Source organism: Diadema setosum, chromosome 16 (assembly GCF_964275005.1).
Source record: "Diadema setosum chromosome 16, eeDiaSeto1, whole genome shotgun sequence".
NCBI lineage: Eukaryota > Metazoa > Echinodermata > Echinoidea > Diadematoida > Diadematidae > Diadema > Diadema setosum.
This window is the reverse complement of record NC_092700.1, coordinates 21,977,459-22,049,547: the sequence shown is the minus strand read 5'-3', so window position 1 is coordinate 22,049,547 and position 72,089 is coordinate 21,977,459. Positions and strand designations below refer to the sequence as shown.

At 39.0% G+C, this 72,089-nt stretch overlaps 1 protein-coding gene across 1 annotated transcript; it reads right to left on the bottom strand.

The window, feature by feature from the left end:
- Nucleotides 1–21,109: 21,109 nt before the first annotated feature.
- Nucleotides 21,110–50,779, bottom strand: LOC140239915 (gamma-aminobutyric acid type B receptor subunit 1-like). The gene is made up of 16 exons (XM_072319731.1): nucleotides 50,666–50,779; nucleotides 48,841–49,011; nucleotides 44,227–44,328; nucleotides 42,355–42,469; nucleotides 40,508–40,656; nucleotides 38,633–38,783; nucleotides 36,153–36,314; nucleotides 34,495–34,587; nucleotides 30,226–30,376; nucleotides 29,261–29,393; nucleotides 28,354–28,461; nucleotides 26,816–26,935; nucleotides 26,011–26,188; nucleotides 24,262–24,410; nucleotides 23,385–23,534; nucleotides 21,110–21,768 (listed from the first exon to the last, which is right to left on the bottom strand). Exons 1-16 carry the CDS (start codon nucleotides 50,777–50,779, stop codon nucleotides 21,619–21,621), a joined length of 2,196 nt encoding a protein of 731 aa, XP_072175832.1. The 3' UTR covers nucleotides 21,110–21,618.
- Between the last annotated feature and the right edge of the window lie 21,310 nt (nucleotides 50,780–72,089).

Sequence of the window (72,089 nt, the reverse complement as noted above, 5' to 3'; positions counted from 1 at the left end):
CGCATTTAACCATTATGCCATCCTCCTGATGCTGCTGCCAGTAATTGCCAGTAGTTTTCGCCCGGTGCGCCCCCTTAATTTCCAAAGCGAAAAAATATAGCCACAAACGACAGTTTTTTAGACTGTAAAATGTCAAAATTTTCAAGCTTACTCGCTTCGCTCGCTCGCATTTAATCATTATGCCATTCACATGATGTTGCTGCCAGTAATTGCCAGCAGTTTACGCCCGGTGCGCCCCCCTTAATTTCCAAAGCAAAAAAATACAGCCACAAAGGACAGTTTTTTAGACTGTAAAATATAAAAATTTTCAAGCTCACTCGCTTCGCTCGCTCGCATTTAATCGTTATGCCATTTTCCTGATGTTGCTGCCAGTAATTGCCAGGAGTTGCGCCCGGTGTGCCCCCCCCCCTTAATTTCCAAAGCGAAAAAATACAGCCACAAACGGCAGTCTTTGGACTGTAAAATGTCAAAAATGTTCAAGCTCGCTCGCTCCGCTCGCTCGCATTTAACCTCTATGTCATTCTCCTGATGTTGCTGCCAGTGATTGACAGCAGTAGCGCCCGGTGCGGCCCCCCTTACTTTCCAAAGCGAAAAATTTAGGTCAAACGGCAGTTTTTAGACTGTAAAATGTCAAAAATTTCAAGTTCGCTCGCTCGCATTTAATTGCTATGCCATTCTCCTGATGTTGCTGCCAGTGATTGACAGCAGTTGCGCCCGGTGCGGCCCTCCTTAGTTTCCAAAGCGAAAAATATAGCTACAAACGGCAGTTTTGGGACTGTAAAATGTCAAAAATGTTCAAGCTCGCTCGCTCCGCTCGCTCGCATTTAACCACTATGTCATTCTCCTGATGTTGCTGCCAGTGATTGACAGCAGTTGCGCCCGGTGCGGCCCCCCTTACTTTCCAAAGCGAAAAATATAGCTACAAACGGCAGTTTTGGGACTGTAAAATGTCTAAATTGTTAATGCAAAAAGATTTCATCGTGGTAGGGGGAAACCTCCCTACCATACCCTCCCCCCCCCCCCTCGCTTGCTTCGCTCCCTCCGTGGCACATAACCGCTCCTCCTAAGATCAAATCCTGTCTACGCCGGTGATAGGCCCCATTATTTAGTAGGCCTTCACAGTGATGTCGCACAGGCGGAGCAAGAGCTGAAATACCACGATTTAGTCATTCAATAATATATTGTGAATATTTCATTTTCTTATCGTTTTTTAAAGAAAAGAAAACAAAATTTCACCAAAAGTGTGCACCAGATTGCTGAATTTCAGGTCTGAAAATGCAAAATCTTCCTCGTGTGGGAGAGGGATACACATCCTCCCCCCGTTCGTTCGTTCCGCTCCCTCTCACAGATATTTCAAAAACAAAAAGAAATATGTTTTCATACTTTTAAGGTCTCATTTTCCGCCGAAAGTCATCTGACAAGCAAAAAAAAAAAAGCAACAAGAACAAAACGTCTTCATATTTTTGCTGCCACATTCCTCCCACTATAACTTATTCCATGCAAAAGAGTGGGGCATCCGATCCCTGTAAAGTGTGTGTGTGTGGGGGGGGGGGGTTCACCAAGCTTCCCTCCCCCCCCCCCCCAAGGCTGCGCCGGTCCGGTTATGGGCTTGTAATCGTGGTGATGGTGACCATCCCCCCCCCCCCCCCCACTCCTCAGTACGGAATTACGCCGTTGTCACATACAGGAAAATGCTGAAGATTCCAATAGAACCAAAAGTTCACTGATCGATATCGGAAATTTGTAGCTATCGTCCTAAAACGCGAACGATGCGGAATAGTGGTTGTGCGCTAAGGGGCCCGCAACTCGTCACCCGCGCGTGCAGCTCCCATAGACAAAGCACGTAGACTAGAAGTATAGAGTCTAACCAGTTGTCGATTTCTCACAAGGTTTTATTGCGTGAGCTGTTCGAAATGTTCAAGACAGACATTTTACTGTAAAATACGAAATTTGAGCCTCATTGGCTGATTTTTTCTTTGTCATCCGCTCGGTGAGAATATGTACGGTAATTGGAATAAATTGCTATTCTGGTGCAAGGACTTGGTGCGAAAGATGTCGATTATTTCATTGCAAAAATTGTGTCCGGTAATACAATGCAATTTTGCACCGCGCAAAAAGACAACTTTTTTAGAGGGGTATGTTTGAAGCATATTTTCTAAAAACTGGAGCAAACAATTGTCATAAGTTGGCTGAATTCGTAATTTGCAGGAGACTGTGAATAAGTGATGTTATTTTTAGCCAAATTTCATCCTCTGAGTACGGAATTCAAAGCTACGAAAAAAAGCGTCCGGTAATTGGATCTACCACCCTACAACACCTATTTAGAATGTAGCTATCCGATTGGTCGATTGCCCATCACGTGACATTTAGTGAAAAGTTCCATTGCACGCTCTGGCTGTTGGCAGTGCAATATTTTGTTTGAGCAAAATGTTCCATTGCACGCGCTCTGATGTCACAATAAACAAACATGTGCCGCGCGCACTAAACAATAATAAAAAGCCCGCTTACAAGCGCGTACTTTTGTCACTCATTTTTGTAAACAACTTCGTTTCGGTTACGTACGTACACGGTGACTGCGACTGTGAGGCTACTCATTCGTCTTTCACGGAAAATGGTTGCCATTTCTGTGCTAAATTCATGAATCTGTGAGTACCAAATCTGTTGATGTTCGAGGTGTTGTATAAAACAAATAGTGTGTGGTCTTTACTCGTGTGATGCGCCTTGAACAAGGCTAACACCATTAAAGATGTCCGCAGCAAGTTATCGCTCTCAGATCAAGACATGGCTTCCCAATCGTGGTCTTTTGCAACATTGTTGTGATGGTTCGGGTGCGATCTGCCAGTAATGGAGCGGAACATTTTGATTGTCATGATGTGGTGATTGGGTTGAGTCGTGACACTCGTGCAATGGAACCAAATTTAGCACTAGGTGAAAAATGAGGCGCACTATACAACTCGGCTTCGCCTCGTTGAATAGAGCGCCTCTATCTTTCACCTCGTGCGAAATCTTGTACCATCGCACTCGTGACCATTCACTATTTGTATACTATTCAACGAGACGAAGCCGAGTTGAATAGTGCGCCTCATCTGATCACCGAGTGCGAAATCTGGTTCCATTGCACGAGTAAAGACCATACACTATTTGTTTTATACAACACCTCGAACATCAACAGATTTGGTACTCACAGATTCATGAATTTAGCACAGAAATGGCAACCATTTTCCGTGAAAGACGAATGAGTAGCCTCACAGTCGCAGTCACCGTGTATGTACATGTGTACGTACGAACGTATGCGAAACGAAGTTGTTTGCAAAAAAAAAAAAATGAGTGACAAAAGTACGCGCTTGTAATTGTTGAGTGCGCGCGGCATATGTTTGTTTATTAGGGAGCTCCCCTGCGTCGTGTTGAAAAAAAAAAAAGAAAGAGCTTTAGATTAAGCTGCGACGCAGCGTATAAAAGATAAATTCGCGCCCCTATGATCGGTGCATGAAGTAGCTCTCTACGTTGCAAACTGTGCGGACGTAAAAGTAGCCCAGTACGCGTAGTGAAAAACTCAGGCGACTCAAGCTAAAAATAGATCGACTTGACGCGCGCATCTGCGCACGCTCAGAACATGTTTTTTCCCCTCTGAAAGTCCGCGCGTCTAAAATCTAAAGCTCCCTAATATGACATCAGAACGCGTGCAATGGAACATTTTGGTCAAACAAAATTGCACTGCTGAGACAGCCAGAGTGAGCAATGGAACCTTTCACTAAATGTCACGTGATGGACAATCAACCAATCGGATAGCTACATTCTAAATAGGTGTTGTATAAAATACATTATATAACGCCTGAAGAGATCCCTGTCATTTGATTGGTTGTTTGACATTGGTCATTCGGCCCATTTCACTATGACGTCGTCACCCGTGCCATTTACCGTGCAATTTTGGATCCATACGATTTGCTCCATTGCACGCTGGCTGAAAGCCCGGCACACTACGCGTTTGCAGTGTGTGTATGCGACAGCGCGCTAAGCGCTAGGCTAAGCGTAAAGCGCTCAGTGAGCACTCTCGCGATCTCAGATTCTCTCTTGGTTCTTTATTGATAAAACATCAAATGACAATGATCTATTTTAGGCGTTATATAAAACAAATAATAAATGTTTTTCATTCGTGCTATGGACAGAATATTTCATTCGGTGAAAGATGAAATGTAGATCCATTCAACTCGGCTGCGCCTCGTTGAATGGATCATTTCATCTTTCACCTCATGAAATATTCTGTCCATTGCACTCATAAACATTCATTATTTGTATACTATTATGTATGTACGTACGTATACCTATATCACGCCTGAAGAGATCATTGTCATTTGATTGGTTGTTTGACATTGATCGTTCGGGCCATTTCACTATGACGTCATCATCCTTGCAATATGTGGCTCCATTTACCTTGCAATTTTTGATCCATAAGATTTGCTGCATTGCACGCACGCTCGCTGAGAGCCCGGCATGTGTATAACGTTTGTGTTTGCAGTGTGTGCATGCGACAGCGCGCTAGCATAAAGCGCTCAATGAGCACCTTCGCGATTTCAGATTCTCTCTTGTTTCTAAATTAAAAACACATCAAAAATGACAAGGATCTATTTTAGGTGTTATATAAAACAAATAATGTTTTTCATTCGGTGGAAGATGAAATGTTTGATCCATTCAACTCGTAGTAGCCATGATAAAAAAAATAAATAAATAATGGGCGTACGTACTCGAACAGGATTCGAACCAGTGACCTCCAGATCTCCGGACAGGCGTCATCTCCACTAGACGACCGAGCTTCTCCTTTTTTTTTTACGTCGATGTCGGGCAATATGTCAATCACTTGCGATGATAATGATGTTGATCATTTTTGATAAAAAATATTGATGTTTTGTTTGCACACCTGTACATTTCACAAAACATCCAGAGGAAATTTTCTTCATTTTCTCTCTTCCCCCACCCCACTTCTCCCCTCAAACTCTGTCTTCCTCTCTCAGACACAATTGTATGCACGGAAAACGGCACGGAATTTCCTCTGCCCAAAACGTGTAATAATGTATTTAATCAACACTCCTGTGCCGTCAGTTGGAGGACACGCCCCTGTAAGTGCGACGAAGACTGCGTCAAATACAAAGAGTGCTGCTCAGACGTAGATGAAGTCGAGGCTTTTCATGAGCAGTTATTCCCATTCCCAAACGATCCCCGCCCCGAAAGAATGGCTTGGGAAGACGAGTACATCCCGTACATGTCTTGCGTGGAACTTGTCAACATTCGGACACGCAGTGTTTTCTATCAGCTGATATCCCGTTGCCCGGACGAAGTCCCGCATGGAAGCCATCTCCGCATCAACTGCGAACATCCCACCTCCGAGGAGAAACATTTCACCACTCCCGTGACAGTGCGTAGCATCGGCCATTTTCGGAACCTGTACTGCGCCTTGTGTCACAAAAGATCCTATCTTGAAATAGAACCATGGCGTGTTGTGTGGCAGTGCAAAACATATATATTTTCAGATCAACCATCAAGCCTGGATTATGAAGTGTCCAGTGCAATGTTACAAGACATACAAGACTGCTTTGCTGTTTATCAGCCCCCTGAAAATATACCGGACAATATTCTGCCACGGCCCTGTTATATCTCAGATGTTACCATGTGTGCTCCAAGTTTCTCAACAAGTTCTAGCGTTGATATAGCATGTCCCTCCTATTTCGCACCTGTCAAAGTCATGGGACTTGTATACCAAAATATGGCGTGCGCATACTGTAATGGCCATGATGTATGTCAGAATCACGTGAAATACTGTAAAAAATTTGACCTTCAAGATGCTGTTGAAACCCCTTACGGAATAGCAACCTTTTTCCTATTCAACTCAGACGAGCTTTCTGCCTGGGCATCTTCATGTGCATCTAACGAAGCTTTTGATCCACTGACAAGCACTTGCCAAGCCGTATTCTGCTGGCCTGGGTCTACGTACGACGACATGAGAGACGGGTGCGAATTCACGGCCACGGATGAAGTTGTTCGAACTTGTTTCGGAGTGTACACGACGCACGATATTTCTCACTTCTTCAACACGTCTGTCGATTCTATCGAGGAACTCACGCCATACCTAGTCGATGTCATGAGTACCCTGTCCTTTGAATCCTATTTGGTATTTGAACCTGAGACCGCGTCGATTTCGCAGATTTCCTGCGGTCTCCATGGAGAAATTATGAGAAACGAATCTCTGGATCAGTGTCAGTCGAGTGATGAGATATTTGAATGCCAAATCTGTTATGATTACGTGTCAAATTTCACCGCCCTGACTATTTCAGAGGTTGTGGATGGACCAACAACCAAGTCAAAATTCACGGACGCACCTTGTTTCAGATCCCCGTCGTTAGGAAACATTTCAGTATACGAGTTGTCCGTAGAGGCTCCAGCAGGGTGGAACTGCTCTGACGTAGCTCCCGTGGTTCTACAGACGACAAGCACTACGGTCTTGGAGCCCTTCAGAACTAGGGCAATGTATGCTAACGGTAGTGTGGTTGTGCATCACGAAAATGGAACAACGAAATGTCCAGCTGCAGAAGCATTCCCTTGCGATAGTAACCAATTGTTCAGAGCATATGATTTTGAGATAGTCACGGCGGACAGCGGAGATCTCTCACTGCAGCTGCCTTCAGGAAGCGTGCTTGTTGCTTCCAGTGAATTCAGACTGATGGCTGACGGATCCGCGTGGTATTGCCGCCAGAAGAGTAGTGTAGCCCAGAGTGACCTGCCGGAGGGACTCGCTATAATTTCCTACGTAGGCACGTCTCTTTCAATTCTCTCCCTATTGGTTGTCATTGCGACGTACATCGTTTTTCCCAGACTGAGAAACGTGGCTGGAAAATCTATTCTCTCACTCTGTCTGTCATTGCTTGTCGTATTTCTCTGTATCTTTCTGAGTGAAATAACGAGTGAAGAGGATGCATTCTGCAAGATTCTTGCCGTCGTTTCCCACTTCCTCTGGCTCGCCATATTCTTCTGGATGAATGTCTTGGCCATAGACCTTTGTCGCACGTTTGGTTCCAGAGCTAAAATTCAGGTGGGAACTGCTAGCTCGCTGCGGCATTTCATCTGCTACTCCCTCTACGCCTGGGGCGCTCCTGCAGTCATCGTTGGCATCTTCCTCGCCTTGGACCTGTGCCGCTGCACCACATTCGAAGTTGGCTACGGGAAGGACGGCGTGTGTGCACTCCCTAGAGGCAGCGCCAGCGTGTACGGTTTTGGGGTGCCCCTGGCAAGCATCTTGTTTTGTAACGCGGTGCTCTTTACAGACGCCGTGGTTGGCATTCGACTGACCAAGAAAGCGTCGGAGAGGGCTCTCAAAGAGAGATCTAACATCGAAAAGGCGAAGGAGGAGCTGTCTCTCTACATCAAGGTTCGCAAACATTCCTATTTCCTGTCCACTTTCAATGTACATTTGTTGGTATTTATGCAAATATTGGCTGTAATATTCTACGAAATGACAAGGATACAAAACTGTAATCGAACAGTCTTTGTTAGGATCGCTTGTTTTGAATATCTCAACCATTTCAATTTCTCTTTGAATTATATGTTCTTCCATATTTCATATGCGCGTAGTCCATTTTGCGATCAAACTTTTGTGTTTTTTATTTTTATTTTTTATTTTTCTCGTGTTTGTTTCCTTTCAAAATATCATTTTGTATGCTAAACCGCCCAATTAGAACTTAAAAAAAGTCTGGTCCCCTCGCATTATCCTGTATTGCGTCATGATAATGCATCACATTGATAGATCATGCTAAGATTGTTCAAGTTTTGTGACGTTATCGGGATGAGGAATGCAACACGAATGTGGCTGAAATGAGTCGATGGTTGTAAATACATGTATTGTCACTTTCATGAACATCATCATTTTTTCGATTATCTTATCGTCAATTTTACAGCTTTCTGGAGTCATGGGGTTCACATGGGTCCTGGCATACATCTGTAATTACGCCAACATCCCAGAGCTGTGGTATGTATTTACAGTGGTCAACTCCCTTCAGGGAGTCTTTCTCCTGTTGGTGTTTGGCGTCAACAAGCGAAACATCGCCCTCTGGAGACAAAAACTGGGACTGAAGGGCGAGGAAGTGACGTCATCAGCGGCAGACACAAAATCGTCAGGAGTAAGCAGTGTGCAGACTGGTACTGGTATTTGAAGCAGCATACTTTGATATAATATCTACGCACACACATACGTGTGTGATCAGCATCACTAATCAACACACATGAATGCATTTTAACAAGTGCTCTGCAGGCTGACCTCTAACCCTGTAAAGACCAAGGGGGGGGGGGGGGCACCAGATTTTTCATTTGCCAGATTTTCACGCTTAATCTAATCTTAACTAAATTTGATGACTTTTCCTTAAATCTTGTTGCGAACATTATGATATATAATTTACGTATTCTGATAATGCTAGTTGCCATTGCAACCGTAAACTGACAACCATGTCAGTCAGATTTTGAGTATTTTTCTGTTCCAATGTCAATCAATAATATGTGACTGTGAATCACAAAACAAACAAAAAGTCGCACCCCTTGATTTTACGTGAGGACTCAAAACAGGTGAAATGGGTAAACCAAGTCAATCTTGAGTTTTTCATATTTTCTGAAAGAGCTATCTTTCTTCTACATTATTCTTTAGTTTGGGATCATAACACGAATGAGAAAGTGTGTTTTCAACAGCAGCTTTTCTACAACCCCTTTTTGGGGGAGAGTAAAATGATCAGGTTTGTATTAGAGGCCCCTTTTCATTACCTGACATTCTTTTTACACTCTTCACTTTCAAGTCTAATAACTTTAAAAAAGATAATGCTACTGCTTTCAAAATTGGCGTTAATCATGAACAGAATGTGTAAATAGAATATGCACAATTTCAGCCTAATGTGTGATAATCCCTTCATTGTTGCTCCGGTGGTTGACATCCTGTGTTTAGTCCCTTTCATCACACAGCTAACGCGGCTTGGTGAAAGATTGAGCGCTTGAATAGACCCTGTACTTCACAGCCTCTTTTCTCAGTTCAGACTTTTCCAGAGTGTGTGCTTTCTTCCCAGTACATAGGTAGGTCAGGGGGTCCATTATACATCATTTTAAAGCTTAGCGTCTGCTCTTTCTAAATCTGCCTTTACAGGTAGGGAATCCCATTTGCATGCCTTGAATGAAGAGTTGTATAAATACAGTGGTATCTTGAAGAGAGTATCATTTTAGAAACTCCCATAAAGTATTGAAAGTGGAAGGTAACATTTAGTACATTTTTATTGACCGTTAGATTTTGAATTGAATTTTTTTCGGGGCTCACCGTAAATTCCGGTACATTACTAGGCTACCTTTGCAGACCCATGCACTGCATGTGTGTCCATCATGTATATTTTGTGAAAAAAGTTCATCAAAACTTACAAACATTTCTATATACATTCTTGCCACACACTCTATATGTTATTCCATCAGCTCTTATACTTTTAGATTTGTGTTTATAGACTAAAAAAAAAATACAGAAGACTGCAACAAAAAAGGCTTAAGTGTGGGTGACACACAGAACTACTGAGTAGTTGAGTTTTGTGCATTATTCAAATTGTAGATAACTGTTGACTTCCAAATTTCTCAGCAGTGGCCTAAACAAGTCCCTTGAGGTTCATATTTAATGTTTTGCTGCATTTTGGGAGGTCTGTAAAAGGTATCCCCTACCTTTAAGTAAAAATCCATGTCTGACCATTTTTTTTTTGATTTTGTGATGCATGGTCACATATTACAGTGTATGAAATGCGCGTTTCTTGCTTGAAATTTACTGAAGTAGCAAAATGTGAAGGAATTATGCCCCTGAATGTTTTTCCTATTATTTAATTTGTTTTAATGTGAAAGAAGCATAAAACAATAGATATGATAAAGATAATTGAAAACAACAGTATTTTCCAAAGATTGCCATTCTAATTTGTGTCATTTTGATTCCTTCACCCAAGTTATGCCTGTAATACCATTTGTTTATCATATATTGTCAATCTGCAAAATTAAAATTCCAATATCATGGAAATATGAAATGTGATTTTTATGCATGTAACTGTCTCAAAGAATACATCACAGGTCTCATAAAGTCGATTATTTCTTTATGTTATAAATAGCACCCACATGCGGTGACCTTGAGAAATTTCAGCCCTAGAAAAAAATGAGATTTGACTTGCACATCATTTATGGCAAATATAAAAATAGTTGATTTATAGTAAGACATGTATACGGGGATAAAAAAAAAAAATCATACAGAAAAAATCATGTATTTGGCATATTTCCTATGCATTTCTTCATATTCTGGTAAATAACATCCTCTATGGGTGACATTTAGAAAATTCAAATAAACGGTCATGTAGAATATGCGTTGCTCTACTCATGTGCCAAATATGACGATAATGCATCAAACGAGGGGGGTAACAATGTGCCCCCCCCCCCCCCCCTTGGGCCTGGGAAGGGTAAAAATAGCTTGGGCTTTATCAGGTTAAGGAGTAGTCCAAAATTTCTGTATTCAAACATGAAAGGGGCATTCCGGACGATTTTCATAATTTCATATTATGTAGTACATTAAAATCGACAGCTCCATATAATATAGATTTGTGGATTTTATTGTGGTCCCTGAGCAGAGAAACCAATACTTTGAGAAACCTTAAACAATAAACTGAACAGTGCTGATGACAAAGGAGCCTCAAATTTTTCAGAAATGTAATAGTGTAATTTCATCACAATAGCACATGGCTTTTCAAATTCACCTGTTAGTGTGTAAAATCTATGCATACCTTTTTCTTTTGTTCTGCTTCCTTGAGCCCCAACGAATGCATTCTTATGGTGATGCTGCCATGTCATCATCCTTGTTCATTGCTATTATTATAAATGTTGAAAAACATTCTCATTCTTCATCCCAATCACTATAAATTCTGAAATTCTGTATCGGATTTAATTATCTTATAGTTGTTCAAATGTAAAAGTCTTAAAATTATGTGGAGGTCTCCTTTAATATGATAACATTATACGTACGTGTGTTTAAGTGCCACTCGACACCATTGGCAAATTCGAATAATTCAGGTTTGACGAATGTCGAAAGTAAATTTAAAAATTAACACGGGAATTTTAGAGAACTCTTATTTTCGTGCACCCTCTTGATTTCCAGTGTACACATAAGTCACGTGTTGGTTGTGCTCTAAAGATACGGTTTTCTTGGTCATTGGTAGCAGTTCCTTACATTTTGTGTTTGCTATGGATCTTTTTTTTCTTCGCACACTGAATTGTAATAATATATACCTGAAGCATGTTAAGATTTGTGTCAAAAACCATATCTTTGTGACAAGTATTGAGAAAGGAGACAAATCAACATTATTGTTGGATATCGTAAAGACAATAATCTGATGTCACTAGACTAACTTGAATGTATGTACGTCATTTTGAAGTTATAGTTTTGCTTTCTGCTTTCTGCGAAGAAGAAATGCAGAATTTAATTCATATGTGCCAAGAAATTCACATTTTTCGTCATTAGATATTTACAATCAATATTCATTGTATTGCTTTATCCTTTCCTAGAATTCATTTTGACACTCCATAAAAAAGGACTCTAGATTGTTTCTTCGAATAAATTCTAGTGCCTATTCAAATCAAATTCTTTCATTTTTTTTTTTTTTTTTTTTTTGGGGGGGGGGTGACATTTGGCGTGTTAATGAAATCACGCGATTGGAGACAAGCGCGAATTAATGGTATGATTAAAGTTCAGTGAACACTTACGTTTAATACACAAGTAAACATTACTCTTTTGAGGCCTTGTGCTTTGTCAAATTCAAATATCAGTATTTTTATGTGCATAAATACATTGGCTAATTATATATATGTATATATATACATATAGATTTACAACAGTAGTTCAATATGAAAACTCCGTGAGAGACGTAGTTTTGACGAATTTTCGCCCACAGGGCATTGTCAAATCAATGACAGATTTTATAAGTGAGGTTCACACCTACATTGTAGGTCCCTTTACCTTAAGGTTTTCTAAACCTCGAGGTTTTGTAAACTACAAGGCACTAAACAGCAAGTTAGCGTAGATGTAGACGCATGTAGTTTAGAAAACCACGACAAAACCTTAAGACGAAGACACCACGACAACACCATAAGATTTCTTAGGGTGTTGTCGTGGTTTCGTCGTGGTTTTGGGAAGGCCCCCCACAGCGCGCTTAAACTAAGACAGACAACAGTGAACGGAGTTTTGTTAACCACGACGCTCATTTTTTTCCAAAATAGCGCGCAACCCTATGTGCGAACTAGGCGCCCTTTATTTTCTATCGTAGTTAGCTTTACCTCGAGGTTTTGCTAACTGCATGTGGTGTGAACGGCATCGAAGTTTTGTCGTCAGTGGTAGCGCGTCCATAACAAAGTGCGCACATACACAAGTAGCGCACAAGGTAGGACGTCACAAAGAAAACTAGGAAGGTAAGGAAAATACTACTGTTATGAATCTATGCTTTCTTAGGAATCCGAGCAGAAACTAATTGCTGTTATATGTATATATATATATATATATATTTGTGTGTGTGTGTGTGTGTGTGTGTGTAAATGGAGGACACTTTTTCACTTTGACCTTTTTTGTGTGTGCATGATATTCATGTCTTGCATAGGTTGCGCATTGAAGATTTAGAATATAGTAGGAGTTGGCGCATCATAGATTCCATATAATGTTATCATCATCCAACCCAAATATCGAATGTATAAGACTACTCCCTCAACGACCTCTCTCGGGAAGAACTTTCACCGTTGATGGCCGTGGATGAGCAACATATTCTCTCAGTTGTCAATAACTCACCCTCAGTCATATGTCGGTGTTGGCTTCTGGGAAGCACAGCCGCGTCTAGACACCCAAAGACGAGAAGCATAATCGGCTGAAAGAAAAACCGCTAGACGACAGATTGAATTTTGGTTTCGAGTGTCTTATCTTATAAATGCATCTGGTCACATGACGGTAGGTATGGTTGGCAGTTCTTTCCCGCTCATTTCTACCATAGCTTTACCGTGTCAACAAAACATTTGTATCAGAGTAGCAGCCCGGCTATCGTCGTTTACAACAAGATGTTTTCATGGTGGCCGACGAAACAAATCCACACGTTTTGCGTTTCAAAGCACGTTTTTATGGTTCTGAGGACGAAAATCAGTTTCTTGTATCTTGTATCTTTCTTGTATCTTGACATCTTTACTGACGATACACCGAAATTTCCCATTGTTAATATTAGATTTGATTTGGATTTTATTCCATTTCTGCACTCTCACAAAGTATCAAACATTGGACAAGTTAGAATGAACATATTATACATAACCATGCATCAATATGAATTTATATATAAGACACTTCAAGAAGAATAAATGAGTTATCCCCACCCCGACAGGAAATTAGGAAAACCATAAACCAAATAAACAACAAAGATGTCTCTCGAAGAAGAGGAAAAGGGTAGTGCCCTTGACCCCCTCCTTGGCCACCTGTACCTTAAGACTGCGTGACATTTATGTTTTGCGGCCATTGTTATGTCTTATTGATTTAACTACGTTTATAGTATTATAACTGTCTTCTGCAAATAATTATATGTGCATTGATGTATATTACGTTCGTCCGTTGACTATTGTAACATAATGACTTAGAGTAAAAATTTCGCTCATGACTAAATAATTTTTGTTTCGTTGATCCCTCGACATCCGCTCGGTACTGTTTTATGCTAATAAAACATTATACAACCCTCGTTCGTGATGCCATCCCGATTTTCTGCTTTAAATTGCGATCACATGGTCACTCCTGTCTATCAGATTACGTGACATTCAAGGTGGTTTCTCCAAAAGAGATTAGGCTGTTAAAATGGCAATAAAAAGTGAGAGTGCATCCTCGCTTACTTCCCTGAAAATGAACTGTTGAGACAGCTGCAATACGTGGTGACAGTTTTCATTAGCAGTCGTAAAAGATAGTAACAAGGCACTCGACTGACAATGCATTCTAGAGCACTTTTTAATCACTTTGTATGGTGTCTGCACTGCCATCAACTGTATAATTCTGGTACTCAAGTTCCGTAGTTACATTGTAATATCAATCTTTAGTTAATCAGCAACTTTATATGGACGTCAGGAAATGTCCAGTCTTCTACGAATGATAAGGTCTTATTTACACAGGGTAGCCTTTTCAGTGGTGCCACTGCTGTATCAGAGGGCCCTGCCATTATTATTACCCTTGCCAGGTATACACCTGGGTCGAGAGGGACATGGTGGGTAAAAGCATCTTGTCCAAGGACGTAAACACTCGGTGGGAATCGAACTCGGGTCCTCTGATCGTGAGTCTGGAGTCTCATCAGCTAAGCCAAGACGCCCCCTCATTTCTATTTTTTGTTTCTTTGATTTGTCTATTGTGTTGTGATTGTCTCTGTTTTTACACTGTTTAAAAACCATTATGGTGCTTGATTTTGATTTTATGAGTGTATATGGATAGGTATATAACGTAGATCAGCATATTCAAAAAATACAAAACTTTCAGATAGATTTACCTGGATATATTCCATGGAGATAAACAGTATACTCTAGCAAAGGTATAGAGACAATCTTAAGTTATAGCGACACTGAATATTATATCTTATACATCGTATGTGCAACTGCTCAGAAAATCAGGGAATTGCATTCGAGATAGTATACCTAAACTGTTGCTATCCCTATACGATCTTTACAGAGAGCAGAATTAAAGAGAGAAGAAAAATAAACAACAATAGCTACACTCTCTCCGTAATTAAAAGGTTTTTTATTCCCTTCACTCATGAGATAGAGTTTACTATGCAGTTTTCCAAGGTGCTTTATGTACCTCTGGCACACAAAACGATTGTACATAAATGAAGAGTTTATTTCCAAAAGGGGCTAAGTTCATTTTTAGTACTTTGGAGAAAAATAATTTGTTTGTGAGAATTTGTACACAAGTGTATGGAAAACTTAAATGTAATTTTGCGATAATTTCTATTCAAACGGTTGCGTGGAGTTGATTTTTTTTTTTACAATAACTAACTCAAATGGAATTCTGTGCAGTGATGCTAGTAACTCAATTTTCGTCAAAAATGGATCCACCCCCTTTTCCAAATAAGCTCTTCAAATGCATATCAAATGGAATAGAATAATCGAATCCAAGAGATAACTGACTGTTACATCTGATGTAAATTATCTTCCTTTCGCAGTGCCAAATGACCTGCTGCGTATTCCTTTTCACCTTACTTGGCGTGGCAGGTAAGGGCAAAACGCATATTGACTTTCAAAAATAAAGGCTGCAGTAATGAGCAATACATGTTCAAAAAGGGGCATTCCAGACGATTTCCATAATTTCAAGTCATGCAGTACACAAATCGACAGCTGAATATGAAGAGTTTGTTTGCAAAAACCGATAAGTCCATTTTTGAAGATTTTGAAGTACCGTCTCTTTCATAAAGTACAAAATAATACCTTTTAAATGATATATTGGTCACTACTTATAAAGGTATATTTTTGAAGTTATGGTCAAAAGAAGCACAAATTTTCTTATTATTCTCTTTATTTTTCCTGACCTTTAATGGCAAATATCTCCATTTGACAAATATGGACTTATCGGTTTTGCAAACAAACTCTTCATATATAAATTTATGGAATTTATTGTGATTTTGAGCAGAGAAACCAATACTCTGAAAAATAAAAAAAAAATCTTCTACAAATGACACTGAACAGTGTTGATGACATAGAAGCCTCACTTATTTCAGAAACGCAGCAGTGTAATTCCATTACAATTCTGCTTGCATCTGTGCATACCTTCTTCTTTATGTTCTGTTTCCTTGAGAACCAACTCATGCATTTTTATGGTGAGGCTGCCATATCTATTCATCACCGTTGTTCATTGCAAATTGTTATAAATTTCGGAAACATTCTTATTCCTCATCTTAATCACTATAAATTCTGAAACTCTGTACTCAGAACTACTAACTTATATCGTTGTTCAAAATGGAAAAGTCTGAAAATCATCCGGAGGTCTCCTTTTAAGACACGATAGAATGGGGAAATGTGGTGCGGTGGAATCGGTCTTCATCGCTGCCAATCGGGCCAATTTCGCTGCCAATTTCGATTTTGAAAACCACTACTCTATCACCCCATCGCCCGTCAGGCACATGTCAGCAAAAGTGTACATCAAAGCGTACGCTCATTAGTAACGGGCGACTTGAGTGCGAGACTTTTCCGCTGTTTGTGTATTTACATAATGGAGAGCAGGGAAAAAGCGTTACACAATGCAGCCGAGCCAGACCAGCCTTCCCATTCCATGGCATCCCCAGTGCACGCCACCGAGTCTTTGAAGGGATCATAATATGATCCCTTCATTCCTTCAGTTAGGTCTCAACCGAAACTATATTATAGTTTCGGTTGAGACCTAACTTCAGGTTTCTAACGTTGTTGTTGTGTTGTTGTGTTTTTTTTTGTGTGTTTTTTTTTTTGGGGGGGGGGTGATGAGAAACCTCTCATGAAGTGTGAAAGAGCATGTAATTTCAAAAAGGAATTCAACGTTTATTTGATGAAAATTGGTTTTGAAATGGCTGAGATACCCAAAACAGAGCAGCCCTAATAGAAGGTGGAACCCACCTTTTATTACGATCGCTTTGTTATATACATTTTTGTTTTTGATATCTCGGCCATTTCAAAACCGATTTACAACAAATAAACTTTGAATTCCTCTTAGAATGATACGCTCTGTTCTATTTCACAAGTGGTTTCTTGATATCTTACAAAGAAATAAAAGCCCAATCCTCATCTCCACTAATACTATACCATCCCTTTAATCATTCATAAGCAAAGTCTTGGGATTGCTAATGCGAATTTCCATACAACGGACATAGAAGCATTAGAGTTTAATACATGTATAAATTACTCACTTTGTCCTTTGTTGAGCAGGCGCCATTGATTGATTTTATTAGAAATTTCGAAAATATCGGGTTTAGCACGCTACGGACCCTCACTTTCGCTATCGAGTTCGATCAATGTTTGAACCAAGGAGGTAGGCGAACCCAGTACCTCCTTGGTTTGAACAGGGTTTACTCGAATTCCCTTCAGGCTCATTGAGGCTCTCTAAATATCTAATATTCATCTGAACAGGCAACTGGTGATTCTCGGCAACAATTAAAAAAGCTTTTGATCAGAACTCTCCCTATCTCTATTTTTTATTTCGATTTCCGTGTTTCTATTATTTCTAAACAGACAAACATGAACTATGAAAAGACAATAGACAAATATGAAACATAATCATAAAACAGTTTGTTACGGTAATACCGAAGAGCGGAACATCAAACAATTATAAATATAATTATAATTATAATACTGACGACATACAGAATGTTTCCATCTTCAACCTCCATCTGAAGGTCCAGTTTGCCCTTATTAAGCACACTGGAGGATATTAAAGGGAATGTGCATCCTTTTAGGTGCCGTCTGAAATTGTGATTGTTTGTCAGGGGGATGTCCGGTCTCTGTGATGGACGTGGCCGGCGTTTGTCCATGGATGTTTTCGGCTCGTAGCAACCGCTTCGTGCAATCTACGCCCAAATATGCCTACCGTCACAATGCCACTGGTGACGTCACAGTGCCCGAGGAAATCCGGAGCGAGAACAAGTTGGCATGCTCTCTTCCAGGTAAGCAGAGCTTTTATCTTGTATTAGCACAACTATACTCTCTACAGTCTACATACAGACAATGGTTTACGGAAGCTCACATTTAAAGGGATGATGCAATTTTGATTGGGATTGGGCTTCAGGTTTCCATCTTTTTAATGATTATTTTTGGAAATAATGAGAACACTCTTTGAAATATAATAATGTTTAATTCTAAGAGCAATTCAAAGTTCATTTGATACAAACTAGTTTTGAAATGGCTGAGATATTCAAAACAAGTCCGACTAAGTGCATTTGATGGGGCACAAGAAATGTATTCCTTTCAACAGTTCAAAGGGAAATTTAACACAAGCACAAAGTATACATTCCTAGGTATGAAATGACAATAAAAAATATGAAGTGCAGTGTTATGCTTACATTTAAGATTTTTGTATGTGTTTACCTTTATCATTCTCTCCAGGCCTGGGCCTGTTGCAGAAAACTTTTTTTTTTTTTTTTTTGCGCGAGAAAAAAATCATGTTTCCCTTTAATGGAGTTTTTTCCTGTGTCACAATCAATGGAGGAACATTAACCACGGCTTTCATATCTTGGCAGAGATTTTCTCAGGTGATTCTTTTTTTTTTTTTTTTTTTTTTGCAACAGACCCCATGTGTGTGAAGTGTTCCTAACAGGGACATTATGCCCTAAAAACATGAATTTTGTAAATGTTATTTTTTTTTTACAGAGTTTCATGTAGTCAAGCTATAATGGAGCGTAATCTAGCAGTGACATCGGTTCTTATAACTGATCACGAGATCGATATGGTACTCCCCACCCCCTCTCTCTATGTGTGACTTTATTTCTGTGTGTGTATGCAGCGTGTGAACCAAATCCGTGCTTACACGGAGGCACGTGTCAGGAAACACTGGACGACTATGTCTGCCTGTGCCGAGATCCATTTCATGGACAGAGATGCGAACTTTGTAAGTTTCTTGCAGTAATGCAACCATGGAAGTCATAATAAGCAAGACTGTCTGACTGCAACACTATAATAGGCGTTAGTGGGTACGGGACCGTACTGCGCATAGTAAAGGTTTTTTATTTTGTTTTGTTTTTTTCGTCAGAATTGCATTCGATTTAAATGTGCAATCATTAAATTTATGTCGATTGAATTCGAACGTTCAAAGTGCAAAGATGTGCATGTGCTTATAAAGTGGACATGAAATTGGTATAGGGACGACGTTGAACGTCTACGCAGCTGGTAGGAAATTGAATCACAACTTCACGTCGTTGTATTGAATAAGTTTCTCTCTAAATTGAATGAAATAGAATTTAAGAGAAATGATACCAAAAAAAGAGAGTAATGCTCAAAGAATAAAAATGTGCCATTGGCAAGACTGATTGGAGCAGAGCTTGAACGGAAACCATATGAACTGGACTACCTATTCATGACATTGAATGCAAATCTGATGATATTTTGCGTGAAGCGATAAAACGTTAGAAATGAATGTTTTCACGAATGAATGCCTCTATGAAAGTACACATTAAGAGCTATGTTCTATTTAGTTTGCCAGACGGGATGTATAGGCACATACAGTGAGTTACGCATTCTTTGAACTGGCATTTGCCATATTATTCGATGGCTCAGCAGCAACACATCCTGGTTCTATTATCTGCATCAGTTGTAGCGCATGGTGAAAGAGTATGAAGGGGTGGCTCGGAGACAAAGAAGTATTGTGCAATAATTATCATAATACCAGTATTGGAATCTTCAAATCCCAATCAAGATGTTGTAACTTGTGTTGACCAACCGCAGTATGTCAGAGAAGGCGTAAATCAATTCTGTCTTCTTTTTTTTGTTGGACTAGCATAGTAAGTCTATCTTCAGAGATTATCGTGCAAGCTGGATGTTTATTATTAATTTTCTTTCACGACTCAAAGACGATTGTTCAAAAGGCTGGCAGTTTCGTTCCCTCGATGGGGAGTCCTGCTACACATTCGTCGTCGAGCAGAGAGTATGGACAGAGGCGAGAGACAACTGTATTAAGCAAGGAGGACACCTCGCTGCCATAGACACACCGGAGGAGATAACGACCCTGCGAACTCTACTCGAACCTGTGTTCGGCAACATGACGGGCATTTTGGTATCCGTCGGTCTGAACGACCGCGAGAAGGAAGGCATGTACACCTGGAGTGGTTTCGGAGGTACACTCCAGCTGAACGACACCATGTGGAAACCGGGGGAGCCAAATGACTTAGAGGGTACTGAGGATTGCGTCATATTGCGCTTCTCCGCCGGTTTCATCGATGTCCCGTGCGATACTGAATACTACTACATTTGCGAATTCAAGCCGTAGCTCTCCGTTTGTTGCGGATATAGATAAGCAAAATATGATAGCAATGTATAGACACTCAACGAGAGGAGAAAGTAGGCCCTACTTTTTCAATGGAATCGGAAATGAAACGTCTATTGTCACTTTTCTCTTTTCCACTTCATGGCCAATTGATATACCACCTCCCTGAATCGAAGAGTATACATTTACGCTCTTTTTCATGGTATGACATTGTCAGCGACATTTGAATGCGTAAGGTAACGGTCATGGACGGAGGTGTGCAAAACATGTACCCACTGGACACGATACCTCAACATCAAAGTTAAATTTTTGTTAGTTTTATTTTGTTTTGGTGGCTTTGATTAGGAAACACCGTCACATTCTGACTATTTTCGGCCTATTCCTTTTTCTTTCGAACTCACGATGCAACGATTGTAAACCATGCAAACATCCCCATGTCAGACAGGGTAGGCCAAATCAACTTAATAAGAACAGAGAGAAATATTATTGCTGAGTGAGGAAACCCATCTTTAAAGCAATGCTAAATGGTATGGCTGGAAAGTGAAAACTCTACAGGATATGACTGAAAAAATGGAAGTATTACATACGAAGAAATCATTAATACTCTGTTAGTCCACTTAAACAATTAAGGAACCTATTGAGCAAAACCCTCATATTAATAGAGAAAGTACAGATAAACTCCTCAATGATACATGGTATTGTGTCTGTGCGTTTGAACGTCAGTGTTGTTATCACAGACAATACATGTATACCTAACAGTTGATCTGCTCAAACATCTCGTTATTCTTATGGTTATTCTATATTAATGCCGAACTAAATGTAAATCAGGTCAAATCGTGCTAAACCATGCAATGGTGCCAAAATCTAGCGGTAGAATGTCGAAACTAATCTGTCTTAGTAGCATGACTTGCGTGGCTTATTGTGTGCACGACTTTGACTTTGGCAGTGAGTAATTAACCGATTGCAAAATATCTAAGAGCCAACACTTATAACAACTACAGAATGAGCTATTGCAAGAAGGAGTCTGATAATGCGGAGAAAGTATGTCAGTGAAAGATTTTTATTTTTTATTCAATCCTCACAGAAATAGTAGATATTGTATGCTCGTCAGCGATCATGCAGTAAAAATGATACGCACAGCACGTTGTAGACAAAATACTACAGTTCGTATGCTTGCTGTCCTTGTTTATGACTCCACTCCTTCTGAGTCAAGTACTGTGTATCCATGGCGACGCTCCATCGATTTTTGTCGCATTTTCAGCCTTGCGATATGTTTAGGCGAAAGTCTATAGTCATGCGCAATTTTCCAGAGGTCCTCACGTGCCGAGCAAGCGACTTGGGTGTGTCAAAAAAGAACAAAAAATCAGTTACCATAATTTCCTCTGGGTTCTTGCACAAATGAATTTCGATGTTGTAGTGATAAATCTGCATTTATTTTTGTCCATTATGTCCATACACCAATAAAGTGCTCCTGTTTCATGAAATAAGAGCTACCTGATTTTGCAATCGCGCTCAGTTGGGGTCTTTTGGATACCCACAGGGCACAGAGTGAAACCCATGATGGTTCAGCGGAGGTTCCCCCGGGGCTGTCCTCACCTAGGCACGGTGCCCGACGGACCGGCCTGGGCCTTGTCAGTGGTCCATACCGTCTCCTTGTCCTCACTCAATACGCTCGTGCAGTCTTCCCTTGTACTGGCCGACGTTATGACACAACTCTCCAGTTCTCTTATTCTAGTGTCTTTCTGTATTACACAATTTTAAAAATGAGAAGTGACGGGGAAAACGAGAAAAACAAGGAGGGAAAATTATATTATTCGTGAGGTTCTCCCAGCAGAAGAGTTGAACAAGAACATGAGTGACATGCGCTCTTTTTGAAATTGTGGTTTCTAATTTGTGCTATTAGTATGATCGTTATATTATGTAGAAATTCAATAACAGTGTTTTCCTTATTATCATTATAAAAAATACTTATTTTATTTATCTTTATTATAATCATCATGACAGTACATCTTTGTAAGATATACGTATTTTACATGAATGCATTGCTTTTTAATTTTTTTAATCACCAGCAATGTGCCAAAGGGCCAACATCATTGAATAATTTGAGTGAACTACACTGTATTTGCACACAAATACCTCGTCATCAATAATGTTTGTAGAGATCACTCTTTCGTGCAACTATTTACGGCGAATTTAGATGTGTTCCTAACATTATGTCAAACATGCACGCTTTTGTTCAATCACCTCATGAACTGAGACATAGTGTACATGACTGAATGCGTACAAAGTAACAACCGAACACAGTGTAGTGAAAGCATCAAATAAAATGCTTTTCATTGATGAAAAAAAAAAATCTTTGTTATTGCATAATGGATAGTGTCTTCCCAACTGTATCATATCTACGTGTGATAGTCCTTGTGCATACGGTTGTATTGCATTTTTTTTTTTCCAGCAACTTTGTGAATAATGTGTCACACATTGTGGGTCGGAGCCGGACGCCTTAGTGTGTTTTTGCAGATGCGTTATCTATTCAAATGCTGTTTCATCACCGTCATCATCATTGTGACAACAGAGATAATATTGTAACACATTGAAAAATATCGTACTTCATTAAAATACAAAAAAAAAGAATAGATATCTATTCATTAATTTCTTATGCATGTATATTTCATCGATATGTTTTCACTGAAATAAGGAAATGATACAAGGACCAACTTTAAACAGCAGCCATATAAAATACCTCAGCCATCAAACGAGATATCAGTTTACTGAATGGACAATGAATACTATACATTGATTCAGAAAAGAACACATGGGTGGACGAAAGCATAATCCCCTATTCCACAGAGATTTCTTTTTTTTTTTTCTCATCGGTCACTCGTCAGACGACAGGTCTGAGATTGACTCGATAGTCCACCAGCACAGAGAAGAAATCTATATGGAATGTATGTATTATACCCACATTCCGCAGATATTTTTTTTTTTTGTTCTCATCGGTCACTCATCGGAAGCAAAGTTTGTTGCGTCCGGCCACCCACCGAGGTGTATCGGATGGCAGTCTGATGAATCCGACTTGTGATGGTCGACCATCGGGTCAGTGTCAGACACGCCAGTCATGATCCGATGAGGCAAGATCGTCCCATGAGGACCAGGCACGACATGGCTGAGATTAACTCGATAGTCCACCAACACAAGTCGGCTTCATCAGACTGCGGCCGGATACACTTCGGTGGGTGGCCGGTGGAAGCAATTTAAACAGACTTTAATTCTGACGAGTGACCAATGAAAAGAAATCTCCATGAAATAGGGGTATTAATGAAAAGCTGTCCGAGGCAACGATTTTTTGAGGGATACAAACCTTGTCGAGGCGTTCCTGGAGATTCTCTATCCGATCGCTCAGCATCCTGACTCTCTTGTCGTGCTCGGACTCGCAGCCGTGGTGACTCTGACTATTACCCATCGTCGAGAACATCGTACCCTTCGGCTCCACTTCGTTTCGAACTCGGAGCTAGACAATAAGGAAAATGATAATTGAACTAAAATATCATTGTTTTGATAACAATGTCTTCTGAGAGTGTTGCAAATAGCCATTACGTATAAAAAAAGGAAATATTTTTCATTTTCGTAAGAGATTAGCATCTTTGAAATTCTTTTGCGTAAAATACATTCTATCATCAGACTGTGGGCAATTGTGAAAGCTTACTATATATCCATTTTAATTAAGGCCATGAATGATGTGATTTTTTTTCTTACTCTCGAATTTCGATAACAAGTGAAAATAAAAGTTTGAATTTGAATTTGAATGTTGTACTAAACGTTTATTTTATTACTTTGGAACCTACAAGCTTGGCTTTTTAGTAGGTTCCTTATATATGTCCTTGCACATTTGTGCAATTTATCTCAAATTGACTGTTGTTTTAAACATTTTTTATTTCAAAATCAAATGGAATATGAAACCTGAATATGAAATGTGGAATATGGAACATTAATGAAAAACATGTTATTTTTTATCACAGTAAAGTACGTCATGTTAATCACATCTGTTTCGTCTATAACACGCTTTACCATCACATGGGCACGTTTCATGAACATGTTGGAAACATCGGCAGAAGATCATTGGCCAATAAGTCATGTAATCGAGATAATAGTTGAGTTGTGGCGTCGCACCGGCCATACAACATTTTCCCTAAATTAGAAATAATTTTCCCTGGGAGTATTTATGTTGATGTCGTTACCTTTGGCACAAAAACCATGCACAGAGTTAAAGTCGTCGCAAAGAATATGAACGTGGCGATGATGGCGTAATGTGCGTTGACGTCGTCGAGCACGAGCGAGACGGGAAGGCCAACGAAAGAGAGGACGACGACGTTATACACACTCATGCCTAATGAAAGAGACAAGGTAAAAAAAGAAATCTGCAGTTGCATCATCCCGCTGTATTAAATGCCGATAACGTTCAATGAAACACATAACGTGAAAAGATACTTAATCATTTTTGAAAATGAAAATGGAAGCTAGATAAGGAACGCTGAATATCATTTATATTTAAATCATTTTTCTCCATATGACAAATTCGTTCTGATACAATCCAACAAATCAATGAAATAAAAATGTATATCAACATAATTATATTCAAAGCGGAAGAGATAAGGAGCAAGTTCATAACCTAGACGAAACTATTTGTTTAAAACATTTGTGACGCTGGAAAAGACAGGCCCACGTTGAAGACAAGCTTGTAGAGATGTACGTGAGCCACTCAATGAATTGAACTTACAAAAAAAAAAACAACAACTAAAATGTTGGAAGCACAGGTCGACCTCGATTATCCGGCCATGTCGGATTGGCCGGAATTGGCCGGATATGGGAGACACAATGCTAATGTATATAGCTGCCGTCCAAGCTGCCGTCCCAGTGCACTGGCAGCTTGGCAGGTAGCGTACCCCGCAACGGTAGTGTAATCTATGCTAGCCTGCGCAAAATTGTAGTCCCTTCTTCACAAAAATAAAGTTTATCTTTATGTGAAAATCATACATGTTTTACCTCATTAGATATTGAGAAACCTATCATGCACATCTTATGAAATTAGTGAAATAAGATCCATGAAACTCACTGTTTTTTTCTCAATTTTTGGATGAAAAAAAAAGGCCTTCACTGCGTGGACGCGTCCGGATAATAGGGATTTCCGGATAAAAGGAGGCCGGATAATCGAGGTCGAACTATACAAAGTTCTCTCTCGGTCACACACACACACACACACACACACACACACACACACACACACACACACACACACACACATACAGGCACGCAAACGATCGGAGAAAAAAAAACGAAGACAGGACAAACAGCATGAGACATCGGGAAGGGGCAGTTAGAGAAGGAAGGAGCAATTTCTGAATCGAAATGAAAAATTCGATCGCAAAAGTAGTTCACTCCAATTTTGTCAATTTCAGTATATTTATAGTTGCAGGTGTTCAAAATCCAAGAATATGAAAATATAATATGGGATATTTCAAATCATAGCTTCAAGAATATTCCTTGTTACGTAACGACTGAGGTATCATTGAAAGTTTTTGCTCTATATCTAAGGGACTTAATCTCAAATGTTTGAAACGGCCCTTAACCCATTTTCGATAAAACTCTACAAATATAGTATTTGGCAGGTGGAGCTGTTGAAGTCAAGAAACTGTCATGATATGCCAAGAAATCAAGTGATGCTTTGTGTGATAAAAAAAAGCATCAGACAAAAAAGAAGGAAAGAAAGAAAGAAAGAGAGAAAATTGGAAAAAGGTTCACCTTCTGTATATCTCTTCATATTTCTTTGTTTGAAATAAGAATGTGTTTGACTTTAATCCTTCCTTTGAGTTGTAGTTTTTTTGAGCGTTTATAACATTATCATGGTCAGTTAGCTTCTTGGTTGTTTATGTTTTGGTTTACTTATACTGAAGGGTAAAAAAAAAAATAACATTTAGACTATGTCTCACCTATATATTTGGAATCATTAAGGGCAGGGACGGTGACTTTCCGAGTCTCCCAAGCCAGAAATGCCCCGAATACCAGAAGAAGACCATTCAGAACCAGCTGACTGCCGTTCCAGTAGACTACGTAACGAGATGTACACGTCCTCTTCGTCAAGATCAGGACTACATCTTCATCTAGATTCTTAGCAAAGAAAAAAGAAAGAAAGAGAAATGAAACATGAACAGGTAAAACCAGAAAAAATATTCGTCCTAAACAAAGAGAGAGAATAAGGTTTAAGGACACAGACTTACACAAATTCAATTCAAATCAGTTCAATGTTCAAATTTCAGTTCAATCACATATGTTTGTTGTCGATACATATTCCAAGAAAACAGAAGGTACAATGTATTACAACAAAATATGCATATACCTATGGAAAGAATCGTTCAAAATGACACAAATGGACACAACATCATGGTCATGATATGACTGATGCTACTGAAATCCGGGCGGAAGAAATGTACGTGAAGTGACTGCAAAATTTTATGTGAATTATGACACAAAAAAAGCATGTACAATGTAGGCCTATCTGTATATCTTTACTAACATTTCCCTATATATATATATATATATATATATATATATATATATATATATATATATAAAGATAAGTTGTTTTGTTTTTTTTTTGTTTTTTTTTTTTGCTTGCTAGCTGAATAAACCTGGAAGTGACACCACAAACTGCTTTGACCACCCCCCCCCTTGGATTCCTGGATCCGCCAATGATGAGTAATCTTTTTTTTTTTTTTTTCACGATGTCTCCTATACCTGTCTGCTGATCTGAATGTTCAGGATGATCGGGTCAAAGATTTCTCGACATCCGAAGACGATGATGTCTAGAATCACGAGCACAGTGACCATCCCATACAGCTGATAGTCTTTGATCATCTGAGGAACGCACATGGGGACAAGAAAAAAAAAATCAATTACAACAAATGCATGAAAGTTAAAGGGATGATACAGTTTTGGTTGAGACCTGGCTTCAGGTCTCTAAATTGTTGATGACATAATAAGAAACCTCTTATGAAATATGAAAATGCGTGTAATTCCCAAAGGAATTCAATGTTTATTTGATGACAATTATTGGTTTTGAAACGACTGAGATATCCAAAACAAACGATACTAATAAAAGGTGGGACCCACCTTTTATTAGGATAGCTTTGTATTACTTTGTTTTTTGGATATCTCAGCCTTTCAAAACCGATGTTCATCAAATAAACTCTTAAGTCCTCTTAGAATGGTATGCTCCGTGATAAGTGGTTTCTTCATATCTCTCAAAAAATTAAACGCTCCAATCCTCATCTCTGCCGATACTGTACTATCCCTTTAATCTTGCGGGATATGCAAACCAGCAATTTGTGACGAAATTTAGGATATGTACAATGCAACTTTTATGTTTGTTTGTACGCAAAGTACACAATTACTTTTAATCACACAAAGTAGAAAGTACATGTTATTCAGTGAGAAAATGCAAACATGTAGAATCACATTATTACATTACAAGGGTGGCAATGCTACAAAGCATAACAAAAACAGAATCATTCACTTTAGAACGGGAATGTTGGAACATGAAAAGACGAAAAGGCTGGATGACCCATACTCATTACGCTGCATTATTGTGCCTCATTGTCTTCAATGGAAACCATTTGGATTGGCGGAGAACAGAAAAAAAAAGAATTATAGAATAGAAATTTCTTGTAAACATTCCTCGTTGAATGGAAATAAACTTATCAGGAAATAGCCGAATCTATTTCATTGAATACAACAATAAGAATAAGAACAAGTGACAAAATATCGTCCAGTGATATTCGTGTAAGATGGAAATTGATTATGGAAAAGAAATGGCGAATCCTACATAAATTATTCAATCATCAGGATTAGACACTGATGATAACATTTTATTCAAAATTCATTGCTCGCATAGAGTACGCATAGAAAGAATAACGTTGTAACATAAAACTGAATCAAACACAATGGCACAAAGTTAATACATTGCAAAATTCCACCTGGTTTATTTTACAGAAAAATCAAAGAACTCATCGTTTGCATTGTAGTTTTTGCTGTAAATATTCGATGTACTTCCATTATTTTTTTGATAATGAAAATGAAACAACAACACAAAACATATACATTTCTAATCATCTGGATTAAAAATTGATGATGAAATTTATTCCACATTCGATACCCTGAATACGTATACAGACAATGATAACTTTTAACATAGACCCAAACACCATGAACACCATAACAAAAACACATTGCAAAATTTCACCTAGCCTATTCTACAGAATAATCGAGAAACTCACCGTTCTCATTGCGGTTTTTGTTGTAAATATTCGATGGACCCTCCATGTTTTCGTAAACATGGCTCCGAAAGCAATAGAAAAACCAATGGCCAGTGTCCAGGTATTCGCCTTGAATAACAAAAACAAAAAACAAAAGCAAACAAACAAACAAACAAAATAAGATAAGACCTCAGAAGAGATAAGCAATGTTTAATCTGTTAAAATCAACACCATGCAGTATTTGAATATCACTGGTGCAGTGTTTATGAGAAGGTAATAATGTTAACGTTACGTTTCCTTACACTTCATTGACTCTTAAAGGTATTTATTTACTTAAGCTACACTTCGTTGACTCTTAAAGATATTTATTTACTTAAGCTACACTTAATACTCAGCTATTTTAAGATATACAAGTTTTGTATGAATGACTTTGATATCTTGCTCTGAGCTTTATGGGCAATTTTCATATGTGGAGATTGTCATGCATATGCATTTGCACAAAGGGGGTGTGGCCTGTTCGGCCCACGTTGGAGAAGATGGATCGAGACTGTGGACGAAGGCGCATGCGTGAGGCGAGGGAAGAATAAAGGTTTCTTGTTACTTAAATTGTGATGTCATGGTGGTGGTGATTTGTTTTGATGTCAGAATGTGTAACATGTTGTTGTGCCACCGATATTTCCCCACCTTCCGTATTAAGATTCTATATTCATTTGTAATGGAAGATGTGAAAAACTCATTAACATTCTTCTCCTTGAACTCGAGTTTGTAATGAACTTTTCTTTGAACGAATACAATATAATATAATCAGTGTGCAAAACTGTGAAAATACAATTAACATGGGGGTAAATGTTTAAATATGAATTAGAAACAAGGAGACAGACAGAGGGAAACAAAGCGTAGACACTGAGAAATCGGTTGATCTGCTTACTCTGCACATCCAGCAAAAAGTGACGTCATCAATGTCGACAGAATCGAGCCCCGGGAAAATGATGGAGAGGTACGCCAAAATCCCGCCTCCGAGAATCAGATTGTTCATCTTTGGGCTAGACATCTTGATGTACCTGTCGGGACAAGAGGTTGTCACAGCATTACTAGCCTTTCCTCAGGGTTGCAGATGAATCGCATCCCATTTAAAACTCCACTCCTATTAAAGCAAGTCTCGTGACAGACTTCCATTTCTGATTAGTCTTTTGTAGTTTCTTCCTTGCTGTAGTTTAGTCTAGAAGTCTATATCTGTTATTAAGCTGATATCAAAGCTATCAACTAGAAAGTGATTAATTTTGCACCATCTCAGGACAGTCTCCGACCTCTTGTTTGTTTAGCGAAGGTCACAGGTGTAAAGTCAAGCAATTACAGTCATCTACTTAACTTGAAACGTCTCCCCTGGGCAACGTACGAGTGAAAACCACCATAATCGTTTAGAAACAGTTTTAAGATAGCGTTTACAATTCTGACTTGTGCACTGAAGAATTTTGACATATCTGTTGAATGCTTTACAGAATTGAGAATCATATGTACCTATCAATATTCAAAGAAATCGAAATGAAACACAATTGGTGGTTTCTCTCTTTAAAGAACCCCCTCTATCTTTTTTTTTTCAAGTGAAATACTGGCCAGAAGAAGTTCCTACGCAGGTGATTCATCCACGTTACGTTAAAGCTGTGCTGTCGGTCTTTAATTATGCTAAATAATTACACGCCCTTAATAACTTATTTCACTGCAAATCGCTTTCACAGATAATTTCAATCAACACTGTGATCAAATACCGATGTAAATAATCTGTAATCATTTGTACGGAGTAGAACCAAACATTTCAGGATATATGCGTGTGTGTGTGTGTGTGTGTGTGTGTGTGTGTGTGTGTCGATGTGTAATGTGTTAGTCTGTGCTCACCGCTTAGTTCTATATTTTATGTTGAATGCCAGAAAGGCCACTGCGAGGAAAATCCCAAAGATAGCCAACGTTGTCATGACGATGAAAATTGCGAGAGAAACTGTGACCCTCGTCTCTCGCTCTATGACAGAGTCCGCTGGAGGTCGCCCTCCTACAAAGAAAGAAAAATAATGGAACTGAAAATGTAGGCCCTAATGGGCTGCTCTATAAAACCAAACAAAAACAAACAAACAAACAACACACAGACAAACACACAGAAATCAAATGTGTTGTTTTTCTTTTTCTTTTTCTTTTTCCTCTTGGGACTTAGAAACAATTATTTCATCCACCTTAACACTCTCAGGGCAATTCAGTTTGCCTTGTTGTTGTTGTTGTTGTTGTTGTTGTTGTTGTTGTTGCTGTTGTTGTTGTTGTTGTTGTTATTATGATGTTGGGCAATCCTCATGCATTTCTAGAGCAAGTTTGCTGATTGTCGGACAGAATCCTTGCTATATGCATATACTAGGATCGTATGTCAGTTTATCAGTCTATCGTGCACGATTGTGATACGTAGGTATAATAATGATTGTGTCGGTATTGTTACACCTTGTTATACAACGATTTCGACCTTACTGCAGAATGATAGCCTCATGCTGAAAAAGCAGTTTTGTTATGATGATATCTATTATAATACAACAGACCAGTGACACCAAAACTACTTCACAATCAACTCGATAGCTATGAACACACCATGCACTTAGATTATTTAAATGGATTAAAGTTTGATCTTTCACCAATATTGACATACAGCTTTACGTAATTCGAGTTTTCCCTTTCATAAAGATATTGATGGAGAGTTCTTGTACTCCACTACGCGGTCTTTTTTTTTCCATTGAATAAAAATCAATGTCAAACTGATTAACGTCTTCAAACGTCTTTCAGAGCAAATTTTAATTGGTTTTAATGAGCAATTTCTTTTTTGGGCGATATATCCCGCATAATATAGGCAGTGGGTATTTGATATCCTATATTATGAAATGTATAGTAGAAATAAAATACACATAATGTTGAGTAGATTTTGCAAAAAGAATATCTCTCGCCGTAACAACGAATCCGATGACGAGTTACTCCCTTGATTCGAAAATTGGTTGTGACGTCATTCTATGCAAAAAAAAAAAAGAAATACCCCCCCCCCAAAAAAAAAAAATGTTGTTTTTCACCATACTGTCGTTATGATGCGGTAAATACCTCTGTACTCACTTTCTGTGACGTATTCCTCAACGTCATTCCAGCAAGAATCACATAGAAGAGAAACAGTGCAGACTGAAGCACACATGGGATTAGGGCGCATTTACAGCGAGCACGGTAACGGCAACAGTCCGGGGTTTGTTTTTTTATTTATTTTATGTTGTTGTTTTTGTTATGTTTTTTGTTTTTGTTTTTGTTTCTGTTTTGTTTTGTTGTTTTTTTCTTTGCTATGGTGCGCCAAAAGGAATCATGTCTGGTTCAAACAAAACAAAACAAAAATCAGTAATTCGGTACAAAATCACCCAAAAATTATTTATTCTTATGTCAAATTCAAGAGCAACAAAATCACCAGCTGAAGATTAATTTTATGACAAAATTACTACCGGGAAAGTGATATTGCAACAGAACCAGTCATGGTTCCTTTTGGCGCACATAGAAAAAAAAAATGGACCGTTGCCGTTACCGTGCTAGGTGTGAACGGGCCTTAAAAGAGGAGACAGCCTGGGATTTGCATTTTTGTCATTAAACTCACTGACGGAGAAAATCTGTCGTCCTCCACGCTGATTTAAAAAAAAAAAGTATATAGCTGTATTTAAACCATGATCTAGCTGCCCAACTACTATAGGTTTTCCCGGCCAATTTCGCACTTTTGTCAGTCTATTTGATAAAAGGTTCATTCAATTTAGCGAAAATCCTCGTTACTGCACATTCTGTCATTCAAAATTGCAACTTGTTCATTCAATTTAGCATTTCGATCAATGAAATTCGCACATGTGCCTTTCGAATTCGTAAAACGGGCATTCAAATTGGCACGTGCTCTTCAGTCATTCAAATTCGCCAGCACTGGCGGAAAATGGTATTTCAGTCATTCAATTTCGCGTATGGGCAGTCAAATTCCAAACATGTTCATTCAAATTGGCGTAATGTTAATTCTATTTTGAAAAGGTGAGAACCGTGGTTTATACGTATTTAAAGGTGAATTTTTGTTTCATCCACACACTGTTAAGTATATAGCAAAGGTATCTTTGACCCTAAATAATTCAAGTTTGTTGTTTTGTAACGCCCCTCTTCTTTTATACATGTTATCAGAACTATACATGCACCAGTACCATAGATCACTTCACTTTCTTATGTCCAGTCATGGCAGTACGAGTAAGATACAGGCGTATCTCTCAAGAAGACAGGGAAACAATCATAGAAGCATTTGAGGGTAACAACCTTGACAATTTGATGGCTAGAGCCGATCCAAGAACTTTATTCTTAATGATGATTAACGCAATATAGCACCCACCAGATGAAAATAATGAAACATGCGGATGAAAGAAATAATCAAGATGTAAGAAACCTCCTTCTCCCAATTAATGTCAAAACAAAACAAGATTAATGTATCTGTGAATGAAATAATGCTATCCAACATTTTAAACGCATACACATATTTTGAAAGTACTGTTGCATAGGTGATATCAGAATAAGGAATGAATACGAAAAATGAAATGTTAAGATGCTTGCAAACACAACCTATGATGAATGAAAATGGAAAAAAAAAAGGAATAAATGCTTAACGTGTCTGCTAAATTGACTGCAGTAAATGCGAAATTGGATGCCCAAGAATGAATTCGAATGAACGAGCGCAGCGTATACTTGATCACGTGACTATATCATGCTAAATTGAATGAACGATTTGCGAATTGGTGCTTGTCTTACGAAAATGAACTGAAAAAGTACTGATTCGAATGATGTTAAATGTAATTTGAATGCTCCGAAATGAATTTGAATGAAAAGATTATAAAATTGAAATACCGAACATGCCATCTAGGCTAAATTCTGCTAAATTGAATGCACAAATTAGGAATTGGACTGAAAAAAGTGCGAAATTGGCCGGGAAAACCTATAGTATGCTTCTACGATCGCACTTAGGCGCAGCCTGCCTCTACGGTCGCACTTAGGCGCAGCCGCTACAACCTCGGAACCTTTCGCTATAGAGGAAGCTGCTCAATAAACCATCATGAGCGGGGAAAATTTCCTTTCAGACAATCTAAGGTTCAGGCTATTCTAGCTGGCGACAAGCACAAATCTTGAATAATGGATCATAAGTCGTCAATAAGGAACTTTAGATTTTTGCGACGTGGATGTTCAGAGAGAGAAAAAAAAATCTGCGCATGCGCAGAATCACATCAACATTGATCTAATGATTATAGCTCGCGTCGTCTGAGTTTTCACCACACGTTCTGCTTTTGTTTGGTTTTGTTTTGTTTTTTTCCGTCGTTTTTTTTTTTTTTTTTTTACGTCAATTCAGGACGCAGAGAGGTAGGGCCTACTTGATGCACTGATTATACTTTGCAAAAAGTGCAGTGTTAAATACGAAACACCGAGTATGGTATTAAATTTCCGGTGCTCATTTATGGTATTGTATCCGGGTGTCATTTCAATATATATATATATATATATATATATATATATATATATATATATATATATATATATATTTCATTGTTGAATGAACACCAGCGCAGTGTCAAAAATATCACCAGCAACAGTGTAAAATTAACACCACGAAGTGCCAGGTGAACACTTTTCAACACCATCACAACATACTTTCTACACCTGACCTGTGGGTATGGTCCTCTATTGACACGTAATCGGTGTTAGCTTTAACACCCATCGTGTTGAATCTAACACCGACGTTTTTGCATTGTACGGGGGTTACAGATTGCGTCCTCGCGTAATCTAAAGCTAATTCGCTCCACGACTGGGGGGGGGGGGAACGTCCAACGAAATCGTCGTCTGAAACGTCCGCAAATTTAAAGCTCCCTATTACGAAATGTATGGGGAGCAAAGAAATAAAGCTTGAAAAGGTGTTTATAATAGCCCAGAGATAGAAAGAAATAGACCGAACTAAACGAGATTTACGTGGGCTAGCAGCCAGAAAGAAAAGACAAAATAGAGAATGAAACACAGATGAAAAAGGGAAAGGACAACAATTAGGAACCACAAAATGAGGCTAATAAGGAGCAGAACATGGCCAAATTGAATCAAACCCACCTTCCCATATGATCGGATTCTCCGCGATCCACTGAAGCTCCTCCCCCGGTCTGGCCGACGGGTCGTATATTCCGACTCGCACCTCGCTGTCACCTATAAGAAAATTAATTTCATTTTGTTTCACCATTTTTATTTCTATCAGGCTGAGGCTTGCTCATTTGTATAATTTTTTTCAATTCTCATGAGGCCCTATCCTGTTTCTTTATTTTGGAAAACAGAATGTTTAAAATCGACGAAAGTCATTGTATGTGGTCAATAGATAACCTCGATATCATTGAACAATAAATTATTTGATAATATAAACTTGTATCCTTCTGCATTACACTACCTGGGCCCCATTTCATAAAAGAATTCTTGCTGGAATGGCAACTTCCAATAGCAACAACCAATCAGGAAGCTGGATTCGTGTCGTTACTATGACAACTGCCATTCTAGGAAGAGTTGCTTGTTTCATGAAATGGGTTCCAGGACATCGTATTCTTCACCTATTTTTGTTTATCAGTCCTTTTCATCGCATTCTTGCCATTCCGAACAATATCAGGAACGTTTTTGTAGGCATGCCAGACACCAGCATGTCCGTTTATGTATCATGAAACATTTTTTTTTCATTTTTGTTTTTTTTTTCTTTTTCCAACTCGTATTCTGAGGAGGGAGGTTGACGATCAACTCACAAACCATTCTACAATCGTAGTTTGTAGAATGGTTTTTCCTAATCCCGCCCCCCCCCCCCAAAAAAAAAAAAATACAACGGGACCCTCCACAATCTTTAAAAATAGTGAATCAATCCAAATACAAATTCAGGGTAAGAAACTATAACTCATTGCCTACATCTTACAGAAAAACCCATTAGATTTGCTTCAGTGGTCAAAGAGAGATGAGGAATTTTGTCAAGAAACTCTTCCCTCCAAGTTCTGTCTATTGTATTCACACACAAAAGCATCGAGGTGCTAAACATGGAAGACTCAGACTCATGACATGTTTTACAACATTCCACATTTCTCTGTGACCGCTTAACCAAATTGAATGGGGTTTTCTGCACAACGGAGTTAAGATCTACCCTGAAGTAGCATTTAGACAGTTAAATCATATTGGGTGTTATCAATGCAAAAATTTGATTGTATTTTTTGGGGGGACATACTGTATACTACAACCGTATCTACATAGACTATTGTGCAGTAGAAGTCAAACGGTGTCAAGATAGACAGATAGTTACAGAGAGAGGAGGATGAGATAAAAGTAATCCAAATAAGAGCGGAAGATAGAGAGGGAGACAGATACAAACAGATAGGAGAGAAAACGAGAGATGGGCAGATGGAGGGAGAGAGACAGACAGAGGAAGAGACGAGAAGGAGGAGGATGAAGAGAAGATGACTTGGAGGGGAAGGAGGAGGAGGGGGAGGATGTTGGAAGATGGGAACGGGAGGGGTTAATGTAGGATGGGAGGGGAGGGGTTGGTGTCTACACCCACCTACATGTATCTGTCTCTCCACCTGCATAAGGCCCTTTCGGTCCCCAGCGGCAGTGAACTGCACGGGCCCGGACACGCCCTCGTTGGTCTTGTTCATGAGGAGGAGGGGAGGATGTTGGAAGATGGGGGCGGGATGGATTAATGTAGGATGGGAGGGGAAGGAGGGGGAGGGGTTGGTGTCTACACCCACCTATCTTTCTCTCCACCTGCATAAGGCCCTTTCGGTCCCCAGCGGCAGTGAACTGCACGGGCCCGGACACGCCCTCAAAGTTGGTCTTGTTCATGATGACGTAAAAGAGATCGGCTATCTCGTCGTCCTCGTAGCTGAAGTCGGCAATCGATCTCGGAGGATCTGGGGGATAAGAGTTTAAATTGCAGCTTTAGGCCATTAATCTGTCTTTCTTTCCTTTTTTTCTCCATTTTCTTTGTGTCATGCAGACAACCGCTAAAGAAAACAATATACATTACATATGCACATTATGGTAATGATATACTTAGAGGGATGGTACAGTTTTGGTTGAGTAGAGGGTTCAGGTTTTTTTGATGGTGATTTGTTTTTGAGAGAGAGAGAAAGAGAGATAATGAGAAACCTGTTATGAAAATATCAAAGAGCATAATAATTCTAAAAGGAGTTCAAAGTATATTATTTTGCTGACAGTTGGTTTTGAAATGGCTGAGATATCCTAAACAAACAGATCCTAATAAAAAGTGTGATCCAACTTTTATTAGGATCGCTTTGTTTTACTTTGTTTTTGGAAAACTCAGCCATTTCAAGAAAGGTTTTCATCAAATACAGTTTCAATTCCTGTTAGAATACAGTATGTTCTTTAAAATTTCGTGAAGTGGTTTCTTAGTATGTGTACCATGCAAATGGGGGTTCTCGGCTAGCCCGGCGTGTGACTGCGGCCATCCTGACCAAACCCTGCGTCACATCGTGGAAGACTGCCACCTGCGGATGTTCCCAGGCGGTCGTGAGGAGCTTGCTCAGGCAGGTGGTGCTGCCTGAACTGGATCCGCAGCTTAAATATCTACCTATAAGTCTATACCCCCCACCCCCATCCATCCCCTTGTATTGCATCAAATGGCAGGAAAAGAAGTACCTTGCAAACAGAAAAGGGCTGAATCCTCACGTCAACCTTTACTATACCATCCCTTTAAGACGCTTGAAAAATTGAGAAACACAATCGCATTATTTTTACAATGCTTCTCGTTACACTAGTCGTGTGACAATGTAGCCATTTATAGAGTATCCTGAAACAAACAAAGACAATTCTTAAGAATGTTAGGAATAGTCCTTAAATGATGAATAATAAAATAAATCAACATCTTACTCCCTGTATTCCATTCTGCATCTTATTCATAGATCTCGTCATACATAACATGCTCAGGATTTCCTGCCCCTCCACCCCACCCCCTTCAGCCCCTCCGACCCTTCCCTAAGAAAAAGGCGCACTGTATAGTACTTGAAGAAATGACTAAAACTGGAATGTGATGCAGAATCCTTGCGGTCATCGCTCTCGGATGTGTGAATCGAGCTGGCCTGTTGAGCGTCCAACTTTCAACAGCCGATTGATTGCGGTGGGAGTGCGTTTCATGAGTGAACATTAACGGCGGGAAACGCGCGACATATGAGGTTGTCATGGCAACGACTACAGCGAGACGAGCTCGGAGAGTAAGGGAGGAAATTATGCATTACCCACAAACCCGCAGGGGGTTTCGAACACGATGGCGCGTGAAGCGAAATTAAGAAGACAGTGTCGTCACACTTGCTCATCGTTGATTACATGATCTTTTTAGATTATTAATTCGGTATATTCGAGGACAAGAACTTCAACGGGAAAAGCTGTTGCCAAAGAAGCGGTATTTTTTTTTTTTTTTTTTGCACAAGACTTACTACACTTGGTTGACCAAATGGCATTTGCCTTGTTCATGCATAATGATGTGTGTTTGTGTGTGTGTGTGTGTGTGTGTGTGCGCGCGCGCGCGCAGAAGTGTGTGTGTAGGAACGTAATAGAAAATTTAAAGGACATGCTATTTTACAATGAGCTCGATGGTTTTACGGAGCGGAACCCTGTATTTTATGCGTAAACAATGAGGAACAGATTACCTTCATAGTGTCAATTTCTGATTATAAACCGTCTTTCTTGTATTGGTTCATTCTAGATTAATGGTAATCTATATCAGTGATATTCCAGGAATATGATAAATCCTCGAGAAAAAAAAAACAAACAAACAAACAAGCAAACAAAAGCATGAAATTTGATAAAAGTATAATGTGTCTTGTCATATCGCAGATCACAGTAATACGTACATATCTACTCTAGATATAAACCCTAACGTCAGTGGTCGAACAGGAAAAAAACACACACACAAAGTTAAATGTATGCTGCATACTTTCATAATGAAATACCATCCAGATGCAGATTATGCATGAATGGTAGCTTTGGGATTCCCTCAAGGGTTAGTTACAGATCCATTGAAGTGATCATGAAAACAAACAAACAATAAAGGTTGGACAATATAACCATGCACGTTCTCATTGCTCACAGCAGACAATGAAGAACTGGACAACAATTTGAATAATACAATTACCATGGAAAAAAGTTCTGAAGAAAATATTAACAAAAAAAAAACAATGAAAATAAGAGCTTTAAGATTTCCCGTTGTTACCCATTTTCTGAAGAATATCTTCTGCCTCTTGCAACATCAAAGCGATGGTCCACACACTGTCGTATCCGTAGGGCGCCTCCTGGTGGCCAGACAGACTCTCAGGATTCCCGCCAACGTAACTAGAGTACTCTTCCCAGAATTCCTCGGTTGTCTGAAAAAAAAAAAATACCAATATGATGAACGCAGATTTACAGGGATGGTATATTATTGGTGGAGATGAAGATTAATGAGCTTATAACCTTTTTTACGATAAACTAAGAAGTCACTAATAAAATGTTACAGCCCATACCATTCTGAGGGAAATTCAAAGTTTATTTGATAAAAATTGGTTTTGAAATGGATGAGAAATTCTAAAGCAAAGCTATCCTAACAAAAGCTGGGTTCCACCTTTTATTAGTATCGCTCTGTTTGAATTCATGTATCTCAGCCCTTTCAAAATCAATTTTCATCAAATAAATGTTTAATTCCTCTTTAATTATATGCTCTTTCATATTTCATAAGAACTTTCTCATTATTTCATTAAAAAAATAACGTTAGAAACCTGCAGCCAGGACTCCACCAAAGCTATACCATCCCTTTAACTATGTCGTCATAATGTTTACCGATTACTGGTGTAATTTATCGCAAGCTGCGAAAGAGGGTAGAACGCTGTTCGTTTTGTTGGTTAGGCAAAATGTCTTGGATGGGAAAAAAGACACAGTAAGAAAAAAAAAAACAGCAACAACAACCTCACAAACAAAGTAGCAAATATACAGAACAAAACGAGTGTTCCTGTTCATATTTGCATCCGAGAAAGGAGAAATGAAATAGCACTGATGAATCAAAATTTTCGCTTCGTGTACCCATCTTAATAACCACTATCTCGAAATTCGAAACAAACAAGTGGAACAATTGCCAGCATTTTTCATCGCTGTTTTTTTTTTCTCCCCATTCAAGGTAGTTTGCCTTGACGGAATAACGTTATCACTTGATCGAGACATGATAATGTCAGTCAGTTTTAGAAATGTGGCACCTAGCAACCTAATTCATGTTAGCAACAGACTATCCTGACTAGATTCTTTCCCTTAACCGCCCCGGAGGTTTCCCGCACGTTCATCCTTATTTAATTGGCGGCTCTGAGAAACCAAATCACACATATCCCATCTCTTCTATTTTCCTTTTCCCCACATCTCCCTCTTCCCCTTTCTCTCTTTCTCTCTCTCTTTCTTTCTCTCTCTCTTTCTTTCTGAATATCTATCTCTCTTTCTTTCTCTATCCCTCTTGCTCTATCTATATCTTTCGTTCTATCTTCCTTTTCATTTCTCTTTCCAATCCTACAACCACACATCTTGTTTTCAAAGAAACAATATTCACTATCGCGGCTTTGTCAAAATCAGAGCTGCCCATCCTATCCGATTGCCCCGGATATATTCTTTTGGCAATGTATTGTGTCTTTTTTCGTACGCCAAGAGGGAAAGGATGTTCAAATAATATCAGTAAAAAAAAAAGAATTAAGTGAGAAAACAACATTAACAAACATGTTGAAAAGGACAATTTCATCCATATTTCAATCCATTTCATTACATTTAAAACAAAACAAATGCAGTACAGTATAACATTTGCATATATCCAAATATACGGAATCTATGAAGGTCATTTCTTATGATAAGGGAAAACATAGCATAAGAGAATTCAATCATAATAGGGGTGTCACTTTATTGTATCAAATAAAAGTTGTTGGAAATGGAGGGAACTTCTGAAAAGCTTGGCTTGTAAAATCCAGTCTTCCCGTGAACAATATCTGATAGTCATGATAGTAATGGGCGAACAAGACTTAAAGGCACATAGCCCGAAAAAAAAAGAATAATCAAACAAACCAAAAACACATTATCCTACCTTCCCAGAAACGCCGGGTTTCGTGGCCAGGCTGAGCGGGAGGGCATCGGTGGTGAAGTATCCAGCCACCGCTTCGTCCATCTGCTGCGCGGTGCAGTCATGCGGATAATCGGGGTCGTTAGCGCGCCACCACTCGTTGCTGTACCAGCCTGCGCCACGTCGACAAACGGGGAAATCCCAACAGCAGATAAAGAAAGAAAGAAAGAAAAAAAGACACTTAGAGAAACAGAAGAGAGAGAGAGAGAGAGACAGACAGACAAAGAAATGGAAACAGAGGGTGCGAGATGGGGAGATCATTACATTATCTTCTCACACGCCGAAGGCTTTACATCCCTCAGGAGGGTCTTCACACGTCGGCATACAATTTCTGTAATGTTACGTAGCGTCTCTTTTTCTGTGTTGGGATGTGTGGGATTTCAGGGGGATCCCTATATGGTCTACCATGCCGATTATTATCTTCAACATTGTGCAGAGAAGTGGGTTGTCTGCAGTCAGAGGTCGATAACCGAGCAACGTTGGATACGCTCGTAGATAGCTCCACCTCCACTCAACGCTTAAAGTATAGTTTTGATTGAGATGGGATTCAGCTATCTATCACTTTTTGAACGAGAAAATTAGAAACCAAATATATGAAAGATAAAAGAGCATACTATTCTAAGAGGAATTCAAAGTTTGTTTGACGAATATCGGGTTTGAAATTGCTGAAATATAACATAACAAAATAAAATAAAGTGGTTCATATAAAAAGTAGGACTCACTTGTGACCTTCTATAAGGACCTCCTTGTTTTTGACATCTCAGTCATTTTGATACCGATTTTGGTCAAAGAAATTTTGAATTCCTCTTATAGAGTTGTATGCTCTTAGATATTTCATGTAAGAAGTTTCTAATTATCTCGTAAAAAGTTAAAACCTGAATTCCCCTCTTAACCAAACTTAACCGTCCCTTAAAAAAATCCACGAGACTGCAATCGTCACCAACTTGAATCTGCCACATTGTCAAAAATCACGTGCACTGTTGCAAATAATGTTAATACTTGATGACAACAGCCTGGTACAGCCTGCGTAGAGCACTCTTCCTATATTTATCATTAATTTAATTAAGCACTCCAAACATCGCCAAATTGTGGGGGGGGGGGTTATTAAAGGACAAGTTTACCCAAATAATATATTTTATGCGTGGATTGAAGAAATGCAGCAATATTAGTTTGGGGGAAATCGGAAAATCCGTTCAAAACTTATGCTTTTTTTAAATTTCAGTGAAGCCATCGCTGGACGAGAAGAATACAGTAGTTCATGATGTCACTACAGGGCTACGACATAAAGAGAATATAAAGGGAATTTTACAAAATTTGATCTTTTTATGAAAAGGACTCCCTCGACTTGTTCCTGTCTCATGTTACGGGAAATTTTGTTCCCTCTGCTTTCTAAACAAGGTAAGTCAAGTGATTTTTCATTTCATAGCTAGATCATTGAAATACACCGTAATATGTTAAATTCTCTGTATATATATGTATGTATATATATATATATATATATATATATATATATATATATATATATATATATATCATTGTCCTGCAGTGATGTCACAAGCTCTTGTAGTCTTCTCATCAAGCAATGGCGGTAATGAAACTTTAAACATCCATATTACCCAGTGACTTCTGAATCGAATGTACGATTTTCCTAGAACTGTCATTGATGCGTTCTACTCATAATGCTGCATTTATTAAATCCACATATAATTATAATTGGGTGAACTCATCCTCTCAGTATTCTTCGTCAAGCATAACAAAATAACGGTCAAGTATGTGTGTATGTATGTATGTACGTATGTGTGCACACTGACCTGTGATTATCCACACGTATTTCTCTCCGTACAACCCGTTCTTATACGCCTCGCAGAAGACCTGGCGGGCGCGATTCTCGTAGAAGTTTCCGATGATGATCCGAGCTCCTTGCTTCTACATTATGCAACGTGACGTTAGGGGAAACAGAGCCGATATCATAATGTATGCTTTAGTAACTGGCATGGGGGGGGGGGGGACAATCTCGGTGTATGCCTTTGCATTGTGCATGCATTATCATAATATATAATTGTATACACGAATATCATACCCCATTTAATGCATTTTTAACAGTGGTAAAGGGATAGTATAGTATTTGTGGAGATGTGGATAAGGGATAGTATAGTATTTGTGGAGATGTGGATAAGGGATAGTATAGTATTTGTGGAGATGTGGATTAGGCTTTTAACTTTTTGCGAGATACCAAGAAACTACTTATGAAATAATACAGAGCATACCGTTCTAAGATGAATTCAAAGTTTCTCAGGTGAAAATTTGTTTTGAAATGGCTGGGACATCAAAAAACAAAGTAAAACAAAGCAATCCTAATAAAAGGCGGGTCCCACCTTTTATTACGATTGCTCTGTTTTGGATATCTCAGCCATTTCAAAACCAACTTTCATCATCAAGTAAACGTTGACTCCCTCTGGAATTACATGCTCTTTTATAGGTTTCTCATTATCTCGCCAAAAAAAAAATGTTAGAAACCTAAAATTAGGTCTTGACCAAAACTATACGATCCCTTGAATGTGTGGACGTTTTAATACTGGGATTGTTTGTTTTGGAATTTACGCCTAGATTCATAGGAGGAGATAAATATTGGCTGGGACATCATCATTACATTCACTGATTACATGATACTATTTCCCATGACGGGGTATCGTCTCTTTATTAAACTACGTATATCAAATTTGCTACTTGCACGCACTATAAACATCATGGTCTAATAATCTTCTGTTCATTATGACTTATGACAGCGAGGCAAATATAATGGTTCTTGACTTTCCATAATGCCACGCGCGCTGACCAGACAAATCCCATTTCGCTTCTAGAGCCGTCATTCAGACGATGTATTAAAGTAGAACAGGCGATGTTCCAGCTCTGTCAGATGATGTAGTAAAGTTGAATTAGCCTAGAAAAATGTGTAAAGCGTAACTTCTGATATATCATACATTGACTCTGTCTACATGGTATATAGTAGCTATTGATTCTGTTCTTTTCATGCTGCGTCACGATATAAAAAAAATGCTTCTTGGGTAATTGAGCTCATTTTGTACGATTAGAATTCGTCTTCTGATGAAGGTCCCAGTGAAAGTTGGTTAATCCGTCGCTTCTGATATATCGTTATTTCCTATCGGGGTTAATTTTCATGGCACACTCGAATCCCGTAGGAAACAGTTTGATTTTCTTGACTGCGGCATGAGTGCGCGTGCGTATGTCACATTATACTATGTTTGCTTTAGTCCTAGATATCAAAGCACATAACGTATCTTGTTTCGCATCGATAACAGTTTCGTAAATGCCAACTAACGTGTGTACAAGAGACATATGATATGGGGTGATATTCTGTTGACTGTTTTGACTGCGTTGTGGGGAGGACGTGTGTGTTTGTATTTGTGTGTGTGTTGTAGGGTGGGGGTGGGGTGGAGATTGGTTGGTGCAAAACAGTTTCGCAGATGCCACCCAGTGTGTATATCATACCTAATGACATATATCGATACGCCGTGATATTCTGTTGACTGTTTTGACTGCGTGGTGGGTAGACTGGGTGTTTGTATCTGTGTGTGTTTATGTTGGATGGATGGGGGGGGGGGGGGGTGGGGGTGGAGATTGTTTGGTGCTTTATGTACTCCCATAGAGTTAAGGATCGTTACCTTGAGGTTTGAAACTTGAAGAGAAGGCTCCTCCGAAAAGCTCTCCGAGGCAATGATTTCGACGCCTTGAGACCGAGCATCGTGCAGAAAATCTGCCGTTGGCTAAAAAATAGAGAATGAAAAAACGGAGAGAGGACAGGAAAAGATAGAGAAGGAGGGGGTGGGGTGGAGCGAGAAAAGGGAGAGACATAGAGAAGGAGAGAGAGAGAGAGAGAGAGAGAGAGAGAGAGAGAAAGGAGAGAGAAACAGAAAGAGATAAGTGGATGGTTTCGAGTTCGCCCTTTCGCTGTGTCCGCAGAATGCAGCTAAATATCGAGACTCTTTAAAAGCGACAGAGAAAGAAAAAAAAAGTAACAAAAACGGCCATGGTCTATTTAATATGGGCTCGCATTTCGGAAACGGAATGCGACGTTTTGTTAGGATGACTATACATAGGACAAAGCTACTCTTTACCCCTTTCCCCGAAGGACGTCTTAATTTTCCACTTGCCTCAGTATCTGCGTATGACTATTATTTGTAAACCTTAAAGAATATTCTTTGTAGTATTGCAAGTTTGCAAGATAATATTTGGGGGGGGGGGTAGGGTGTTGGATGCTGAAATAGTCTACTGAGGCAAAGTTAAGAATGCTCCCACTGCATGGTTTTAATCTGACATAACTATTACTCAAAATAAAATCTGGTGAAAGAGGATACGTTTTCACAAATCGAATAAACAAAGATTAAATAATATACCGCATCTTCAGAAAGAGATGCATTTTTCGTACCATCTAACCTTAGATGTGCCAAACCTTTACTTTAATTGTAATAACATCATTTTATTGTTTCCCTGCATTCCAAACAAGTATCACAGCCAGTATGTTTGAACAAGTTCAGTATCTTATCGAATGAAAGTGCAATGAAAATAATAATTCCGGAGTTCGGTATTCTCTCTTGACTTCACCAATTACTCTTTGACAGTATCCTCAATAACACAATTACACGGATCCCCCCTCCCCCCGCATTTGCCATCAGTTTTTTCTTAAGTGTGTAATCATTCTATAAAAAAAAATGCTTTAATCAAATCATCGATGAATAAATCATGTGAAATATATACAGCGATATTGATGATAAACAAAAAAAAAAATATCGCTAGGTCAACAAACTGCACTTTGAGGTAACAAAATATAATAAAAGCACCTAGAAATATTTCACATGCTTAAATCGCTGAAAGTACATTCGCATAAAGATTGTCGAGTCATTAAGTTGTTTAAAAAGATAATATAAATTTATGAAATACCAAAAGTGACAATACCAGTCTAGCATTATCACCACATGATATCCATTGTGTATTCTTCAAATCAAAACTTATAATCATGACATTTCTATACTTCCATTTTGGTTAACTAGTATGAGAATAACGATCAAACATGCCTTTGTCATGGGCTAGATCGTACAGAATACTGTACAGCTATGCGTGTATTTATTAAGAGGTAACGAAAAGTGACAATTCGATTACATTTATTTATTGTCATGACATGTGTTCCAAAGTCACGATAAGTTCAAAGCTACAGGGATATTTCTTTTTGTAATGATGAGATGTTTGCAATGTTGATTTCCGGTCAGTTTTCAAAACCCCTTTTTTTTTCATAAAATACCGAGTGGCCCGGTCTCTCCCGACAATTAGAGGCAGGTGTTTTTATTTTCCATTTTAACATCGAATGATGAATAGGCGTGTGCGTGCTCAGTTACATATCACTGTACATTAATTGATTGAGGTATTCCCTTGACAAACGTGAAATCAATGCAATTCGACAGGGCTCGCGTGATCACAATCTAATATCGTTTTGCACGATTTCCCTTTCGCGGTGTAATTAATCATTGTGTTTTGGTATCAACTGACCTACCGTGTCAATACTCATCAGTCTGTGTCAGTACCTAACGTTTCTCAGTCCCCCCCCCCCAAAAAAAAAAAAAAAAAAAAAACTTACATAAGATTTTTTGTTACATCACTTTGATCTCTTTAATTTGTCGATATGAGCTATTCATTTTATCCCTTTGATGTCTTTACTTAATACCTTTAATCTCTTTACTTTATCCCTTTAATCACTTGACTTTATCCCTTCAATATATTGTTACTTTTCCCTTTTATCTCTGCTTTTTCCCTCTGACCCCTTTACTTTATCTTTAATTCAATTCATCCCTTTAATCTCAATTGTTTTATCCCCTTGATTTCTCGATTTTCTCCCATTTCCTAGGACGACGTCTCTGGGACAGATGGAGGGATTTATTTGTATCCCGCCACATGACCTCTAATGCTACAGAGTATACAAATCAAGTTTTCGAAAGCAGACACTTTTCAATGGAAAGCATTGATGTGACCAATAAAACAGGGCATATTACCGAATGTCCAGACCTGAAGTTAGACATGTTAATTTTGCAAATTTTGCATGCATTATAAACCAGGCCAAACGGAAATATCAGCATAACTTTTCAAACAAAATTACGAAGAGGACCGAAATATAGCAACTGGAGCTGAGAGCGGCAATAAAACAATAATACCGGTAACAAGAAAATACACTGAAATGAAATGTTGATTTCAGCTCCCGAGTATTGGACTGCTGCTTGCTTATTGCAGCTTTGCATCAAGGTAATTCTAGACATAAATTTGCCCCGTAGTTATGTTGTAACACGATATTAGCTGCAACATTGTGCAGTTTTATGTTACGTTCCGTCATGACATGAAAATTGTCCCGGGGCGCCTTTTGACACTTTGGGTATTCGCTTATTCAAACGGTGAATGGATGTTCGAAGTGTCGGTATTGAAAGCGTTCCGACACACAATCCTAGAACATGACAATCAATACGAATGCATTCAAATGATAGGCCCGCGCCTGTCTGTTTTCTTGTCGTTGTGGTTTGGGATGTTATAAGTATGAATACGGTTCACTTTGGGTTTGGGAAAAAATGGCGCTTTTAATGACCTCCGCATTGCCGCTCCAGTTCTAGAAATACAGGTCGAGTGGACTACTCGTGTGATCAAGGAGGTACTGTAGGCCTAGTACCTACTTGGACCGGTGTGAAGTAACGCGAGTTTTATCGTGCAAAACAGTGCTCGTGTCAAAACGCAGTTGCAATACACGCAAGAAGACATCACGTTAAGATTTGCGAGCTTTCGGACACGGAAACTTTTCTCGAACGTCGTGTATAGAAATTTTACATGTATCAAAACGTCATGTATCGACATGCAATTATTCTAGTTTGATCTTCTTTGTTAATTCATATTTTTCTACTATATAATAATTTATTGAAAGTCATTTTGAGAACAAGATGTGTCTGTGGTTTCAAGTTTGCATTGCCTGAATCACCAACGGAGAAAATCGTGACACTGCGTTAGATACTTTATTGGGCATGATTAAGAAAAGGCAGGGGACGTCTTGTCTTCAAAAGCCGCTGAAAATATTTCCATGATATCAATGGCTTCCATACATTCAATGATCGCAAGCGAGTGGTTGCGGGCGTAAGGGGCGGGGTGGATGGAGCTCTGGAGGGTGGGGTGGGGAAGGACTCAAAGCAAATCGACTACGCAATTTATATGCAAGAGTAATTAACAATAGTCACTATTATTTGACGATAGAGATAATGTTAAACATTAATTAAGTAATAGTTCTCATTGTTAAGGCGATAATGACGGTAATGATGATAATGACATACAATATGCTGTGTAAAGTGTGGGTATGTGCGTGTATGCGTGCGAGTACTTTGTCGTGATCGTAGTATCTCTGTTTTATCCTTTTCCTTTTCTTTTTTTTTAAGGAGACCTCCGCATGATTTTCAGACTTTCACATATGAAAAGAACAACTATAAATTGGTTATGCTGGGTACAGAGTTTCAGAATTGATTGTGAGTGGGATGAGGATGAGAATGTTTTCAGAACTGGTAACAAGTCACAATGAGCAAGGCTGATGACATGGCAGCGATATAAGCATACATGAGTAAGGGCTCAAGGAAGCAGAACAAAAAATAAAAAAAAAAACATGCATTGATTCTACACAGGGGTGAACTTGGTAAGCACGTGGTATTGTAATGGAATTATATTGGTACATTTCTGAATTATGTGAGTCTTCTATTTCATCATCTATGGTCAGAGTAATTTGTTTAAGAGGGTATTTTTTTTTTCAAAGTATTGATTTCTCTGCTCAATTTATTCTACAAATCTATACATCCATGCAGCTGTTGATTTATGTATTCTATGATGTGAAATTATGAAAATCATTTGGAATGCCCCTTTAATGTTTGTTCAGTAATGCCGATGTCATGCTTCTTGTATTATTGATTGGAAGTGAATAAATAATTGTTATTTGAAAAATAAAAAGCTCTGTTGTTGTTGTTGTTTTATAAGTTTGGTTTATTTGTTCGTTTGCTGTTCTTGTTGCTCTGTATCCATGAATCACACTGTTTGTCATAACAACCAAAAGGCAACAAAACATCACCCCGAAAGCAAAACACAAAAACATATAACATTTCCCCAAAGTATACTAACATGTAGTTGGATATGAGTGACCCCTACATTTACACTGGCATACTTCCCATCGGCACCCGTTATCGACACCCGACGGGATGAGGCCGGGGACTCACCAGGGAGAAGAGTTCGATGGTTTGATGCAGGGTCGCGACCTTGCGCCATCTGAAGTGACGCAGCATCTCGAATTTGACCACGTTGAACACCGTCTCCGGGGGAAACATGCGAAAGAATTTGGGGAAGAGGTCCCGCTCCGACAGCTTGGGAGAGGCGGACGAGTAGGAGAGCTGTATCGGCAGAATGCAAAGAGAAGTATAATTACAACACGAGGGGAACCAGCTAATACAAAAAGAAAACAAGTGCACAGCATAATCTCTCTCTCTATAAAAAAAAAAAAAGAAATAAGTGGAAAATGTTCACTCTTGAAGCAGTGAACAACAGAAAAGAGTGAGTTCAGATTGAAATTAGAGTGAATTTTGAGTGAACATGTTCATTTCCACTAAATTTGGAGTGACCTCAGGGATCACTCAAGGGTTTTCGAGTGATCCCTGAGGTCACTCCAAAATGAGTGAGTGAACGTTTTCACTTGTTTTTTTTTCTTTTTTAGAGTAGCAAAACAAAAAACAAAAACAAAAAGAACAACAACCCCTTTGCGCTTTTAAAGTTTACCCGGCTTACTTATTGTTTCCAAACTTGGTGAATCTGTTTTTAGATAACATTTCGTTCATATTCTTTATAGTTTGATTGTGGCAACAACAAAAACTACAACAGTGTGCAGTTTTTGAAAATATATAACTTGAAGATGAGATGGCATGGGACTTCTTTATAGGAGGAAGAAAGTGGTACCGCATCAGTAGCCACGCATGTATTGATTTGTTTATGGACAGGTATGTAAGGTCTAAATCCCACTATAGTAGATTAATTCCAGAGTTTTTAATCAACTAGAAGCATACAATGTTTTCTAAAGAGTTGTTGGTGAATTTTCTTTTTCTTTCTTGACTGGTGAGATTTCGGTCAAACAAGGATGCACAACGCACAATCGTACACGGCTTAATTCTAAATTTGCTCTAGTCAAGGTATTCACACAAAGGCGATTGAATAGAGATTCACCCGGAATTAGCCCCTAATCAATCAATGTATGTATGTACATTATATATATATATATATATATATATATATATATATATATATATATACATGATTTATAATGATTCTGGCTCCATCGTTAGGGAGACATTGATGTAGATAAGCAATGTCAGCAATTTAAGCATGTGATTCACTGTGATTTGATTTAGTTGAAAACATGGAAAGGAGGTACAAATTGTCTCCCTAAAGCTTTATCAATAGGTCTTATATCGAATTAATTAATAACGAAAGAAAGCTATCATTCAGAGAGGTGAAGGTTCAGGTGTGAGTGTCTTCAATTTGTCTCTCTCTACAAACTAAATTTGTTATTTGTTAAAATCGCAACTGCTGATCTGTAAATTAACAATCATGTCAGAAAAAAGGAACCAGTGGCACTCGAACCTTGTCCTGTCATCTACTGCTTTCCGGGCAGCGACACTACCACCAGGCTGTCCCTGGTTGCCGCTGCCCGGAAAGCAGTAGATGACAGGACAAGGTTCGAGTCCCACTGGTTCCTTTTTTCCGACATGTTTGTTAACTTACAGATCAGCTGTTGCGATCTCAACAAATTTAATTTGTAGAGGGAGACAAATTGAAGAAACTTACACCTAATGAATAACTAATCAATCAATGTATATATGTAAATATATATATATATATGCATATTATTATTATTATTATTATTATCATTATTATTATTATTATTATTATTATTATCATCATTAGTAGTAGTAGTAGTAGTAGTAGTAGTAGTAGTAGTAGTAGTAGTAATATATACATATACCGTGGTACAATGTTTAATAGTTTTGATATTACCTGCAAAAGGTTCCACAAATGAGACGCCTGTGCCGTGGGCTGGGTGACAATAGAACACCCCGCTCCCAGCACCATAATCTTGGTCGTCGATTTGTTATATAATTCTCTGTACATGACGTCAGTTCCGGTGCCTCCGTTACACTGAAAGAGGGAAAGAGACAGAGAGTCATAAATGTAACTCGGTCGAATATTTCTCATTTTTACAATTAAAATGACGAATAAAATGTTTCAGTCGGTTACCACTGTCGTATAGGCATGTCAAAGTTGTCATGCCCATATTTATATAGAATCGTTTTCATAATTTAGACAGTACAATATCGTTTTTTCCATTCTCATGTATGTGTATTATTTGTACATGTGGGCTTAAAGGCAGCCGGTCGTCGCAGGCGATTCGCAGCTCAGTAGAAAAGCACGACAAGCTGCTCCTCCCGTTATTGTACCCCCGTACGTACCGAATACCGAACACGACGCTACGCAGCGCACCAGCGAAAACCTGATGGGGCACGAGCGCCGCGCGAGCTGTCCACTGTAATTTCAACATGGACGCCCGAATACCTACCGAATGGGGCCGAATGGGTGAATGCATAAAACCGCACAACAGCCATGCGCATGAAAATCTCTCCCGGTCCGTGACACAACAAGTAGTGAGAGCTGTAGGGTGTACGTACGTACGTATCTGGCTCCAGTCTCTGTTTATATGCACTATGGTGCCAATTTCAGCAATCTAGGCAATAATATTTAAAAATGTCTGAAAATATTATATAACGATATCATAAATTATTCATATATTACGTTGTTTAATATTTGGTATTTATAAATATGCTTTGATGAGGAAATATTAAAACTCTAAGCTTCATGTATAGCAAGTTGCAATGCATATGGCCATATGGCAGGTTGTTATGATCTCATCGTGCAATGTTGTCTGCTGCGTCAGCTGCATGTGTTATACGTACAGCTTACAGTACGTTGGGCCGGATCGTAACATAACAAAGTTGATAGAAAGTCGTCGGTACCGGTATGTCAGTATCAATATTGTGTGTGGTATGCGAGTACTGTTTGCAATAAAAAGTGCTGTACTGTTTCGGCTTAGCCTTGGCTTTGGTTTAGTAATGAAACCTCACAATGGAGATCAAACAGCCGTCCAACTCGAGGCAACGTATCTACTTGTTTGACGCTATCGACGAGTGCATGGAGAAGCAGAGAGACGTGTTCTTAGCTGGAGGACAAGTAAAGGGCTTTTTACACTTGTAAATTTTTGCTTAGCCCCGGACTATCGGTGGGGCTAAGGGGGGGCCTTAGCCCCACCGATAGTACGGGACTATCCTTAGCCCACTTTCTGTTTACACTCGTTTTTGCCAAAGTGGCTAGCCCCACCGATAGTACGGTACTATCTGGCCCTGCAAAATAGCAGGGGTTAGCACCGCAATTGCGGTGCTAGCACCGCAATTGCGGTGCCAAGCAAGTGAGTGTAAACAGAACGAAAAAATAATCCTGGGCTAAGCGACGGAGACGAAGTGCGACCCTCACTGACCAATCAGAAACGAGGTAATCAAGTGCTGCCGGTGCGTGCGTGTACGTGTACAGTACACAGCGTAATTATGAATATTCATGTGGTTTGGAAAGTCCGGGGCTAAGAAAGACGAGTGTAAAAAGGTCAGTTTTCTCCTTAGCCCCGGACAAGAGATAGTACGGGACTAATTGGCGAGTGTAAAAAGCTGAAAAATTGGTACGGGACTAACGATAGTCCTGGGTCAGAGAAAGTCCGGGGTTAAGAAACACAAGTGTAAAAAGCCCTTAAGAGACCAGAGGGGAGGCTTCAGCGTCAGCGTGCCGATGAAAATTTTGCTTTCCACTTGCTGGAGTTGCATGAACAGTTTTGCAGGAATTTTTATTTAGAATGTGCAAATTCGTGTTACGACATGCACGGTGGAATTGTGTTGCCACGGCTTACGCCAATCAAGCAACCCCAGCTGGCCAAGTCAACAACTTCAAGGAATCCAGATCCAGATGATGTGTAAGTAGAAGTCTACACATGAATCAGTGATTGAAGTGGAATGACTTTTTCTAATCTAGTATCAGTAACTTTAGGGCATTTGCGTTTGATCGACAAGTAGGCCTATTTTTCTATGTATAATTCCGCGTTCTCATTTATGTCAAATTATGATAATGCCGTAATTGAAATGACATTTGCTGGGTCAGTTTAATGTCATTAGTCCCATTAAATGAGAAGTTTTTCATATCAATCATGTTATGCAAATTCCCCAAGAATATGATTTAGGATTTGCAAATAAATAAAAAAAAAATGAATAGATCTATCGCAAGCTCCATCATACATGTAGTCTAACCCAATAGATCTGGTAGAACTCTAACGTTTAAACAGGGGAACTAAAGGTTCAAAGATGATAGATCTAATAGATTCTAGTTTAGGCCCTACTTCGACTTGAAGGTATGTCGGTTGGTGCACGGTCCCTTCTATCACGGCCATAGCCCGACCAGACACTGTTACGCTATGCGGAAACTCGACGTACCATGTACAGCGACTGGGCTGTGTATAGTTATCACGGCCACAGTTACACTGTGCAGTGCAACTGTGGCCGTTTGCCCTGCACGGGCACAGTCGCTTCCGGTCCCCGTCCTGAATTTACACACGCCAGGGCAAGTATGGTTGGACCTACTTCTAATCGACCGCCTAATGTTTATCTGCTTGATAAGAATATGTAACACTGAAATTCACGTAAAAAACTTGACCTACGTGATTGAGAAAATCCAGCTCTATCAAATGCCGTTGTTCCGTTTTCGATTCGAAGTTTCAGTGCAAAAATATCGCCGACGAACTTGCGTGGCCTCGTTTCAGCTCCCCGCGGTAAATCGCGTTAATAGGATCGACCGCTGTTTTTGCATTGACAATGCACGCAAACCGAGTTGTATTGAACACCGTGTTGTACGAAGCTTTTTAGAAGCATTTTAGAAACTTCCATAGACGTTACATTGTGCTATTGTGCTATTGCGGTGAAAATATTCATTCGAAATTTTGTCCTTGATTAAAACCATTAATGAACAATGAATTATCGCGTTTTCCCACACCATCCTCATCTACATTCAAAGCCAATCCATTTTTATGTGCTTTGCGCGCAGAGAAGTGCGTACTAAGTGTTCAGTGCGCGAATTATACGCGGTCGGTTTCAATAAGGGTGGTCGATATGTAGTAGGGCTACACAAGACACAGGGTCTCCGACCCAATCGTCCGCGTTCAGAATGGACAACTCGGCGGTAATATCCGCTACCCATGACGATGTGTCATCGTCCATGATGGCCACCCTACCTATATATAATCTGATCTGACGATTACAGTGTAGTTAACGACTGACGACGATCGACGGTGCGATGAAGAGAAGGCGTACATTGTAGTCGTACAAGTATAGGCAGCTAGCTACTATAGCTCATGCGAACATTGCATCACACAGTAGTACCGTACCGCCATACATTCAATTCACATTACACAAAACGTACTCCCCGCGCTCAGATCAATCAAGCGAGCAAACGAGATACTATAGCGCGATACATTGCTTTAGGGATGTCTTGCGCACACACACATTTCGCTTCGTAGCAACTTCGGAAGCGAGTTTACGTGCTGCCGCCCGCGGCTGAAATATGTCCATGTATCCTCGCGACTGGGTGTCTTTAAATATCTGTATAATATCTGTATAACATCAATTCCACTTCGGTCCCCGGTCCAAGGTTGAAGAACTTCAACTCAGTTCATTTTTTCTTTTTTTTTTTTTTTTTTTTTGTTTGCTGTTTGTCAGGTTGCACAATCGTAAGGATGGATTTAGTGCTGTCATTTTGGAATTCCGTACAATGCAATTTCACTGATTAGGGTTTCTTTTTTAGCACTATTTTTTGTTTTTGTTTGTTTGTTTGTTGTTTTTTTTTTTTGGGGGGGGGGGTTATTGCTAGTTTTCATTCTCCTCTTGTTTTTACTAATAATTCTACCCTGTATGTACCGTATTTATGACAACAAATACATATCAATACATTTCTATTTCAATAAAAAGGCATTTTGGGAATATTAAACAAAAACAAGTGTCCGAATAAACTCCATTTTCTGTGTGTGTGTGTGTGTGTGTGTGTGTGAAAAAAAAGTGAGTGTGTGTTGGTAAAACACTTGCAAACAACACTTATTTCTCTCAATGATTTCGTCATTGTCACAATACACCTTTTGACTCGACCTTGCATGAATGAAAACGTGGTACTTAGTCTTTCGCCGTTGGCTGTCTCTATACATGTATCTCGCTACTCTAATCAACTTTCAAATCATGGGCAACCAACATGTACTAAGAGCAGGTTGAAAACGACTAGCTTGTCAAAGAGCCTTCGGTTTATTCATCTAGAAAAACTGTGACAAACTGGAATGACATTCATATCAACACGCACACAGATCATCAAATTTTCTGAATTGATCCTCGTATGAATGCATTTTATGATTAAAAACCCGTTTCGGCCTCGCTCTCCGTGATGTTTATAGACCGTCTGCAGTGTGTATACATGCTAGGAATACACTCACACATACAAAATGATGCATACATACATTCAAGTCACTGCCCAAGCACTCCTTTCAAATCAACGTATCAAAGACGACTAACTACTGTATAGCCAACATCAATCAATTTGTTCATTGCAATAGTCTGATAGTGTCTGATTTATGAGAAACTGATGCTTAATCCTTTGTTTGCCAGGGTCTTTCGGAAAGTGAGTGCAGCGCTATAGGGTATTCTGTGCCATTCGTCATCGAGGCAAAATGAGCCATGAACATTCATAAAATTTTGCATGTTGTAATCAGGCAAACAAAACTGTGGTATCAAAATCAATGAGTCATTTTGTAACGTAATACATGCGTAAACCAAGGTTGTAATCAGAACATGGTCAAATTTGCACCCGGGAGTATCTTTACGGGTGCGATTTTGCACCCTTTAGACCAGAAAGGTGCAAAGCTGCACCCGTTACAAAGTTGCTGCAATTATACTAAATGTGTCACATGTAAAGGTGCAAAGTTTTACCTATTTTTCTTAATAGTGTGTGGAATACCATTTAAATTGATTAATCTAGAAGATACGTTCATAATGTTTAGCCAACAGCAATCACTGGAACGTTGTGATGTGTAGGTGAAAAGTTCTATCCTATAGTGTGACCTCTTTATCTCGTTTGCAGCTATACAGTCTTAAACTAGAAGTTACAATCAAGGGCTAGATTGCATGATTGTCACAGTCACATTTATACTGCAATGCGTACAGAAAAAATCACTTGAAATTACACAGCAGTGTCAAAAGTATTGATTACGCTGTCAATGGCTGTGGATGATAACAAAGAGGTAGTTGACTGATGGAAAGAGTGTTGACTTTATGTTGATTGTGGTTAAATCCTTTCAAGACTTGCAAAAACGTTTCTTTTTGATAACAGTGAATCAAATCCATGCAATACAGAGCGTGCAGGTAGGGAAAATAGTTATTAAAGTACACTTTAAAAGTGAGTGAATTGAATGAAAGATATCATATACTGTACATAGTAAAATGGGTCGAAATCAGAATATCATAAAGAAAGGGATACACACAAAAAGTCAAAAGTTACTAGTAACTGAATTCTATCATCGTCTCATACGTTTCCTCTCCCCCCCCCCCCACTTCCCTTTATCCATGTTTCATTGAAAAGGCAAAATTACAAGCTAAATCACTTATCTTAATTTCATCAAACTCCTGTCGGTAGATGACAATGATAGTATTATGACTGGAAATGTTGAAGCAGCGGACTACTACTAAGTTGACAACAAAAATACTCGAAATTCAATTTTGAGGAAAAAACAAATTATCAAATTCCTTTACAGGGATCCATTAACACACGCACACACACACACACACACACACACACACACACACACACACACAGAGACACACACACACATATATATATATACACGGTCGTGAGATATGAGAAAGGAAGGAGAAATCGGTGCCTAGCTTTGACATCATTATTCCTCTTACTGTTCCTCCTTTTCGGAAAAGCGCAAGAGTTGAAAAATATACATATTATCATCATTAGATTATATATATATACATATAACAGCAACATGTTTATATATATATATATATATATATATATACAATGTATATATTATGTCAAGACTCCCGAAGAAGACGTAGGACAATTTGCATAGAATAAACTCATGCTTTATTGGCCAAAACTGGAGCCAAAACGTGATATCTCATATATATATATATATATATATATATATATATATATATATATATATTTATATATATATATATATGAAGAAAGGGGGAGATAAGGGACATCATGACCATTATTCTTATTCCCACTCCGCAATGTATTTAATGTCTTCAGAGGCACATTAGCACATGGTAGATCGGTCTATGTTATACCATGCTGTGCATTGTATTTATCACAGTGAAAGCAAGTATTAGGGGATGAAATCTGGCGAGAGAAAATGAAGAAGTATGCGTCTTCATTTTAAATGACATTAAATCGCGGCACAATTATGCGATGAAACATTTTCCCCAAAGAGGAAAACGTGGGGGTTTGAGAATTATCAAGAGAGGATCTTTTTCCACCACTCTTTATTTGATTACCTGCGTTCTGGCGTTTCAATATTCATCTGACCGCTGACAAACGACTAGCTACGGGAACTTCTCCTCCATTCAACCGATATCTTAACGTGCTGCCTTCAGCAAATAAGTCGCTTTTTGATACTGCAGAAAGTACAATAACGAGCTCAGCTATCGGGTAAATGGACTCTAACAACATTGGGGGAGCTGAGTGAATAAAGCTTCCAGCCATATCTGGAATGAGTACTGAAATACATGAACTAATGAAAGACTGTGAATAGCCTACTGACGGAGGTAGCTCGCTGCACCAAACAAGTAAACGAAGGACTATTACGGCTATGAACGATCAAACACTTTATGAGTGTCATTCAAATTCCCCCCCCCCCCCCATGGTTCCCCATATCCTTATTGATAGCGTTGGAAGAAACACTCGTCTTATAAAGAGAGAGAGGGAGAGAGAGAGAGAGGAATATATATATATATAATATGGAGAGAGAGAGAGAGAGAGAGAGAGAGAAAGAGGGCGAGAGAGGGAGAGAGAGAAGAGACGAAACATACACATGAAGGAAAAAAGTAATGACGTGATGACATGATCGAAATCAGTTTTCGATAATGTGATTTCATAACTGAGTAATTCAATTTTGTGCGAACTTCTGACCTTTTCGGATTTTGTACTACTGCGCTACAGTTTTAGTCTTTTTGGGAGAAATAGCTCCAGCGCCCGTTGTGCAATTTCACTATATACATACTGTATATATATATATATATATATATATATATATATATATATATATATTGACAGTAAATATTGCACATAGACGTGGTTGGTGTATATATATATATATATATATATATATATATATATATATATATATATATATATAATTTGACAGTAAATATTGCACATAGACGTGGTTGGTGTTGGGTAGCACCCCTTTAATCATTGAGCTTTCGGGCGAAAAGCCCTTCTTCAGGATCTACACAGTCAATGACAACAGAGTATAAATCAAATCAACCTAGGTATAAAATCATACTAAACTTAACTAACCTTATATACTATACATTTCAAAATATACTCACCATAAAGCATACCTCAATTCAGCGCATTTTATAACAAAAAACAAACCAACATACTATTAGTAAATACAATCTCAAAACAAAACTTACTGTGTTGGTGCTGAGTGTGGTCTTGTAGTGTTGTCTGTGTGAAAGTTATGGTCGGGTGTATCTTATATGTATTTGTGTATATGGGGGGGGGGCGTTTCTGTACTAAGGCTCGTTCTCATTTAATCAATCATAAACTACCAATACTCATTTTTTTTTCACCATCCAACAATATAAAAAACTTCCAAATTACCATTACAATTTCTAGATATCAATACACCTCTTATAATACATGCAAACATACCTATCTGCGTACATAATATAATTCATACACATGAATCTATTTATCCAAATACTTACAAACCTACACCCACATTACTTTAACAACAATTCAACTTTCCCAAAAATACATATACCATTATAACATTACCTTATTATATATATATATATATATATATATATATATATATATATATATATAATAAGGTAATGTTACAATGGTATATGTATTTTTGGGAAAGTTGAATTGTTGAATTGTTGTTGAATATATATTATATTATATTTATATATATATATATATATATATATATATATATATATATGTATATAAACACATATATAAATATATATATATAAACATATGAAGTATAGTCAGGACGTATGCACAGCAAGTCGAGATAACTTTGGCGTCTGCTAGGGAGAGAGTGTGTGTGTCTGAGTGTGTGTGAGAGAGGGGGAGGAAGTGAGAGAGAGAGGGAAAAAAAGGAATAGAAGCGAAAGACCAAGAGAAGGAGAAAAAGAATAATACACTGGTATACAGAGAGAGAGAGAGAGAAAGTCAGAGATAGAATGAGATATGCTTGATCTCCTGATCATACATTTACTGATCGCATCAATATTTCTATTTACTATGTTAACTTGTCGCAAGGCGCTGTGGTTTACATGGGCCAAAAGGACAATGGAACTCTTCCGAGAAAATTACACTGGTGATTATCGAATTCGGAACGGTTTTGGTTCTGTTATCAAAAAGGAAAAAAAAAACACAGAAGAAAAGCCAGAACGAAGAAGAAATCATGCGACTCTGGATTATATGATATTAGATTACCTGCCTTGACGCCCTGAGGGCGTTGAAAATCGTTGGATTCCCACAAGCCCATCTTGGTGAAACAAAAATAAAATAGACAACCATTATGTGCCATTTGTGATGGTATCGTAGCGGGAAGTCCCCCGTGCCCGTCCGGTCATTATCGGCGAGTGGCCAAGACGCCCAAAATGCCGATGGCTCATGGTCTCGGGTTTCCCGGTATCGTGCGACGCACTTTAGGAAATTATGATTATGGAGGTGATGTTACAATTTGCATCGACAGGGGAACCAGTAATATTCTATGTAAATGGTTGCCATGACTACAAAAACGATAAAAAGAGAGAGGGTGAGACAGAAAGCACGTGTAACTGAAGACCAGTAGGACAGAGCTTTGTACGTCACTTATACCAAGTGGTGATGAATTCATTTTATCAATTGTTGTTGTTGTTGTTGTTGTTGCTGTTGTTTGTCGGGTTTTTTTTTCAATTGAAAGAGCTGTCTCTTCATGTAAAAAAAAAAAAAAATGGAGTTTCGGGAGGTAAGCGGAGTGGTTTTGACATTGATGATAATTTAAACAGTATACTGTATTTATTACATCGACAGCTCCAGCCACAATCTGCCCACGTAAATCAAACAGATCAAATGCTGCATGCAAACCTAGAGCACTTTTAATAAGTCGAAATCGTTATGAGTTACCCAACACGAATCATTAAACTCTGCTAATGATATAATACGTCAGTCCATCAATTTTCTCATTCTGTTCACTAAACCCAATTTTCCCTCGTTCTGGTAACTGTCCCTATGATTCTTTGCACCTACGTTTATTACATTCTATTTTCAGATGAATTTTTCATCCAAATATCAAATTTTCTAAAAAATTCTATGTATTTCAGCATTTCCCCCAAGAATACAATATCCATGGGGAATACAACGATAACAGAGAGGTGTGGGTAAAATAAGAATTTCTCAGGAAAATAAGGTTGTACAAACACATTCAATTACATACAATATAAGAATGTAAAATTTTGAATTGATCTTGAATTGAAAATGAATTTGATTAATCTGAATTGAATTGAATTACATTGAATTGTATTGTATTGTATTGTATTGAAATTAAATGGAATGGAAACGTCTCAACACAAAAATTATTACCATTTAGGTTTCAATTATAAGTTTACAATTTCTAGTAAAATCTTTTCGCGTAGAAGAATTTAAAGTTGATATTTGTATTGCAATGCTTTAGAAAATATAGGAGATACCCATTCTATAGTAACATGGTTTCAAAGAAAGCAATTAACATTCCAGTTTCAATGATAATTCATCAAATTCTGATCTCCAAACTGATTTAATCCATGCCTTTGCGTAAGCGACATAAACTTCCGTATTAAAGACACCCAGTCGCGAGGATACATGGACATATTTCAGCCGCGGGCGGCAGCACGTAAACTCGCTTCCGAAGTTGCTACGAAGCGAAATGTGTGTGTGCGCAAGACATCCCTAAAGCAATGTATCGCGCTATAGTATCTCGTTTGCTCGCTTGATTGATCTGAGCGCGGGGAGTACGTTTTGTGTAATGTGAATTGAATGTATGGTATACTGTATGTACTGTGTGATGCAATGTTCGCATGAGCTGTAGTAGCTAGCTGCCTATACTTCGTACGACTACAGTGTACGCCTTCTCTTCATCGCACCGTCGATCGTCGTCACTCGTTAACTACAGTACGCTGTAATCGTCAGTGTTATATATAGGTAGGGTGGCCATCAAGGACGATGACACATCGTCATGGGTAGCGGATATTACCGCCGAGTTGTCCATTCTGAACGCGGACGATTGGGTCGGAGACCCTGTGTCTTGTATGGTAGTCCTACTACATATCGACCACCCTTATTGAAACCGACCGCGTATAATTCGCGCACTGAACACTTAGTACACACTTCTCTGCGCGCAAAGCACATAAAATGGATTGGCTTTGAATGTAGATGAGGATGGTGTGGGAAAACGCGATAATTCATTGTTCATTAATGGTTTTAATCAAGGACAAAATTTCGAATGAATATTTTCACCGAATCGTAATGACAGCACAATGTAATGTCTATGGAAGTTTCTAAAAGGCTTCTAAAAAGCTTCGTACAACACGGTGTTCAATACAACTCGGTTTGCGTGCATTGTCAATGCGAAAACAGCGGTCGATCCTAATAACGCGATTTACCGCGGGGAGCTGAAACGAGGCCACGCAAGTTCGTCGGCGATATTTTTGCACTGAAACTTCGAATCGAAAACGGAACAACGGCATTTGATAGAGCTGGATTTTCTCAATCACGTAGGTCAATTTTTTTCGTGAATGTCAGTGTTAAATATTCTTATCAAGCAGATAAACATTAGGCGGTCGATTAGTAGTAGGTCCAACCATACTTGCCCTGGCGTGTGTAAATTCAGGACGGGGAAGCTGTGCCCGTGCAGGGCCAACGGCCACAGTTGCACTGCACAGTGTACCTGTGGCCGTGGTAAAAGGGGGCCGTGCACCAACCGACATACCTTCAAGTCGAAGTAGGGCCTAAACTAGAATCTATTATTGTTAGATCTATCATCTCTGAACCTATAGTTCCCCTGTTTAAACGTTAGAGTTCTACCAGATCTATTGGGTTACGGAGACTACATGTATGATGGAGCTTGCGATAGATCTATTAATTTTTTAAAAATTTATTTGCAAATCCTAAATCATATTCTTTGGGAATTTGCATAACATGATTGATATGAAAAACTTCCCATTTAATGGGACTAATGACATTAAACTGCCCCAGCAAATGTCATTTCAATTACGGCATTATCATAATTTGACATAAATGAGAACTTAGAGAAGTTTTTCGCGGAATTATACATAGAAAAATAGGCCTACTTGTCGATCAAACGCAAATGCCCTAAAGTTACTGATACTAGATTAGAAAAAGTCATTCCACTTCAATCATTGATTCATGTGTAGACTTCTACTTACACATCATCTGGATCTGGATTCCTTGAAGTTGTTGACTTGGCCAGCTGGGGTTGCTTGATTGGCGTAAGCCGTGGCAACACAATTCCACCGTGCATGTCGTAACACGAATCTGCACATTCTAAATAAAAATTCCTGCAAAACTGTTCATGCAACTCCAGCAAGTGGAAAGCAAATTTTTCATCGGCACGCTGACGCTGAAGCCTCCCCCTCTGGTCTCTTACTTGTCCTCCAGCTAAGAACACGTCTCTCTGCGTTCTCCACTCGTCGATAGCGTCAAACAAGTAGATACGTTGCCTCGAGTTGGACGGCTGTTTGATCTCCATTGTGAGGTTTCATTACTAAACCAAAGCCAAGGCTAAGCCGAAACAGTACAGCACTTTTTATTGCAAACAGTACGCGCATACCACACACAATATTGATATTGACATACCGGTACCGACGACTTTCTATCAACTTTGTTATGTTACGATTCGGCCCAACGTACTGTAAGCTGTACGTATAACACATGCAGCTGACGCAGCAGACAACATTGCACGATGAGATCATAACAACCTGCCATATGGCCATATGCATTGCAACTTGCTATACATTCTTCATCAAAACATATTTATAAATACCAAATATCAAACAACGTAATATATGAATAATTTATGATATTGTTATATAATATTTTCAGACATTTTGAAATATTATTGCTTAGATTGCTGAAATTGGCACCATAGTGCATATAAACAGAGACTGGAGCCAGATACGTACGTACGTACACCCGACAGCTCTCACTATGTTGTGTCGCGGACCGGGAGAGATTTTCATGCGCATGGCTGTTGTGCGGTTTTGTTCATGCACCCATTCGGCCCCATTCGGTAGGTGTTCGGGCGTCCATGTTGAAATTACAGTGGACAGCTCGCACGGCGCTCGTGCCCCATCAGGTTTTCGCTGGTGCGCTGCGTAGCGTCGTGTTCGGCATTCGGTACGTACGGGGGTACAATAACGGGAGGAGCAGCTTGTCGTGCTTTTCTACTGAGCTGCGAATCGCCTGCGACGACCGGCTGCCTTTAATGCAATGAACGAAAAGTATGTGACGAAAAGTAACGTAAAGCCTTGCGTAGTTCATAGATTGTGTGTGTATTCATTTTTTATATCAACTAATCTATGACCAAACTGAAAAGAAAATGCGATAATAAGCCCTGCAGTACTTTAACTTTACTCCTGTACTTGCGACATATTTAATCTTTATTGCACAGACCTCTAACGAGTTTGCAAAAAAAAAAAAAAAAAAAAAAAAAACAGCCACAACAACAACTTTCTGCATTTTTCTGGTAACTCTGGTAGTTTTCAGTGGATTAGTTTGTCCCTTTTATAGAATAACAAATTCATCACATGTTTTCATCTCCCGTACGAAGCTGTCACGTCCCAACACGGTAATTAAGCTGACTGGGCAGCCGTCTATAGGATTCTCCATAGTTCATGAGTGTGCTATCGGCTTTCTAGTGGGGGAGACGGGTCGGGGAGAGACGGAGCAGTTTAATTTCACATGAGAGAGTGGAGAACGATAAAAGAAAACACTCACCGATCTCCAGAGGAATTCTCGTCTCTCTTGGGGTGTGAGGAGAGCTTTCTCCTTTACGCGACCACGAGTCCGTGGCGAGAATTAATTTGCTTTCACGTCACAACAATCTGCCAGAACTCGTGGCAGCAGTAAACTCAAATGGTTAATAACGTGAAGAGTGTTAGCGCACGCGCGGTAACCGCGGTGGCTTTGGGGGGACTCGAGAAGCGGCTGATATCGATAGCAGCGCAGGTCATCCACAAGTCAAACGCATCTATGTCATCAATGCAAATTTATCGGCAGTATATTGCATAGGAATGACTGAACATGCACAGTGATTCCTACGGAGAGGGACGGACTTCAAGTGAAGATTATGGGTGAAAACCGTGTACCCTTCTACATCTTAGGGTGATTGCAAAACACTTCCAGACTTTATGAAAATGAGTGAAATTACAGAAAACAGATTACGTCTATTCAATCATGTGCCAACATTTTATGTTCTGTGCACATGCCTGTCAATACCAGATAACTATTTGAAGGAACATACAAACAATCGGGAAAAAAAAACGACGACGGAAAAAGACATCTTATGTAATATTGTTTGCTTGGAGTTCTCGGGCAGTATCATGAAATACCAACTCGCTATCCGCATCTTCTGTCACGCCGTCTGCAGCTCCACCGCTATGTAATTTTTGTCTTCAGGAAAGCGAAAATCGAGATGATGAAGTCAAACTTGATTACACAGGCGGAAATGTTATCTGGATGTTTGACCAACGTCTCGAGATTTATGCAGCTGAAGGACGATAATGGAGTCGTCAAATTTACACTCCCCTCGAAGAAATTCCTGCACAAAGTTTTAATCTCATTTCAAAATGCAGAGTGATGTTGACGATCGAAGGATACAGGGAGAAACAGAAAAAGAGAAACAAGAACTAAAAGAATATAAGGAGGAAAAGAGAGAGAGAGAGAGAGAGAGAGAGAGAGAGAATTGGGAGAGAATAGAGAAAGACAGATAGAGAGGGAAAACAGTAGAAAGAGAAGGTAAGAGAGAGATTTTAGAGAGACCGCGCAAGACTCTTAGGTGGCGCTCGAAACGGCTCGAGATTCACCCCCTCCGGCAAGAAGCCACTAAAGTCACGCCCCCTCCATCTTTGCCGCAGCCAATGTTATTAGTTTGTTGAAACGTTTTCGCTTTCAGTCGCCCTCAGGACAATGTTAGAATCAGCAGCTTCCTGCTTTTTATTCCCTGTCAAACTTTTTTATCTGTCATTATACAAAGTTGCGCCACCTCTCTAAAAAGAAAGAGGAAAAAAAAAAGATGCAGATAAAGATTTAAAAATACTGGGGAGCATTGACCAGAATGCATGAAAATGAAAAGATAGACGGAATGAAAAGAATGAGGAATAGACTTGCTCAAGGAATGTTCGGAAATCGACAGGGATGAACTTTCAAGATTAGCCAGGGCACTCAAGATTTGCATAATCCCACGGGTTGGGTACTTGGGTTCGAGCACCGGAAACGCAGTGACTGTATACAGAAAAGTGTGTCGAAGGATAACAGTAATGCTGCCTTCAGCATATGATGTAGTCAAAGGCGAAGGGGTGTGGTCAGATGAGTCCCCCCCCCCCTTCTCCTTGTCGTTCAGTCCCATCCACCCCCCCCCCCCCTCCCCATCTCTTCCTTCCTTAAAATCCGTTTAAGACGTACTCTGTCATGTGTCAATGGGAAATGCGTTTTATCGTAAAATCAGCCCGTCCTCAACGGGTTAAATTTTATCTATTACATAATTATTGCCTTGTTCTCTCTTAAAGTGCACATCCGGGGGTGTTTCAAAAAGCTGTTCGTAAAGTTACGAACGACTTACGAGCGACTGGTGATCAGTTCTTGTGCTAATTCATGGAAATTCTGATAAGTAAAGCACATTAGAACTGATCACCAGTCGCTCGTAAGTTGTTCGTAACTTTACGAACAGCTTTATGAAACAAGGCCCTGAACACCCAATGTTTTGGGTTGACTTTGGTATTAAAAAGGAGTGTGAAAATAGGCGCACAGACACAACTGACTTCATTTGAATTCGAACCTAAACAAACAAACAAACAAACAAACAAACAAATGTGGGATTTTGTAGTTCAACAATTTTACACAGACATCAATATCGGTGGCGACAACATGTACAATGGTGATGCTGTACTATTCTCATGCATATTCCACTGAAATGAGCACTTTTTTTTGTAACATGAATTGGTCAAATAATGTCATCCTTATCACTGAGAAATATTTTGTAGGTGCCAAAATTTAATAGTCACCCAAAACATTTTTTTTTCAACTAACTTCTCATTGTAAAGACCAGCGGAAGAATAGTGAAGTTATAAAGTCATTATATCCATCGGGCCCTGTGTGTGGTTGCCGCCAAAGTTGTTATTCACTAAAAACGGTTGAGGCTATGGAATTCCCTTACGAGTTTACTTCACGTCAGATTTCGAATGAACATCTGCCATGTCCACCTGATTACACCTATTTATACACATGTTAACGTGGATCTGGCGTGAAATTGTGCTTTTATCGATTCCATGCTGTTCTTCTCGCCATTACTTCGGACAGCTCAGCTCCCCACACCCCCCCCCCCCCATCCCTTTCTCTGTTCCCTTCTATCTCCACCCCCTCTACCTTATTCATTCTCTCAGGCAAGTGGTACATTAAGCATGCGTGCTGTTATAATCTGTGAACGCTTGAAATCCCTCAACGAGTATAGGCCTATGTACATTCACACCAACGACATATCAAATTGCTGAAGTGTAAACAAAAATATTGAAATATTCAGTGACATTTGTTAAACTTGCCGAAAGCTCTAACAACGATCTGGGAGCCATTTTGTCCCCTTCTTTCGTGACCTTAACTGCCAAGGATCCCAGTCGTATTATCAAATCTCGGAGTCATCTAAATGATGACACGCTACACCATAGCAGCAAGTTAGTTGCAGCACGTATAGATACGTGGGGTATTGTAACATTGTGTTCTACCTTTCATACCGAACACACGGAACACTTTACTATCAGCCCCAGATATCGAATAGAATAAAGATTGATTTCGTCTGAAATTATTATTTGTTTTCATTCTAAAGTTTTATGAGAGAATTTGTAATCATTGAATTCCTGTGGACTCAATTACGACATTTGTTATCATCATTTACTCCAGATATTTTGGCAAATCTTTACTTTCATCTGCAGTGGCGTCCCCGTTCGTTCCTTTGTTAGTGAAGATGCTGCGTGTAAAGACTCTTCCAATTATATCGCGCCATGCGATCTTTTGACTGTGTCAATAACCAAAGCCCACCATCTTTCACGACAAAAGGTTAAATGCTAACCTGAATCTACTACGCAAACTAATAATCCTGTATTCCGCTGCACCGCTTTTGAAGTTGTTGATTAAACACGTGGAACAATCAAATGACCTTTCTTTGCAAATGAAACAAACACAAACAGTCATTGTAGCCATCCTGACATTTTTGCAATCTTCCTGAATCTATATTTGTTATACAACTTGTCTTTTTGAGAATGGTCGGTCATCTATTCTGCTAGTGGATTCAGGAATCTAGGAATGTGTTGTCATGGTGATGGGACCATAGCAGAATGTGGTGAACAAGAAATATCTTGACAGCTGGAGGCAATTTGTCCTTAATTTGACAACCTTTCATTTCAAGTAAATCGACATTTATAAAAATTTGATGGTTTCGGCGCGAGGAAAGCGGGCGATCTGAAATCAAAGAAAAAAAAAATGAAAATTTGCCGGTGGTTAACAGTTTAGTCAATAATAGATCAATAAGTAATTTCAGACTTGATGGGGCTTTCCATGCTGTCAATAAGAAAGTGTTCAGTGACGAAAAGAACGCAATTAGAATGTTCAATCTCTATCATTACGATCTGTTTTGAAGAGTAAGAACAACAATTTAACAATATTGCATTGTTAAATGATATATGATCTTATGTGTTTTTTGCCTGTTTCAATAGCGTTACTCTTGTATCTACATTGCTCTCATCATTGCAAACATTTTGTTATCGTCATTAATTCACGCAATGTCAATTAATTATCATCACTCCTCTATCATCCTGACCACCAGTGTCTCATGGATAATGAGTGGGTGTTATGGCTGGCCTTTCGAGATCAGCTGCAACAGTTATTCCCTAATACAGCTCTCCAAATATCACCGAACTGAACGAGAAAACAAGTCATTTCTTCTTGTAAATGTCAAAAAAGAGAGAGTAGTAGAAATCAGTGACGCTGACTGTATAAAGATATAATAGTTACTAGTTGGTAATCCTGCTCGGTTTAATCAAGTACAAATACAGTTTTTTTCGAGAATGAATGTGGTCTCATAAGGAAACTAGACGAAAATACACACTCGCACACGCACACACACACGCACACACACACGCACACACACACACACACCCACACACACACACACACACATAACGGTATGTTTTGCATGGTCACGGCCACAGTAGTAACTAAAAAGAAGTTCGTGCATGAGAGTACTAGCCTTGGGGAGGGAAAATGTATGGGCAAAAAAAAACACACACACACAAAAAAAACTATGTAATGATGTATATTTTATTGCAACTCAACGCATTTTGACTGTTTTGGCCTAAACTCACCATCGTAGTTTTCCTTTTTCGCAAGTTGTAGTGAAATATGATTGTTATTTCAGCGATGAAGCCCACAAGAGTGTCAGGATCTTTGGACATTGATGGATAGCTGCGTTTACATCATGCTTTTTACAATGCGCATTATTCTGTGATTTCATTTCCAGCTATTCCTTTTTTTAAGGGAATATTCTTGTTAAAAATGCTAATGATACTCCGAAGTTCGTTATTTCGAAGGTTCGTTAATTCGAAAATGAAAAACTGTTCGTTTTTCTTTTCGGAAGATCTCTTGATTAAAAAAAAAATGAAATAAAGTTCACAAAAATAGAGCAATTTTTTTTCGAAAAAAAAAAAATCTAAGTTCCTGAGGTGATTGATAGCTGCGTTTACAACACCCATTATTCTGTTGTTTCATTTGCAACTGTATTTTTTTTTTTGGGGGGGGGGGGAGGGAGGGAATGTACACCTTAAAAATGCTAATGATACTCCGAAGTTTCGTTATTTCGAGGGTTCGTTAATTCTAAAATGAAACACTGCTCAGTTTGTTTGTTTTGTTGTGTGTGTGTGTGTGTGTGTGTGTGTGTGTGTGTGTGTGTGTGTGTGTGTGTGTGTGAAAAGTGATTGTGGTCGGAAACAAATATATTCAAGTTGCTGAGGTGATGATAAACTTTCATTCTTAACTATTATTTTTAAACTAGTCCCATACATATAAAGTTATGTGTGCTACGGCAACACTACAATGCGTTGATGAGGACTACTATTTTTTTTTTCATTAAGGGTGAGACGTTAGCTTAAACTTTGCGCGTCGATTGAGGGTTGACTTCTGTAGCTATGGCGTCATCATCGTGTAAAGTAGGTAAAAGATGCGAAATTATGAATTTACTTATACATTGTCTGCTGCTTCCTTGAAAACATAATGATATGAACATGTACCACAAAACCAACAAAAAGTCGCCAGACATGGATTTTTAGTTAAGGGCAGATTCTGAAAGAGCAAACTCTAAGTTTTAAAACGATGTATAACTCGGTTCAAATGGACCCCACTAACCTATCTAAATACTAGAAAGAAATACTGGAAAAGTGTGAATTGAGAAAAGAGGCTCTGAAGTACAGTAGTCCAAGGGCATTAGGTCAAAATAGGCTTAAACCTAGACATTTCTGGTAACAAGCTGATTTTTCAGGATAGGTCCAGAAATATGTCTAGAATAACATACTAAAAGTCCTCATAAATCCTCCTTGAGCATTTTCCGTAATCCAAGATGGCGTCCAAAATGGCCGCCATTTCTTGCAATTCTTATAACTTTTCAACCAGGGAACCCAAATACAAAATTTAAATGTCTATATGTTTTGAAGCATGAAGAACTCAATAAAATACAAATTAAGAGATGTTGACGCACACAATTACCGTAATCCAAGATGGCGTCCAAAATGGCCGCCATTTCCTGAATATCTTTATTACCTTTCAACCAGGCAACCCAATACAAAATTTAAGTGTCTAAATATATCATGGTTTTGAAACATGAAGAAGTCAATAAAATACAAATTAAGAGATGTTGACTCACACAAGTTTCGTAATCCAAGACGGCGTCCAAAATGGCAGCCATTTCCCGAATATCTTTATTACCTTTCGACCAGGTAACCCAAATGGATGGATTTCCCATCTCACCATTTCCTATACTTAGCGTACCAAGGTCCTCTTATCCGCAACCTCGTTTTTAGCACTTGTAGCATGGCGATAAAGTTAACATTATCAATGCTATGGCCTTCTTACTTTTCCTTTACATATTAATCTACGAGATTATCAAATCACCAACCAGAACGAAATTGGATCAAATGTGGCTCGAAAGTTACTACCGTCATTAGCATAAAGCCGTTGCGTTAAGACCTCTAAGTCGATACATCCGTATTCAAGGGTACCTCATGTCAAAAAAAAAAAGAAGAAGAGGTGAATACATCAAAAGGTAAACAACAACGACAGATCTCTTTACCTAGGGCGAGTGTACTGACAAGACCTTTCCTCAACGCTCGGAGGTTTCGACCGTTTTCTGGAGTTCACTTGCACGGTTTCACTTTTCCCCCTTCTGTTTTTTTCATACAAATTATAAACGTTCTTCTCTCCGAAGGGTAACATTCTGCATGCGGTGGTCACTTGAATGGCGCTTTGGGAAGTAGACATTTGATCGCGACGTTATTTCTTCACAGCAGTGAGTGACCGATTTCTCGAGAGTTTCGAGAACGTGCCACTTGAATGTCGAAACGGTGTCCCCGTGTCATCCGAGATGACTTCCTCGTCACGCCGGAGACCAATAAAACGAAAGTGAAGGTTTGAACAAAAATCTGTCTTTGCTAACCAGCAAAGTGGCTGTGCACATGGGACTTCAGTCACTTTTTACTGTGGCAAAGAAATTTAAAAACATGATATTTTTTGCCACAGTTTACCTCTCAACTTCAGAAAAAACAAACTGTGTTTTCATTTTCGTTTTTCCAAGATCGTATTTTAGTTAAAAGATGTAGGGTGAAGTAGTTTCACTCTCGATACATCAAGTCCCCCCTTAGAAATGTGCGCAATAAAAATGAGGTATGCTGAGGACTTTTGGAGGAATGATTTTTGACAGATTTGATAGTGCTCGAGACCATAATCACTATACCCTGAACACAATGGCAGAAGTAGATGTTAGTCATGTTAGTTTAGGAAAAGATGAAGAAGTTGGCTTTGCTATTCACTTTTTTATCACGCAATCACGTATGGCGGGTTTGCATTTGCAACGATTATATCTCGACTTTAGCTTAAAAGAATATCGAAATTGTTTGCAGCTGAATACAAGTAGTATTGCCCTCTAACCATTCAAGTTTAACTGATTGCTATTACAACACCGACCGCGTTCTAGTATTTAGATAAACTTTCTTTGAAATGATTATTACTATGGAGTAGTTATGAAATTATAAACACTCCTGTTTGAACGATTTCAAAATACAAAAGTCAAAACAATACTATTCTAGACAGAATGTTTGTGTTTACAGTTTATACACGTGTCACCTTAAGTTAGCAGTAATCAAATCGGTTCATCACAGTGATTGTTACAGGCAAGCAGATAATGTTTGTTAGTCAAGAATATAAACAAGCACGCCTTTTGACTGCATATACAGTAGGTGAATTGTGAGTGTCTTGCTTGCTTCGCTTGTGGGAAAAGGGACATTATAATGTCAAAACATTTTCTTCCAGAAATATGATGACCAATCATGAGATTGCTCCCACGATAAGTGGGTGTCACTGGAAGATACGGGGGGATGGGACGGGGTGAGATGGAGGTTGAGGGGTGAAGAAAGCAGAGGAAAGTTTAATGAATGATGACAGGTATTCTAGATATAATATCGTTTATATAGGGACATAAAATTCTCAACCCTTTCTCCCTTGCAAATAATTGCTTTCTTTG

Coding starts and splice junctions, on each gene's coding strand:
- LOC140239915 (XM_072319731.1), bottom strand. CDS start 50,779: ATGTACAGAGAATTATATAACAAATCGACGACCAAGATTATGGTGCTG. Junction 30,377..34,494: donor GAATCCGATCATATGGGAAG/GTGGGTTTGATT, acceptor CTTTCTTTGTAG/GAGGGCGACCTCCAGCGGAC. Junction 24,411..26,010: donor TAATGATTCCAAATATATAG/GTGAGACATAGT, acceptor CTCTTTCATTAG/GCATGAGTGTGTATAACGTC.